This window comes from Geotrypetes seraphini, chromosome 2 (assembly GCF_902459505.1).
Source record: "Geotrypetes seraphini chromosome 2, aGeoSer1.1, whole genome shotgun sequence".
Lineage (NCBI taxonomy): Eukaryota > Metazoa > Chordata > Amphibia > Gymnophiona > Dermophiidae > Geotrypetes > Geotrypetes seraphini.
Genome location: NC_047085.1, coordinates 196,209,456 through 196,269,549, shown reverse-complemented (window position 1 = coordinate 196,269,549; position 60,094 = coordinate 196,209,456). Strand labels below are relative to the sequence as shown.

Below are 60,094 nucleotides of genomic sequence, written 5' to 3'. Positions count from 1 at the left end.
ATTTAGGAACATCGTCACTCCACAGACTTTTTTTTGTTTTCTCTGGATTTTCTTCTTTGTGGATATTTCGGGGTCAATTCCTTTTGTTTTTTCCGCTCTCACCAGCACCATTTTGTCCCACTGTGGGTATGCTCTTTTCATAAGGATTCGGCTATAAATGAAAAACTTGATCTAATTCATCATTGGCTGGATAAAAACAGATTGGCACTCAATATCAAAAAAACTAATGTCATGCTTTTTCCTTGGAAGGATAGTTTCCCTCTTGTTACTCCTATTTCAATTCAAAACGTTCCCCTACAATCAGTCAAAAATATTAAAATTTTAGGGGTAATCTTCGATAATAAAGCGCAGTTACTTACCGTAACAGTTGTTATCCAGGGACAGCAGGCAGATATTCCCACACATGGGTGACGTCACCGACGGAGCCCCGCAGCGGACAGCCTCGAAAGCAAACTTGCTTGAAGATCTCGATCTTTCGAGCACTGTACCGCGCATGCGCGCGTGCCTTCCCGCCCGAAGTAGGGGGCGCATCTCCCGAGAGGATCCTCAGTTCAAATACCTAGCCAAGAAGCCAACCAGGGGAGGTGGGAGGGTTGTGGGAATATTTGCCTGCTGTCCCTGGATAACAACTGTTACGGTAAGTAACTGTGCTTTATCCCAGGACAAGCAGGCAGCATATTCCCACACATGAGTGACCTCCAAGCTAAGTAAAAAGGAATGGAGGGAAGTTGGCAATTTACGAAAAAAGATTTTGCAAAACAGATTGGCCAAAGTGGCCATCCCTCCTGGATAAGGAATGCAGACAATAATGAGAGGTGAAAGTATGAACCGAGGACCAAGTGGCAGCTTTGCAGATTTCCTCAATGGGAGTTGATCGAAGGAAAGCTACAGATGCCGCCATAGCTCTAACTTTTTGGCCCGTCACTCGACCTTGCAGAGGAAGACCAGCCTGAGTGTAGCAGAAAGAAATACAAGCAGCCATCCAGTTGGAGATTGTGCGTTTTGATATAGGACGTCCCAACTTGTTTGGATCAAATGAGATGAAAAGTTGAGGAGATGTTCTGTGAAGTTGAGTGCGTTGGAGGTAGAAAGCCAAAGCACGTTTACAGTCCAAGGTATGAAGAGCGGCTTCTCCAGGATGAGAATGAGGCTTTGGAAAAAACACAGGTAGAACAATAGACTGATTGATGTGAAATTCTGAAACAACTTTAGGTAAGAATTTAGGATGAGTACGGAGGACCACTTTGTCATGGTGAAAAAATGTGAAGGGTGGATCTGCAACTAAAGCTTGTAGCTCACTGACTCTTCGAGCAGAAGTGAGAGCAATCAAAAACACAGCTTTCCAAGTGAGATACTTGAGGTGGGCTTTGTCAAGCGGTTCAAAAGGAGGTTTCATAAGTTGAGCTAAAACAACATTGAGATCCCAAACCACTGGAGGTGGTTTAAGCGGTGGATGGAGATTGAGAAGTCCTTTCATAAAGCAAGAAACGATAGGATGTGCAGAAAGGGGTTTTCCAACCAAAGGCTGATGAAAAGCAGCTATAGCACTAAGATGGACTCGAATAGATGTAGTTTGAAGTCCAGATTGTGATAAATGGAGTAAGTAGTCCAGAACGGATGTCAAGGAGGAAGATCTGGGTGGCAAGTGTCGTGTAGAACACCAAGCAGAGAATCTAGTCCACTTCTGGCCATAACATTGTCTAGTTGATGGTTTTCTGGAAGCAAGTAAGATATCTTGAACAGACGGAAAGAATTGAGAAAAGTCTGTTATGCAGAAAGGTACCAAGCTGTTAAATGTAGAGACTGCAGATTGGGATGAAGCAAGGATCCTTGACTCTGCGTGAGTAGAGAGGGAAATACTGGTAGAAGAAGAGGCTCCCTGGTGCTGAGTTGAAGTAGAAGGGAGAACCAAGGTTGTCTGGGCCACCGAGGAGCTATCAGAATCATGGTGGCATGTTCTGACTTCAGTTTGACTAGAGTCTTGAGAATCAGAGGAAACGGAGGAAAAGCATAAAGGAACTGATTCCTCCAGTCCAGTAGAAACGCATCCGCTTCGAGATGTTGAGGGGCATAGATGCGGGAGCAAAATTGAGGCAGTTTGAAGTTGAGAGGTGACGCAAACAGATCTATCTGTGGAGTTCCCCAACGGGCAAAGATTTGGCGAAGAGTAGGAGAATTGAGTGTCCATTCGTGAGGCTGTAGAAGACGACTCAATTTGTCCGCCAAATAATTGTGTTGACCCTGAATATAAACAGCTCTGAGGAAGATGTTGTGAAGAATTGCCCAATGCCACAATTTCAGAGCTTCTTGACAGAGGGAGTGAGAGCCCGTCCCTCCCTGTTTGTTGACATAATACATGGCTACCTGGTTGTCGGTACGTACAAGAATCACCATGTCGTGAAGGAGATGTTGAAAAGCTTTGAGAGCATAGAATATCGCTCTGAGTTCCAATAGATTGATATGACACCGACGGTCTGCTTGAGTCCAGAGACCCTGAGTGCGAAGACCGTCCACATGAGCTCCCCATGCGTACATTGATGAGTCGGTTGTGAGGACTTTCTGATGAGGAAGAGGGTGGAACAGCAAGCCTCTGGAAAGATTTAAAGAGAGCATCCACCAACGGAGAGACTTCCGCAATGAAGGAGTTATGGAAATCAGTCGAGTTGGTGGATCCACTGATTGCTGCCATTGGGATGCCAGTGTCCATTGAGGAATACGAAGGTGAAGTCTGGCAAAAGGAATCACATGAACTGTAGAAGCCATGTGACCGAGCAGAACCATCATCTTTCGTGCTGGAACAGTTGAAAGTTGGAAGAGTTGTTGAGAAATCTGAAGCAGGGCGGCCTGACGTGGTTGTGGAAGGTATGCTCTCAGATTGATAGTGTCCAGAGTTGCTCCTATGAATTGGAGAGACTGAGAAGGAGTCAACTGAGATTTGGGAAAGTTGATATGAAATCCCAAACTTTGTAGAAAAAGAATAGTCTGTTGGGTCGCTGCAATAACCCCTGAAAAAGAGGGAGCCTTGATGAGCCAGTCGTCTAGGTATGGAAATACTTGGAGACCCTGGTTGCGAAGAGCTGCAGCCATGACCACGAGACATTTTGTGAAAACCCTGGGAGAAGAAGCCAATCCGAAGGAGAGAACTCGGTACTGCAGATGAAGGCTTCCTACTTGGAATCTGAGGTACTTGCGAAATGCTGGATGAATAGGGATATGAGTATACGCCTCTTTGAGATCGAGGGAACACATCCAATCCCCTTGGTCCATTAAGGAATATAAAGTTGGCAGTGTGAGCATTCGAAATTTCTCTTTGACTAGATATTTGTTGAGAGCTCTGAGATCCAGGATCGGTTGCAAATCCCCCGTCTTTTTGGGAACTAGAAAATAATGGGAGTAGAATCCCAAGTTCCTTTGGGAAAGAGGAACTTCCTCCACAGCTCGTAGGAGAAGCAGAGCTCGAGCTTCTTGGAGAAGAAGGGGAAGATGCGACTGATTGGAAGGACACTCTCTTGGATGGCGATCTGGAGGCACTTGAAGGAGCCGAAGAGAGTATCCCTCTCGTAGGATGGTAAGCACCCAGAGATCTGATGTAATGAGCTCCCACTGGTGATAAAATGTGGAAAGGCGACCCCCTATGGGGAGGGGAGAATTTGGAAACAGAGAAATTTGAATGCTCATGTCGAGATTGTCAAAAAGACTGAGCAGGCTTGGTGGCAGCAGGAGTCTGAGATTTTTGTTGTCGCTGTTGTTGAGGAGGACGACGAGGAGGAGGTCTTGAAAAAGCAGGAGTCGTTTTCTGAGGATAACGATGTGGAGTCTGTTTGAAACCTCTAGTTGGTGCAGGTTTAGGTTTTGGTCGAATGAGGGAAGCAAAAGAGCGTTCATGTTCTGAAAGACGCTTGGTAGCTGCCTCAATAGAGTCATCAAATAATTAATTTCCCTGACAAGGTAGATTTGCCAATCTATCTTGAAGGTTGGGATCCATGTCCACAATACGTAACCATGCTAAATGACGCATGGCTACAGCAAAGGCCGATACTCGAGACGAGAGTTCAAATGCATCATATGAGGCTTGTAACATGAAGAGTCGTAATTGAGAAAGAGTCTTAAGGATGAGTTTAAATTCTGAAAGACGAGTGGTAGAGATATCCGGGTAAAAAGATGGTAAAATCTTCAGAAAATGGTTGAAGTAGGACGTAAAGATGTAGCTGTAATTAAGAACTCTATTTGCCATCATAGAGTTTTGGTATAAACGGCGACCAAACTTATCCATGGTACGACCTTCTCTACCTGGAGGAACTGAAGCATATATTTTGGAAGGATGTGCTTTCTTTAAAGAGGATTCTACTACCAGGGATTGATGAGATAGTTGAGACTTTTCATAACCTTTACATGGAACTGTTCGATAACGGGATTCCAATTTAGATGGAATGGCAGTGATGGAATAAGGAGTCTCCATATTACGAACAAAGGTTTGTTTCAGAACAGGAGTCATAGGTAATCTGAGGGACTCTTTCGGTGGATGAGGAAGCTCCATATCTGCTAAATATTCAGGAGTATATTTAGAATCTGAATGAAGATCCAGTTTGAGAGCTTGTCCCATATCAAAAATAAATTTGGCAAAAGAAATGGATTTGGAATCAGACGCTTCCTCAGGAGATACACTGCGAGATTTAGGAAGAGCTGAGTATGAGGGAGAAGCCTCTCTAGAATATGGTGAAAGTGGTTCTGAGTCTAGACGTAGAGTCACAGAAGAAGCTGCACTGTGAGGTGGAGTAAGAGAATGTTTTCTCTTCAGGCTCCTGGATGGAGAAGTACCAGGTGTACGTGGTACAGAATGAGTCGAGGTCTGTGGTGAACTGTCTCAACGGGGTGGCTTCGATGGTGGAGTCTTCGGTCGAGAAGGACTTCGAGTCGATGCGCGATGGTGTCGAGATCTGTGCTTCTGCTTCGAAGAATGAGGCAGAGAAGTCTCGGTATCCAATGCCGAAGACTCCCTCCGAAGCTTGGGAGCAATAGGTCTCGAATGCTTCGACCGGTGCTTCGGAGGAGGCGAGTCTGGAGAAGAATCAGACGAAGAAATTTTCTTCGGTGTCCTGGATCGGCCTCGAGATACTGGAAGCTCTGGTTGTGTGATAGGCTGATCAGTCCGAGGCAAGGTCGAGGACGGGACCAATTGAGCCACTAAGGAGGAAATCTGAGTGGTGAGTATAGATTTCAGCATGTCCTCCAGCATCGGCACCGAGACAGAAGATTCTGACCTCGTAGGTGCAGCAGTACGCTCCGAAGAGGGCGACCTCGAAGGTGAGTATTCCCTTATCTTGGAGGTACGCTTGGAAGATGGACGTGCAGAGGAGCCTGGTGGCTTCTTGGGTACGGTACCTGAAAGAGAACCCGGAGACTTACCCCCCATAGAAGACTTCACAGATGGCACCGTCTTCGAGGGAACCGAAGCAGGTAAGGTCGAGGCCTTCGAGACCGAAGCTCCAGCCGGAGCCTGGGTCGAAGCCTTCGAGACCGTAGTCGTCGATGTCGTCGGAGTCGAAGCCTTCGAGACCGGGGCAGCCGCCGAGGTCGAAGCAGAATCCGAAGGTTGCTCCATGTCTCCGAAAAGTTGAAAAAATTGAGTGCACCGGCGTCGAAAAGCCCATGGAGTAAGAGTGAAACAACGGTGACAATCTTCTGGGGAATGAGTGGGACCCAGGCACTGTAGACAGCGGCAGTGGGGATCGGTGACCGAAATCACACGATTACACTGGCGACAACGTTTGAACCCGGTAAGAGGCCGGGACATGGAAAAAATAAAGTCCGTGTCGAACGAAAGGAGCAAATGGGCCTAGGCCCAAGGCTCACCGGCCGGACACGAAATCAAAGAAACAATTGAAACTTTTTTATTTATTTATTTTTTTTTTAAGAAAAGAAAATGAAAAAGAAATAGGAGAGCACAGCGACCAAACTTAACTGAAAGAAAAGAAACAGCCGCGGTGAAGAGAAGGCAATGCTGCAGAGATGTAGAAAAACGTGTCTTCTTGTCTCCGCGGAATTAAACGAACTGAGGATCCTCTCAGGAGATGCGCCCCCTAGTTCGGGCAGGAAGGCACGCGCGCATGCGCGGTACAGTGCTCGAAAGATCGAGATCTTCAAGCAAGTTTGCTTTCGAGGCTGTCCGCTGCGGGGCTCCGTCGGTGACGTCACCCATGTGTGGGAATATGCTGCCTGCTTGTCCTGGGATAAGCTTAATTTCCATGACCACATTAGTAACATTGTGAAAACTACCTTTTATAGGTTACGTAAAATTTGCTCCATCTCTAAATTTCTATGTCCCAAAGCACTTAATATACTGATACACTCTTTGGTGATGTCTAAAATTGACTACTGCAATTCTTTATTTAAAGGAATTGCTTTACATGAAATAAAACGGCTACAAATTATACAAAATGCATCAATTAAACTAATAACCAAGTCCAAAAAATTTGACCATGTAACACCACTTCTCAAAAATGCTCACTGGCTCCCTGTTGTTCACAGAATTACTTATAAACTGTGTATAATCATCTTTAAAACCCTATATAATATGACCCCCGCATTTTTATTTAAGTTACTTATTCCATATTCTGCAAGGAGAATTTTAAGATCTAATGAACAAAACTTACTGTCTATTCCTTCACTGAAAATTATTAACACGAGACTACAATATATTTTTTCATGTACAGCACCACAGACTTGGAATGCCCTCCCTATTTCTTTAAGGGAGGAGAAGGAATTTGGGAAATTTAAAAGTAACTTAAAAACTTTCCTTTTTAAAGATGCCTTTGCAACCTAATTTTATTATCTTATTACTCTACTTTACTTTATTATACCTTTTTTATTTATTACCCTTTTGTATTTTCCCTTAATGTTTCTTCTTTACTTTATGAATTGTATTTCATCCCTCCTTACCCAATGTTTAGAATATGTTAATCTGAGTGCAATTTAGTTTTATTTAAGTATTTGTATGTATTGTATTATCCCCTAACAAATGTAAATTTTATGTGTACATCGCTTAGAAATTTGATTAAGCGATTACCAAATCACCTAATAAACTTGAAACTTGAAACATATCCATCACCTTGTTGGTTATCCTCACAAGTCACACCTTAAACACAATCTATAGGTAATTTTTAGGTAGTTTCACTATCACTATATACTTTTGGTCCATTGATTCACAGACAACCACACCCACTTTGGTAATGCATACACATTTCATTTTATTACATCTTTACATTAGGACCCCTGAGGAAGGAGTGTTTTTTGAAACACGGACCGTGTCGGGTCCCAGATTATAACCCAATGTGGACCATTTTCTTTGGATACAAATTATTTTTTTTATTGATGAAGAGCTGCCCAAGTCCGTTCCTCGAGATCTACTGGCAGGCCAAGTTTTCGGGATATCCACAATGAATATGCATGAGAGAGATTTGCCTGCACTGCCTTCTTGATATGCAAATCTCTCTCATGCATGTTCGCTGTGGATATCCTGAAAACCTGGCCTGTCAGTAGATCTCGAGGACCGGACTTGGGCAGCCTGCCTGGATTAAAGACTTTGCATTTTGTACATAATCTCTGCAGTTCTCTTTTTTCAAGTTTCAAGTTTATTTAAAAATTTGATTTGATCGCAAAATCATAATCCAATGCGATTTACAAAATAACGATAAAATCGGGGTAAAAAAAAGAAAACCACATTAAATAAACCAAACTTGCTTGATGTTTGACATATTACTGCAGTTCTGTTAGATTTTTTTGTTTAGGATATGTCACATAGCAACTTGATTGCGACTTACAACACTTCAATATCCTCCACCCTTCACAATCGGGATTCAGGACAAATCACAGCGCTGATATGGTGGTCGCAGCACTAGTAACATATGGCAAAGAACTACTAAGCAAGGGTCACAGCACAATCATAATCCAGTTTGACCTAAGCAGTGCATTTGACCTAGTAGACTTTGATCAAATGTCTGAGATCTTTAGTGATTTTGGATTTAGCAGCCCAGTCCTCTCCTGGTAATGTAATACCAAGAAATTTTTCTCTGTCTACAAATTTACCCCCTCCTTTACTAACGCGTAGCCTGGGTTTTAGCGCCGGCCGTGGAGGTAACTGCTCTGACGCTTATAGAATTCCTATGAGAGTCGGAGTAGTTACCGCCGCTGCCGACGTTAAAACCTATGCTATGCTTTAGTAAAGGAGGGGGTTAGTGATGGCAAATTGAGAAAGCATAATTGCAAGTTACTGAGAACTGGGCCTGATGCACTGAAGGAATTACTGAGATCAGTAGCAGAGCCACAAACCTGAAGTTGTGCTAATGACTGTACACAGGAAAAGGCCTGACACATAAAAATGCAGTAATGACTTTAAATTTCACTTACACATTCCCAAAACACCACTCATCAATAGATATTTTTAAAAATTTTTGTGGATCCCGCCTATGGCTCATCGAGTTGTTGCTCAAAATACTCATAGTTTAAGTCAAGCTCTTCGTCGAGCCAATATTTTTTTATTTCTCTTACTCAATAACAATATTTATAGATACAATTGAGCACGACTTATCTTTTGTAAATGATTGATGATTGCAGATCCTGGCCACCTCTCCCGAGATGAATTCATATTTCTTTATGATCGCGGCACCGTTCATTTCAACAGTATCTATAATAAGAATTTCATACAAGGATACCATAAAAGAGACAATTCATCCATCAATTTTAAAGCACTGGCTGCAACTCATAAATTCTTACCACTTGATACTTACATACATCTCCCATGCTTTTAGACAGCAATAATGGCGGCGTTCTTAGCAGCCCCAGCAATCATACATTGACATTATGACATGAGTAATGAACGGAAAAGCTTTACACCAATGAGAACCAATCCTGTTCATCACTGAGCCCCTCCAGGGCCAATGCATTTAATTGAAATATCCAGTGCTGTTCTTTAAATTTTAAAATTGTTCTAAATTTAAATATCACTTGGCATGCTGTAGACTTTAATTAAGAGTCACTGGCTCTACTAGCATTGCCATTCCAAAGTACATTAATGCTCTGTTTTATGAAGAGTATTTTGTAATATTTATAATGGAATTTCTTGCATAACCTATAAGATGCCCAGTTCAAAAGTAGCATTTCTTCTGTCAGATATGTTCAAAGCAGCACAGGCCTGTTTTTAAGGTATTGCTTACAGCAATAGTAAAAGGAAGAATCCATTGTTTAACCCACTTAAGGAATAGTTAAGAAATGTTCATAGATGGCCACTGGCTTAAAATTAACCTCCAAGTTTATCTTAATGTGTTTGCCTGTGCATATTTAACTCTATGAATCCCAGAATGAGGCTTTCATTGGAACAATGCAAATGTTACAAAGAGCATCAACACTACCTTAGGAGTGAAGTTTATTTCTTTTATGGGACATATGAAATTAAGCAAAAAATACATAAATAATGGGACAACCACCCTGCAAACAGTGGTAAAAACAAAAAGAGCAGGGATGAACAAACACAGTCCAAAAACTGAGGGCTCCTTTTACTAAGGTGTGCTAGGGCTTTAATGCACGGAATAGCGTGTGCTACATTGCTGCGCGCGCAAGACCTTAATGCCAGCATTGAGCTGGCGTTAGTTCTAGAAGCGTAGCATGCGGTAATTTCTTGCATGCGCTAAAAATGCTAGCGTACCTTAGTAAAAGGAGTCCTAAGTCCAAATGGATCAAATGCAGGCTCTCCCTGTGTTTGATTTGAACATTTTGGATGCACCTAAGTTAGTTGACAAATGCTGTTTAAAATGGCAAAAAAATCTCCAACAGTCATCTGAGCCTTTACCAAACATAGCTTTTAAACGCACAGGAGTATAATACCATTGATATAACATTTTATATCCATTCTCCACCATATTACTCGAGATGGATACACATAACAAAGGCTCTTTTATCCATATTTGGTAGAATTGTCCCAAGGTGCAAATTTTTTGGGATCAGGTAATGAGTTTTATATCAGTGGTGCTGGGTTACCAGGTGTATAAAACTAAAGAATGTTGTCTATTAAATATGGTGTCTTTGGAAATATTCGATCATCATAGGAAATGGATTGGGTTAGTTATGACATCAGCACGAATGGTATTAGCTGCATATTGGAAAAAAAGAGATACACCATCAATTAATATACAGTGGTACCTCGGTTTACGAGTGCACCGGTTTGCGAGTGGCTCGATTTACGATTTGCTGCAGGCTGCTTCATTAAGGTAAACGCCAGTGCGGGGAGGCCAGGTGGGGTGAGCAGTCCTTCGGGGTGGGGCGAGCAGGCCTTCAGGAGAGATGCAGGCCTTCAAGGGGAGGGATAGGCCTTCAGAGGGGATGCAGGCCTTCGTGGGGGATGCAGGACTTCAAGGGGGGGACAGGCCTTCGCGGGGGATGCTGGCCTTCAAGGGAGGGAGATAGGCCTTCGGGGGGGGATGCAGGCATTCAAAGGGGGGACAGGCCTTCAGGGGGGACAGGTCTTCCAGAGGGGGAAGACAGGCCTTTCAGGGGGACAGGCAGGCCTTCGGGGGGGGGGGGATTCAGGCCTTCAAAAGGGGTGACAGGCCTTCGGGGGGATGCAGGCCTTCAAGGGGGGAGACAGGCTTTCGGGGGAGATGCAGGCCTTCAAGGGGGAGACAGGCCTTCCGGGGGGGGGGGGGGACAGGCCTTTAAGGGGGCAGGCAGGCCTTTGGGGGAGGAATGCAGGCAGGCCTTCAGGGGTGGGATGTAGGCCTTCAAGGGGGGGACAGGCCTTCCAGGGGGGGAGACAGGCCTTCTGGGGGGGCAGGCCTTTAAGGGGGACAGGCAGGCCTTTGGGGTGGGATGCAGGCCTTCAAGGGGGAGACAGGCCTTCCAGGTGGGGAGACAGGCCTTTCAGGGGGGTAAAGGCCTTTAAGGGGGACAGGCAGGCCTTTGGGGATGGGATGCAGGCAGGCCCTCAGGGGTGGGATGCAGGCCTTCAAGGGTGGGACAGTCCTTCCGATGGGGAGACAGGCCTTCCGGGGGAAAGGGGGGCAGGCCTTTAAGGGGGACAGGCAAGCCTTTGGAGTGGGATGCAGGCAGGCCTTCAGGGGTGGGATGCAGGCCTTCAAGGGGGGGCAGGCCTTCAGGGGGGGACAGACCTTCAAGGGAGGGGAGAGGCAGGCAGGCCTTCGGGGGGTTGCAGGCCTTCAAGGGGGGACAGGCCTTCAGAGGTGGGATGCAGACCTTCAAGGGAGGGACAGGCCTTCAGTTGAGGGGGGCCCTGGTATAGAGGTACACTGAGGGAGGGAGTGAAGGGGGGGTTCAAAGAGACGCGCATATGCTGGACTTTGGGGGGGAAGAAATAATGGTTCTGAAAATAGAGGAGAGGGAGAGAGATGATGGATCATGAGATTTAGGAATGAAAGTTACAGAAAGGGATGATGGATCCTGGAGTGGTGGGGAAGGAGGGATAGATGCTGGATGAAAGGGTAGTTAAGAAAAGGTGGATCTGTGGAGGGAGACGAAAAAAGGATAGATGCCAAACCTCTGGAGAGGGAAGGGAAATGGAAGGGGAGGACAGGGATGGCAGATGGATGGTTAGCACAGAGAAAGAAGAAGGAGATCCTGGCAATCAAGTTATCAGAAGACTACCAGAGCCTGGGATCAACAAGATTTGAATAATGATCAGGCAACAAAAGGTAGAAAAACTAATTTTATTTTCTGTTTTGTGATTACAATATGTCAGATTTGAAACGTGTATCCTGCCAGAGCTGGTGTTAGACCGCAAACGTGAGCTAGGATTTAACAAAGAGAGGAAAAGTCTTTTTTGTTTGTTTATTTTGTTTACACCACAGCGCCAGTGTGGTTAGGAGAAGGCAAAGGGGGTGAAGAGGCTATAAAATAAACCCACCAGGATGTTTGAAAAAAACACCTAATTGGGCAGGAAAATCGAATCGAATCAAAAAACCAATTCGATAGGCTGAATCTAATCAAATCGAATCAAAATTTTTTCCCCTGAATTGGGCAGCACTAGTCGCTACCTTACTCTTGATATTTGGTAATACAAGACCAGCCAGTAGGTTTGATTTTTCTTTTTTTATTCTTTATTTTTATTTATTTCTTCAAATTTTACAAGCATAAATCTTGACATGAAAATAGAATCACAATGCAATAAAGTAAATTCCTTATCCAACTAGGAAAACAACAGAGTAAGTTTAATGCAATTCTAATTACACCCCATCAATATAAGAAAACCAAAGAGGGAAGGCATGATGTGGAAAAAACAGGGAAATAAAGTAAATTAATAACGAAAAAGCTTGTTGTATAATTGGCGGATTAGAGCCAGTAGGTTTGAGCTATCCTTTGCTGATGGCTTTAGACATTCTGCTATTCCATGATGGCTGCATTTTAGAAAAGACAGGATGATGATGCAGTCACTGCAGAGGGATCTTGTACTGATATTTTGCACAACCAAAAATGGTAAAACACTGTTGGGTGGGGGGCAGAGAGAGAACAGGATGCACAAAGCTCTGGGTAACCTGGCAAGTAAAACTGGGATGGTAGCGATTTTCTTTTACTGGGCTATGCTCAGCACAATAGCATACAAATCATATGCATGCTAACTGTGCTGAGTAGCCCGGTAAAAGAGTGGAGGAACTATGCCTGGTGCCTTCTCAGAAGATCAGAAAAGCAAAGCAGCAGGCACAGCTCCTCCCCCCCCGAGCCCCAATCAGATGAGTGTTGCTCGGCACAAATAGCATACAAAATATATGCATGCTATTCGTGTGGAGCAGCTTGGTAAAAGGGGGAGGAACTGTGCCTGGCGCTTGCTTAGAAGAGCAATTGCTAGCACAGCTCCTCCTCTTGCCTACCAATTCCTGCCTCTGCTCTTCCTACCTGCCGGTTCAGCTGATTGCAGCAGGGCAATCTCTGATCAGCTGAGCCTGAAGGACTCCCCAAAGCTGTAGAAGGATGGGAGGGTCCTAAGGCACCTGAGCCAATCACGGCCTTTGGCCTTTCCCAGTGCATCCCATGATGCACCAGGAGGGGCAGGGCTGCCATTTTGAAGAGGTGGGCGCAGAGGCAGGAGGGAGTGGGCATCCCTCCTGCTGATCTTTTCTACTCAAGGTACAGGGAGTGTCTGTATGGGGGTTCTCAGCTGCGGGTCTTTGAGCTGGGGGTCCGAGCAGACCTAGTCCAGCCCACTAGACCACCAGGTTTGTCTTTTGGGTGGGGGGCCTTGGCTGGAGGGGGGACAAGGGGGGAGACTTTTTTAAATTTTATTTTAATGGACTCTGTTGTGTGAGCAGTGAGCACACAACATATGCACAACTGCTGAGCCCATAAAAATAAAACCAAAAACGCCCTTTGTAGCTGAGCCAGCTGCCCTGCCAGCTCAACTGCAAAAGACTTTTTTGGTTTTATTTTGGGCTCACACAACACATGCACAGCAGCTACCCGCAGCTCCTTACTGTCAGAAAATTACTGCACCATTTGGTGCTGGGGTGGGGTGGGCATTCCCTTTTGTGCATCACTAGGAGAACTCATTTAAATACTAATGAGCTCCTAGTGATGCATTTGCATTGGGTTCTTGGTGGCTGCTATGACAATTGGCAGCAGCCACCGAGAACCCTTTTCTGTATTAGGAGGACAGCTTTCTGAGCTAGTAAGAGTGCTTTAATGACTCTTACTGCCATGGAAAGCTTTTGTGTATTGAGAGCTCAGTATTCTGCTGCCATCTAGAGGATGCTTAATATAAACTGAAACATATTTATGCAGCTATATAAGCTTATGTTAATAATTTTATTTATCTGCAGATAAGCAGCACTGTTTTCTAAATGCTAATTTCCAGCACTGATTGTGTGTGAATAAAGTTAGGTAGATGGCTCAAGCACAAACCACAAAAGAATTGTTCAGTTTTTCAGAGGAAAAACGGACGGAGTTACTTAACAGACCCATTCTATATGAGGGGGCTACATCTGTTTCAACTCTACCATCATGGTATGAACTTGAGGTCCAGGATAAGAAGCTGATTAGGGCTGAGTTACACGCCAATACTTTGGCACAATATGTGTCTACAGCTATGATACCACGTGGCTTGAGAATCCAAAAAGGCCCATCCTTGTTCAATCAAGATCAACAGTTCAAGGATAAATGGTGTGCAATTCTAAATAAATACAGTATGGATTTGATGTTGCTCATCATAGAACAAATCACTGCATTGGAAATGGAATTGAAAAAGAATATATCAGAGTTGAAGAATATTATTAAACTGGCATGTCCAGTAGGTATGGATTTCGAATCCCTGGAGGGTGACCATAAGCAGAAGATGGAATTATATCGAGACACCATTAAACAGAATAAGATTAAAAAATACAAACGTGATGAAAGCGACTATATGAATAACCAGGTATATTTGTGGTTATTCAAAGGGAATATGACACAAGGGAATAAACAGGCATTTGATGAAGATCAGTTATCCACAGATTAGAGTGCGAGCAGTGGACAGAATAGAGGCCGGTTGACCAATAGAGGACAACAAGGACAGGGGGGTTTTCAACAGGCACGGGGACAACGTGGAAGACAGAAATCACGAGGCCCCAGACGAGTGGGATTTCAGATGCAGCAGGGGCCTATGCAGGGTCCCGTAACGAGATCTCAACAAAGGAACAATCAGCTGTAGTGAATTTATCTGGAAGACCTTTGACAGAGCCTCAAGAATTGCTCTTGAATCTGGGCCTAGGATTTGTTCCAAGTAAAAAATATGATGCCTTTGAAACACACCTGTCTATATTTAGTCTCTTGAGGAAACTCCATCTGAAAATGTTCTTTATGGACCATAGTCCGAAGGATGATGGCACCTTAATCTCCCGGAGATCTGGCTGAATGCCTTCTACAGTTTTACACCTGAATCTGAGTACGTTTCGGGATTTGATATTGGCGGATGTGGAGAAATTAGAAAGGAGTATGGCTGATGCCCACCCTGAATATAATCTGAGTTATGAAGAATGGCAAGCATTAATCAACTTAAAGAATGATAAGTCGTGGATTATTATGAGGGCTGACAAGGGAGGAGCCACAGTTGTACTATCTGAGAATGATTATATCCAGGAAGCTTACCGTCAGTTAAAGAATGTTCGCCATTACCAGCTACTTCAGGAGGATCCTGTGGGAGAATTGAAGAGTACCATCTCTAATGTAATATCAAAAGCATATAAAGAAAAATTAATCACCCTTAGGGAGGCTGTTTTCCTAAATCCTAAATTTTATGTAACCCCAAAAATTTATTTCCTCCCTAAAATCCATAAAAATTTGAGAAGCCCCCCTGGTCGCCCCATAGTCTCCATGCGAGACTCACCTTTGGAACCTCTCTCTAAGTTTTTGGACATTTTTTTGCAAAAAGAAGTGATGGATATCACATCTCGAGTAAAAGACACTACTCATATGCTGGAAATGTTAGTGGAGATCCAGGGTGTTGAATCTACCTGGCTCTTTGTTACGTTGGACGTCACATCATTATATACCATGATCCCTACAGACAAGGCCTTGGAGTTGTTACAAGGAGTCTTTGAGAGACAGAAAGTAAGATCTAATATTCCGGTATCCTTTTTGATGGAACTAGCCTACTTGGTCTTGAAAAAAAGTTATTTTTGGTTCAACCACCAGTTTTACCTCCAGGTGCATGGGATAGCGATGGGGGCCTCATTGGCTCCATCTTTGGCCACTTTATACATGGCTATGTTGGAAGAGAACTATATATATAAGCAGTGGCGTACCAAGGGAGGGGCATGGGGGGCGGTCCGCCCCGGGTGCCAAGCCCTGAAGGGGTGCTCCTGGTCCGGTCCGGTCCGGTTCTCCCCCCCCTGCGCCGGGTGTCGCGTCTGGAAACAGCCTGCAGCAAGATCACGCGATACCAGCGATCTTTGCCTGCTTTGGCTGTTTCTCCGCCACGGTCCCGCCCCTCCTCTGACGTCAGAGGAGGGTCGGGACCGTGGCGGAGGAAACAGCCGAAGCAAGCAAAGATCGCTGATATCGCGCGATCTTGCTGCAGGCTGTTTCCCCAGGGAAATGAAGCGGGGAGGCCGGGGGAATAAGCAGTGCTTCGTGGTGGTGGGGCCGAGCGGTCTTTTGAGGTAGTGGGGGGGGCAGCAGGCCTTCAGGGTGGGGCGGGCAGGCAGACCTTGTGGAAGGGGTGAGGGACAGGCAGGCCTTCGGGGGGGGGATGACAGGCTGTTGGGGGGGGACAGGCCTTCCAGGGAGGGCACAGGCCTTCAAGGGGGGACAGGCCTTCGGGGGAGGTGCAGGCCTTCAGGGGGGGGGTGCAGGCCTTCAAGGGGGGGGCAGGCCTTCAAGGGGAACAGGCAGGCAGGCCTTCAAGGGGGGTGCAGGCCTTCAGGGGGGGTGCAGGCCTTCAAGGGGGGGGATAGGCCTTCGAGGGGGGTGTAGGCCTTCGGGGGGGTGCAGGCCTTTGGGGGGGTGCAGGCCTTCAAGGGGGGGACAGGCCTTCAGGGGGGGCAGGCCTTCAAGGGGAACAGGCAGGCAGGCCTTCAAGGGGGGGGACAGGCCTTCGGGGGGATGCAGGCCTTCAGGGGGGGTGCAGGCCTTCAAGGGGGGACAGGCCTTCGAGGGGGGTGTAGGCCTTCGGGGGAAGTGCAGGCCTATGGGAGGGTGCAGGCCTTCAAGGGGGGGACAGGCCTTCAGGGGGGGCAGGCCTTCAAGGGGAACAGGCAGGCAGGCCTTCAAGGGGGGTACAGGCCTTCGGGGGGGTGCAGGCCTTCAAGGGGGGGACAGGCCTTCGAGGGGGGTGTAGGCCTTCAGGGGGGGTGCAGGCCTTTGGGGGGGTGCAGGCCTTCAAGGGGGGGACAGGCCTTCACGGGGAACAGGCAGGCAGGCCTTCAAGGGGGGGGGACAGGCCTTCGGGGGGGTGCAGGCCTTCAGGGGGGGTGCAGGCCTTCAAGGGGGGGGACAGGCCTTCAGGGGGGGCAGGCCTTCAAGGGGAGCAGGCAGGCAGGCCTTCAAGGGGGGGGACAGGCCTTCAGGGGTGGGATGCAGACCTTTAAGGGGGGGACAGGCCTTCAGGGGAGGGGGGCCCTGGTATAGAAGTACACGGAGGGAAGGAGGATGGGTTCAAAGAGACGTGCATATGCCGGACTTTGGGTGGGAAGAAATAATGGGTCTGAAAATAGAGGAGAGAGAGAGAGAGAGATGATGGACATGGGTTTTAGGGAGGGAAGGAACAGAAAGGGAGAGAAGTTGGACACAAGGGATGGTGTGGAGGGGGGGGATAGAGATACTGGTTAGGAGGGTAGTTGGGAAAAGAAAGGGAGAAATGGTGGACCCTGGGGTGGTGGGGAAGGAGGGAGAGCTGCTGTATGAAAGGGTAGTTAAGAAAAGGTGGATCTGTGGAGGGAGACAAAAAAAGGAAAGATGCCATACATACGGGGAAGGGAAGGGAAATGGAAGGGGAGGACAGAGATGGCAGATGGATGGTTAGCACGGAGAAAGAAGAAAGAAGGAGACCCTGGCAAGCAAGTTATCAGAAGACAACCAGAGCCTTGGACCAACAAGATTAGAAAAATAACCAGACAACAAAAAGGTAGAAAAACTAATTTTATTTTCTGTTTTGTGATTACAATATGTCAGATTTGAAATTTGTATCCTGCCAGAGCTGGTGTTAGACCGCAAACATGAGCTAGGATTTAACAGAGAGAGGAAAAGTCCTTTTTGTTTCTTTATTTTATTTACACCACAGCGCCAGTGTGGTTAGGAGAAGCCAAAGGGGGGTGAAAAAGCTATAAAATAAACCCACCAGGATGTTTGAAAAAACACCCATTTGGGCAGGAAAATCGAATCAATAAACCAATTCAATAGGCTGAATCGAATCGAAATTTTTTTTCCTGAATCTGGCAGCACTAGTTTGTGCTACTGTCTTAGACTTTAGGACCTGGGATTGGGGAGAGTTGGCATCCTCAGTACTTTATAATGCAAGTGAAATGAGGATTTGGTCAGATTTTTGAAGGGTCTGCACTCTGCAGAAGAAAAATATTGAATAGGCCGGGGACATGAGACAGCAGGAAATGGGAATTTTCTTCCTTCTATTTTTGTGAATGGAAAGGCTGAGGATGTCAGAGAGTTCAGTTAAAATATGTGCTTTATAAGAAAATATAATAATGTGTTTTATAAAGTTTATAGCATTGCTGGCCTACCCGGTGAGGTGTTCCTAGTGGTGGTGGCGGTAGCGTGTCAATGTGTTGAGAGGAAGAGGTGATCTGGGAAATTCTGCTGAGCAAACTCCGGGCCCATTTCCACCCCCCAGTTAGTCCACTCCACTCAACTGGTTCACACACTGAGTGGGTCTTTGGGTGTTGTTCCTGGGTAGTTGTTTTGGGATCTCTTCCAGTGATTTGTCAGTATCTCCTTCTGGTCCAAGGAAGGAAACTTTGTTAACCTTAGCACTGACCTACAGAATATGTTTGTAACAGCGCTGCTTGTGTGGCATTAGTCTATGTAGTGATCGAAAGAAAAAACCACACCTTTGCACATTTTTGCACTATATGGTGGGTGTATGAGGAGATTCACATTTCCTGCACAGCTAAGTCCGTGTGAAGTTACCTTGTGTTGTATTTGACATCTAGCAAAGTCTCTGTTTGGAAGGAAAGATCTCAGCTTAAAAATGAAGTGGCCAGAAGTTATGGTAAAAGCAGATAGCGTAGCTGGTTTTAAGAAAGGTTTGGACAAATTCCTGGAGGAAAGTCCATAGTCTGTTATTAAGACATGGGGGAAACATCTGCTTGCCCTGGATCGGTAGCATGGAATGTTGCTACTCTTTGGGTTTTGACCAGGTACTAGTGACCTGGATTGGCTTCCATGAGAATTGGTTATTGGGCATGATGGACCATTGGTCTGACCCAGTTAGGCTATTCTTATGTTATGTTCTCATCTGTAGGGGCCTTTGTTTTCACTTCTTATTTTAATGTATTTTTTTTTCTGAGAACTTATCAGTGTTTTTTATAATGGGAACAAAAATGGAAGAGAATTAATGTGTGTGGAATGGGGGGAGTAACTAATTTATTCAGCTAAATAATTCAATCCACCTCAACCAGACATAGGAGAACTCACGCACCATTCACACACCCTCCAACCAAAAACGTCAAAAGAAAAAACAGTTCAACAACCTCCTAACACTCGACCCCCAACTCTACAACCTATTGACCTCAACCACAAACTACAAAACCTTCAAAAAAGAAATAAAAACCCTTCTATTCAAAAAACACATAAAACCGAACTAACACAATCAGAACTGTCCCAAGCCTCATCTACAACTATTTCATATGTACTTCTGATGTCATGACAATTCAGACATAATTTATGTTATGTTATGGTATGTTTGGAATAATGGTTACATATATGAGGTTCAATAAAAGAAAATTTTCACTGCCTGTTTCTATTATGACCATTTATTCAGTTTCATGGTTATTACAAAAAATATTTTTTTACATGGGGGGGGGGGGTCAAAAAATTATGGGCCCCGGGTGCCACATACCCTAGGTACGCCACTGTATATAAGAATGAACAGTTCATGAAGGTGAAGATTTGGAAGAGGTTCCTGGATGACATTTTCTGTGTGTGGCCTGCTACCATGGAGGAATTGTTAAGTTTTTTGACATGGTTGAACCAGGTGGATGAGAACATACAATTCATGATGACAGTTCACCAAGATGAAATCACCTTTCTGGACTTAAAAATTATGAAATCTGGAGGGAAGTTAGTAACTTCTATTCATCGTAAGGAGACGGATCGAAATAGTCTCTTACGTTTTCATAGTTTTCACCCTAAGAGACTTAAACAAAATCTCCCGGTTAGTCAGTTTTTACGGCTGCGAAGAATATGTTACTCTCTGGATGAGTTTCGATTCCAGGCAAGGGGGATGAAACAACGTTTTTATAACCGGGGATACCCTCCAGATGTGGTCCAAAAAGCTTATAAGAGAGCCAAGTATGCCCAAAGGGAATTACTATTACTTACTAAGTCTAAGAATAGTAGTGGGGATACTGAAACAGTAGCGTTTGTGCAATGCTTTTCCACTCTGGCCCAAGAAATTGCACCGATCATACGTAGGCATTGGCACATTGTTCAACTGGCCATTCCTACCCTTACTGAAAACCCTATTTGTTCCTATCGTAGGGGAAAAAACTTAGGTGAAAGTGTTGGGCATTATATCTTTAGAGATGTGGAAACTCGTACTGTGAGGTGTCATTTCCCCTGCGGGCGGTGCCAATGGTGCCCTTATGTTATGGCTGGGGAAAGCTGGACCCATTCCACTTCAGGGAAAAAATATATAGCACGACATCACACGAACTGTAACTCGGATCATGTCATTTACCTTATCCAATGTCCCTGTCCAAAACTATATGTTGGTCAGACCACTCGGGCAATAAAGGTACGCTTAAAGGAGCACAAATCCCGGGTAAATACTAGCTGCGAGGTATCTCCTCTGGTCAGACATTGGAAGGTTTGTAATCATAACCTTGCTGATTTAAAGTGGAGAGTATTTGATATGATCACAGTAGGGTGGGAGGGAGGCAACACAGAACACACGCTAAATCTAAGAGAGCTTAGATGGATGTTCCAGTTGGAAACAATGGCCCCTACTGGTCTGAATGAAGTCTCGGACTGGATGGCCCAAGTGGATGCTTGAGGGGACTAGGATTGGTATGAATGACATAGAGGGATGGCTGTTAGCCGGTATGATGAGGACATCAGGGAAGGGGCTTATTTAACACTCAGGTTCGCTGCCGCGGCCATCTTTGAATGCCAGCGGCAGTAAGAAATGAATAAGTTTTTGCTTATCCTTAGGTAAGGGTTGCTGTTTTTAATGATTATTTTGAAAAGAGGGGATTGACTGAAGATATAATGTTGCCCTTTGTATTTTTTGCAGTTCCCCCAACCTTTGATAAAGATACTCGAAATGCGTCGGGAAGGGGCACCGTAAGGACTTAAAAGATAAGTTGAATTTTAAACTGTTAAGTTATAAAGAAAGTAAATCAAATTAAGTTATAAGTTATATATATAAAAAATGATAAAGGGAATAATGAAGAGCACCACTCCAGCCAAATTCGTTTGAATTGGTGGAATCTGAACTCCCATAATTCATAACCTAACTGAGAGTTTATTGTTGGGTGTGTAATTTCCAGCACTATCATATGTACCAAAAAAACAACAACCCACTAATGAAAGCTATAGCTTTTCTCTTTCCTTTCTGTCCTAGCTTTCTTCTTATCTGTTTTCCTTCCCCATTTCTGTCTTTCCAGCCCTTCTCCACTATCTTTCCACTTTTTCTTCCCTTCTCTTTTTTTCTACTATCTGTCATAATAGAATTAGGGACCCTTTTACTAAGCTGTGCTAAAAGGTGGCTTATGTTATTATTAACATGTGGGTTTCCCACACACTGAGACCACTTTTACCACTGTTGTAAAATGGCTGCATTTCCCATTTTTTTCTGTCAATCACCAAGCGTTAATTTCTCAATTAGTGCATGGCCATTACTGCATAAATTCTTACCATCACCTATTTACTAGGCAGTAAGGGCTCATGCTAACCATACACTAATCAGTTAGGGCATAGCAATGTAGTTGAACTAATTGATTAGCGCAGGGCACACCTACTCTCCACCTCCAAATACACACCTGCACTACTTTTTAGTGTGGGTACCACATGCCGATTCCAAAACTACTGTCTGAGTGTGTCCCACTTAGCACCATTTTAACCTGTGGTACGCACTAGAGAATGACACGGTGGCAAAATTCATCACCGTTCCCGTCCCCGTGGGAAACCATCTTCATGTCATTCTTTAAGGAGAGAGGGAAGAATCAGAGTATAATTGGGCACAACCACTGACCCGCAAGCTTTGCTTTGAAGAATGCTGGTGTAGAAGGACCGAGGTTGAAATAGACACTAGAAAATGACATGGGATTATTTTCCGCAGTTATCCGCGGGGACGGGAACGGTGATGAATTTTGTCACCGTGTCATTCTCTAGTACGCAGCTTAGTAAAAGAACCCCTGTGTTTGTAAATGAATACTATGCTATATAGAGGGTGACCATGAGGTGGTGGTATACTAATTCTAATATTAACAACAAGTGTTTAAGCCCGTTACATTAACGGGTACTAGAGTAGATGTGTCTGTCTTTCTTTCTTTCTCTCTCTCTCTCTCCTTTTCCACTGTCTGTCTGTCTTTCTTTCTTTCTGTCTCTCTCGCTCCTTGGCCGCTTTCTACCCTCATGCCCAACAATTGTCCCTTTCTATTCCCTCCCTCCTTCCTTCCTATGTCCTCAGTGCCCCCAATGCCTCCTTCCTATGTCCTTAGTGCCCCTTCCCATGTCCTTAGTGCCCCCAGTGCTTCTTTCCTAAGTCCTTAGTGCCCCTTCCCATGTCCTTAGTGCCCCCAGTGCTCCTTCCTATGTCCCCCCTCATTGCCTTCCAGCCTTTGTCCCACCGCCCTACCCCGAAGCTAGCCAGCCTACCTCCCTCCAGCACCGAAGCCTGCCCCCCCGTACCGCCCCCCCACTACTGCTACCTACCGTCTGGCCTACCGCCGCTTCAAATATCCCCCCGGTCCACCGCCGCTGCCACCCGCCGCAACTAAAGCAAAGGGAAAAGGATCCGCCGCACACAAACCACCGCCAACCGCAGGCTCCAGCTGAACACGTCGAACACTGCTACGGAGCTACAGATCACGAAGTTGTAAGTGCGCATTTGCGCTTAGGGTTTTATTATGATAGATTATATATATTTTTTTATAAACTTTATTCATTTTAAATCTAAAATCAAGTACAATAAATACATAGATTATATTTTGCAAGTACTGGCAAGGTTCTGTGCAGATCACGAGAGATTATCTAGTCATCAGTAGGATGTTACAGTTAAAAATATCTCAAATAAATAAAAAGGTTGTTCACATTTTTTCTTTTTGTACTTCCTGTATATTAAAATCAATAAAAAAATTTGAACTTAAGAAAAGGATGTTCACTTGTGGCCACTGACCGACATTACATTCCAAACCCATTTGTACAAATTTTATAAAGAGGGAGAAAAAAGCCTCATACTAATGTAACACCATCCCACAAATTATAGATTCAAACTGTTTTCAGTATTATCCTTGGCACAAAAAAAACCCTTCCTAAATAACAACACCAAGCTTAGAAATGCAAACTGCTGGCCAGTTGCACAGTTCAGGACTTGTCTCAGAACGGGACTTTTCTCCTTAGAACCAATGGCTTCAACACTGTCTTCTCACTCCCTTAGAAATTTGTCGTGCACATTGTCACATTTACCAGCAGTTTTGGGCCAATGATAATACTGAAAACAGCTTGAATCTATAATTTGTGGGATGCAGTTACGTTAGTATGAGGCTTTTTCTCCCTCTACATAAAATTTGTACAACCGGGTTTGCAACACAATGCCAGTCAATGGCCACAAGTGAACAACCTTTTTATATATTTGAGTTTTGAACCTTTTCGGTTGTTTTCCTGTTCTAATTGTATTTGATACAAGAGAAAACAACAAGAGGCACAGCTGTACAAGAGTATTTTAAAATATACAAAATTATTTGGCATGAATCTAGGAAACAGAGAAAGATTAGTGAGTCAAGCTGGCAGGGCCAGGCGGATGTGAGTACTGCTAGTAAAAATATGTTTCTCTTTTACCAAACTAATTCCATTCTTTTCAGAGAGTGATGATCGATGCATGGCACGGTGTTAGAAATGAGCTATGTGTGAGCTTTCAGTTGGAATTGTGATTTTTCAAAGAATTCCCGAACTTGCCTTAAATTTCTCATGATTGAGAATGATTTTTGTATTGTTTTATTGATTTGCGGTTGCATGGTGCAGCATCTGTCGATTGTTATTCCTAGTAATTTTAGAGTGGGTTATATGGGGTAGTTGATTGCGTTGATTTCCATGTTGGTTATGGTTGGTATTTTGTTGTTTTCAAGGAGGATGAATTTAGTTTTGTCTATGTTCAATTTCAGTTTGTGATCTTTCATCCAGGTCGCTACTGATTTTAGTGTTTGGTGTATTGTGTCTGTCATGGAGGGTTGAAGGGTACAAGAATGGTGATGTCATCTGCATATGCCTTGTTTGTCCAGGTGGGAGCTGAGGGAGGCTGTGTAGAGGTTGAAGAGTGTAGGAGATAGAGGGGATCCCTAGGGAACTCCGCAGGGGTTTGACCAAGGTTCAGATTTTTCTTTGTCTGATTTTACTCTATAGGTTCTTGATTTTAGGAATTCTTCAAATCATGAGTATACTTTATCTGTGATACCTATTGTATCTAGGATTTGTAGTAGGATGCTATGGTCCACCAGGTCGAATGCAGCGGTCAGGTCTAGTTGTATGAGGATCATTTTTTTTCCTGTGCTGAGATGTTGTCTGGCTGTGTCTAAGAGAGATCCTAGTAGTGTTTCTGTGCTAAAGTTGGTTCTGAAGCCGGATTGCGTAGGATGGAGTATGTTTTGGTTTTCTAAGTAATTGGTGAGGAATTTGGCAACTAGTCCTTCTATTATTTTGACATAGAGTGGAATAGAGGCAATGGGTCTGTAGTTGGATGTTTGGTCTATTGGTCCTTTAGGGTCTTTGAGGATCGGGGTGATGATGATTTCGCTGAGGTTAGTTGGGTAGTGGCCGCTTATAAGCGTGATTTGTATCCATTTTAGAAGAAAAGCACAGAATTTTGTGCTGGATGTTTTTAGGAGATATGGTGGATAGTTGTTGAGGTCACAGGATGCATGGCTGTATTTTTTGTAGTATTTGTTGAATTCGGGCCATTGAATGTTGGGGAATTGAGACCATATTCTGTCTGCTGCAATTGAATCTCTATCTGTGGGGAGAATTGAGAGTTTGATAAGAGGGGTAGGAGTGTCATTGAGGGTAGCTCTTGCATTTGTAATTTTATTTTGGAAGTGTTCTGCTAATAGAGTGGCTAAGGGGGGAGTGGTATTGTAAGTGGTCAGGTAAGATTTGGTGTTAGTTAGGCTTTTTAGAATTTGGAATAGTTTTTTGGTGTCTTGGGTTTCAGTGCCTATTAGGTTGGTGTAGTGTGCTTTTCTCTTGTCCTTTAATTGTGCTTTGTATTGTTTGTTGATTTTTTTTCCAGGCGGATTTTGCATGATCCGAGTTCGATTTTTTTCCATTTTCTTTCTAATCGTCTACATTGTCTTTTGAGTTGTAGCAGTTCAGTTGAACCATTGATCTGATCTTCTGCTGGTTCTGGTTTTGGTTTGCAATGGGGCTAGTTCATCAACGGTGTTGATGCATAATCCTTCCCATTGTGAGATGAAGTCCTCGAGGTTGTTTTCTTGAATTGTTTCATCTATTTTAGCCCAGAATTTGGAGGGTTCGATGTGTTTGCGTGAGGTATATGTTACTTTATTGAGTTTTGTTATGTTTATTTTGTTTTTGGTCCAGTTGATGTTGAAGGTGTAAGTGTAGTGGTCTGGCTTAGACTTAGTCGTACAGCATGTATAACCGAAAGTTATACAGGCTGGGATCGACGGAACTTGGACGTTGTGACTTAGACCATGTAAAACATGGTCTAAGTCACAAAAACCCACCTAAACTCACCAAATAAGCACTGAAAACACATAACACAGATCCCCACACACTACCCCAGTGATCACCGACCCTCCCCCCATAAAATATTAATCACACCTTTAAAATTCAGCCTCCAGACCATCATCACCTGGCCACCTGGCATAGGAAAGCCTAGTCGTCCAGCACAGAGGCAGCTTAAGTCGTCTTGGGGGTGGGTTAGGGACCCATAGAGAGGAAGACCCATGCCCATAAGCCCCTGTAATCATTGCATTGATACTTAAACATGTACACTCCCCTATACACCCCCTAAACCCTTTTGTACTGGCATATAAGTGGCTCCTGCAGCCATAAGGGCTATTGGGGTGGTAGATAAGTGGGTCTAGGGGATTCTGGAGGTGGTTTGAGGGGCTCACCATGACCTATAAGGGAGCTGTAGGGAGGAGAAGCCATGGCACCCTTTTTGTGAAGTTCACAGCAATGCCCTGTAAGGTACCCCACTATTTAGGTGGCATGTCTGGGTGTGCAGTCCATCACTTTGCAGACCCCTCCCATGTCCAACAGGGCTTGTTCTAGGTGTTTATGACTTGGATGAAAAGTTGGACGGAAATGTGATATAAAGATGGACGATTTAGCGGCTTGGATGATCAGATCGGCAGGACGTATAATTAGACGATTTTAGAAACAAAAAAAATTTTGGACGTATTGTTTGAAAATGTGTCATAGGCTGTTTTTTACTTTGGATGACTTGCGAGTTGGATGTAAACGGATTTAGATGTCTCTTTCGATTATGCCCCTCCACGTCAATAATATCCGGCTCTATCTCTATCAAAATAAAGATGTCTCCAGTCTCCTCCTGCCTTTTTCCCTCAATATACAGTATCTATCTCTGACATACTGATTTTTCCTTTTTAGCTCTTTCTTTCCTTTTTTGGTCCTTGTCCACTCAAATTTCACCCTACTCTTTTCTACTTTTCACTTACCTATCAACTTTCCATCTCCTTTTCTCACCCCTTAGCTCTTCTGTTTCCCATCTTCCCAGCCATTTATCTTTTACCTATTTCCCATTACCACATGTCTATCCTCTAGTACTAGTACTAGTACTGTCTGATGAAGGGATTTTTTTTAAAATTTGATTTGATTGCCCTGAATCAATTTTTTTGATTCAATTCACTTTCAATGACACAGCTTTTTAAGTTTAAACATTTTATTTAACCAATGCAATATCATGTCAAAGATAGGAACATCTAATCTGTAATATTGTGTCTATGCAGCTTACATATTGATTTGACCCAGTATGTTCTTATCTTTCTCTTAAAGTGCTTCCAATTTTTCTTTTCTGCCTCTGTCCACTCAAATGAAACTCTTGCTTTATTCCTTTACATTTTTAATCTAATCAACTTTATATCCTCTTCTCATATCACCTAGCTTTCACATTTCCTATCTTCTTATTCACTTTTATCTGCTCCCCATTACCACATTTCTACCCTCTGTTCCCATTATTCTCCTCTCACTCATCTCCTTCACAACTCTCTCACATTGATCCACCATTTTTAGCATCACCCTCCTTGTCCTTTACTCCACCCTTGTAATCTAGCATTTCCTTCCTCTTTCTTTCTTTCTTTCTTTCTTTCTTTCTTTCTTTCTTTCTTTCTTTCTTTCTTTCTTTCTTTCTTTCTTTCTTTCTTTCTCTCTCTCTCTCTCCCTCCCTCCTATGTCCAACATCTCTCCTTTCTTCCCTTCTACCCCCTCCTCCCAAGTCTGACATCTCTCCCTCCTTCCATCTTCTTGCCTAGAGTCCATATCCTTTCCGCCTTTCCCTATCTCTCCTCTCACCCTCTGCTATCTCTGTGTTGTTCAACTTTCCCTCTCCCCATTTTGCCCTCCTTCACCATCCATCTCTCTCTCTTCATTTCCCCTCTCCATTAAGTCCATCTCTCCTTTTCCCCATTTTACACCCTCTACCATCTCACTCTGAGCCCCTTTCATCCATTTTGCCATCTCTCCCTCTCCTGCCCATTCTGTCCTCCCCAAGTCCATCTTTCCCTATCCCCCTTCTATCTCCTCCGCCATCTCTCTCTGTCCCCCTTTAAGCCCTTCTGTCCTCCCAATCCATTTCTCCCTCCATCTCCCAAATCTGACATCTCTCCCTCCCTCACTTACCCCATCCATAAGTCTATCTTTCCCTCCTTTCCTCACTTGAGTCCATCTCTTCCTTCCCCCACACTCTCCCCCAAATCCAATATATCTCTGTTTCTGCTTTCTACCCCTCCCTCAAATCTGACATGTTTCAGGAAAAGCCTTCTTTCTAGGGCCCCCCAAGTAGTGGTGTACCTAACATATGTGACACCCAGGCCTATGAAAAATATGATTTTTAGCAATAATCTACACATCGCACAACAAGAGTGTACCTAGGAAAAGGTAGCATCTTACATACTGCAATGAGCAGTAGAACATCAATACGATACCCATTGTAAAACTAAACAAGCCAGACTAGTACAGATCGATTCTGCACAGTCAATACTATCAAAAAACCATGTCTTTTGTACATACAAAACACAAACACCCTCACCCAGTATGTAATATGTAATCACAAACTAAAAATAGAAATATGTAAACAAAAATTAAACTGAACCACAAAGAAGCCAGTCTCTGCATATGATGCAACATCATAGAAACAGAAACAGTGATGCATGTTCCCTAATATTGTGCAAAATATAAAGGTAGCAGATGTAAATGTGAAAAGGAAATGAGAAATAACAATTATTACTTTACAAATTAACAAACAGAAATAAAACAAATAATGGGGGAAAAAAAATACCATTTTATTGGACTAATCCATTTTTCAATCAGCTTTCAGTGGCCAAATCCTCCTCCTTCAGGTCAGTACAGTATACTGCTGTCCTGATCTGAGGAAGGGGGTTTAGTCCAATAAAAAAAATTGCCTTATTTCCACTTCCTGTTTATAAACTTTTATCAATACAGCTTTATTACAATACTAATTTATTCTACAGCAACATATAAAAATCTTTTTTTTTTACCTTTTGTTGTTTCTGCTTTATCTTCTCTTTGCTCTCTTCGTTCCATACAGCCTTTGTCCTTCCTCTGCCACTTCCATCCACTGTCTGCCTTCTCTATCTCTTCCATATGGCTTATTTCCTTTTTCTATGCCCCTTCCATAAACTGTATATCCTGTTCCCTTTCTCTCCTTTCTACATGATTCATTTCAGCTTCACCCCCCCTCTCCATTTTTCTCTCTCTGTCTCCATCCCCTCCTCTAGAGTCTGGCATAACTCTTTTCTCTTTTCCTTCCTTCCCACTTCACCCCACACCCTGACATCTCTATCTCCTTTCCTTCCCTTCACTCCCCCCATGCCTTGGCATCACTCTCCTCTCTTTCCCTTTAATCTATCCCTCCCCCTCCATGATCTGGCATCTCCTCTTCTTCCTTTCCCTTGGTCTGGCTTCTCTGTCTCCTTCCCTTCCTACCCCCCAAGCCCTAGCATTTCTCCCTCCACCTTCATGGTCTAGAATCTTCTTTCCTTCCTTTCCCTCCCTCCCTCCCTTCCCCATTGTCTGGCATGAGGAAGGAAGGAGCAAGAGTATTGGCAGGCAACATGAAGAAGGCAATCGAGAAGGCTTTAAACTAACAAATAGGGGAAAGCCGACAGTCGACCACCAGTCGATGGCACGGACGACAGGATGCCCCGATGAAGAAACCATGGGCTACTACTCATACACAGGAGGGGACGACCTCACAGCAAATAAAGAAGACAAGGCAGGAAGGGACAACTCAGACACAGGAGGGGATGACCGTACAGCAAACAAGGGAGACAACACTGGAGCGGTTAAGGAAACCGTGAAAGAAACAGTAGAGACAGTAAAGAGTAGGAAGTCCAAAAAGGTAACACGAAGAGAACTCAAATGCATGTATACGAATGCTAGAAGTCTAGGAAACAAAATGGGGGAACTAGAGACAATAGCAAGACATGATAAATTGGAAATCATTTGCATAACAGAAACATGGTGGAATGAAGAAAACAAATGGGACACAGTGCTACAGGGATACAAACTATATAGAAGAGAAATGACTCAGAAATGATAGAGGAAATCAAACAAGAATGCAAGACGGGCAATGTAATAATATTGGGAGACTTCAATTTCCCGAGGATAGACTGAAAACTAGGAACCTCCAACTGCGGCAAGGAGGCCAAGTTCCTGGAGGCGCTAGGGGATTGCTTCCTGGAACAAATGGTAAAAGAGCCGACAAGAGGCAACGCCACCCTGGACTTGGTACTAAATGGCCTCATGGGTCCGACAAAAGAAGTAGAAGTTACAGTACCGCTAGGGACGAGCGATCACAATGTGATCAGATTTAAGCTTGACATCGGGAATAGAAAACATGCCAAAACCCTAACCAAAACCTTAAACTTTAAAAAGGGCAAATACGATCACATGAGAGCCATGGTGAAAAAACGACTCAAGAAAAAGGTGGACAAACTTGAAACGGTAGACCAGGCATGGTCCCTACTGAAAAATACTATCACAGAAGCACAAAATCTCCACATTCCAAGGATCTCCAAAGAGGGGAGAACAAAAGGTAAGGGAGAACCGGCATGGCTTACCAGACAGGTGAGGGAAGCCATAAAAGAAAAGAAGGACTCTTTCAAAAAATGGAAACACATGAAAACAACCGAAGCATGGAAAAAACATAAAGATGATCAGAAGAAATGTCACAAGGCGGTGAGGGATGCCAAAAAGGACTATGAGGAAAAAATAGCGCAAGAGGCCAAAAACTTCAAACCCTTCTTTAGATACGTAAAAGGGAAAAAACCCACAAAAGAGGCGGTGGGACCCCTGGACGACCAGGGAAGAAAAGGGTACATCAAAGAGGATAAACAAATTGCAGACAAACTAAATTCCTTCTTTGCGTCCGTCTTTACGGAGGAGGATACCGCAAAAATACCAGAAGCAGTGAAAGTGTTTAGTGGAGTAATAGAAGACAGCCTCACCACAGTTGAAGTGGAGTTGGACCAGATATACTACCAGATCGACAAACTTAAAAGTGACAAATCCCCTGGACCGGATGGAATTCATCTGAGAGTTTTAAAGGAATTGAAGGTTGAAATCGGAGAGCTATTGCAAAAACTTGCCAATCTGACAATCAGAACTGGACAGATACCAGAAGACTGGAAGATAGCAAACGTCACGCCAATTTTCAAAAAAGGATCGAGAGGGGAACCGGGCAACTACAGACCTGTGAGCCTTACGTCTGTCCCTGGAAAGATGGTTGAAGCACTGATCAAGGATAGCATAGTCCGGCACCTAGATACACACGACTTGATGAAACCCAGTCAACATGGGTTCAGGAAAGGGAAATCATGTTTAACGAATTTACTTCAATTTTTTGAGACCGTGAACAAGCAAATTGATAGTGGAATGCCGGTGGACATAATATATTTGGACTTCCAGAAGGCGTTCGACAAAGTTCCACATGAACGACTTCTCAGGAAACTACAAAGCCATGGTATAGAGGGAGATATACACAGGTGGATAGGCAAATAGCTGGAAAACAGAAAGCAGAGAGTGGGCATAAATGGGAAGTTCTCAGACTGGGAGAAAGTGACTAGTGGTGTGCCCCAGGGCTCGGTTCTTGGGCCTATCCTATTTAATATTTACATCAATGACCTGGAAGAAGGAGTATCCAGTGAGATCATTAAATTTGCAGACGACACAAAGCTATGCCGGGCAATCAGATCGCAGGAGGATAGCGAGGAACTCCAGAGCGACTTGTATCAGTTAGAGAAATGGGCAGAGCAATGGCAGATGAAGTTCAACGTGGAGAAATGCAAAGTAATGCATTTAGGTAGTAAGAATAAGGAACACGAGTATAGAATGTCAGGCGCAACTCTGGGTAAGAGCGAACAAGAAAAGGACCTGGGTGTACTGATAGATAGGACCCTGAAGCCGTCGGCACAATGCGCGGCAGCGGCAAAGAAAGCAAACAGAATGTTAGGCATGATAAAGAAAGGAATCACGAGTAGATCGGAGAAAGTCATAATGCTGCTTTATAGAGCAATGGTCAGACCTTTTCCCTCCCTCTCTCTCCCCAATTGGGTACAGCATATCTCTCCTCTCTCTCTCTTTTTGTCATCCCCCTGTCGGTAGCACAGCTTTCACAACTCGCGGCTTTTGCTGGCTTCTGGCCTCTCTGCTAGGTCCTGACTTTGCGGAAACATGAAATAAGCGATACTAGCAGAGTAGTGAATTGTGAATGCTGCCACTGCGAGAAGATCACGATGCTGGCTCTCAGAGCACCCTCTTATGAGCTGTACCCACCCCTTGATACGCCACTGCCTCCGAGTCCAATATCTTTCAGGCACTGTTGAGGGAGCGGCATCTTGCTGCTAGCCAGCCTACCTGATGGTTGGCTCTCTCTGCTGCTCCCCTTGACTTGTGATCCTTTCCCCCTTTCCCGATCAGCATTTTCTTCTATCCCCCGCATTTACCTTTAGATTTGCCACAAAGTTTGCCCGGTGGCGGCAATGATTCACAGAGTGGCCCTGTTGCCAAACCAGGTGCTTCTCTCCATTGCGGCCCACTCTGTCTGTTTCCTGTTTCTGCTGGGGCAGACTGCAGTGGAAGCACCGGGGTCAGTGGCAGAGCTGCTCTATGAATCACTGCCACTACTAGGCAATCTTTGCAACAAATCTACTCCTACTACTGGGCAGGGGGTGATAGTGGAAAAAAATGCTGTTGGGGGGGGGGGGTGGTAGTGTGAAAGGATTAGGTGCCGGGGAGCAACAGAGAGAGCTGATCATCAGGTAGGCTGGCTGGCAGCAAGATACTGCTCTCAAGAGAGCTGCCAGTTGGCTTCATTGTAGGGCCACCCCTCCACCTACGGTATGTCAATCAAAGTTAGGCACTGTTTATAGAACAGCATCTAACAGCGCCTAATACGAGTTAGGCACTGGTATAATATGCTAGGACTTTTCTGGCCTAATATATTGACGCCTAACTTAAACCACGTCAAAACTCCACCCCTAACCACACCTACTTTCCATGTAGGCTAATTCATTTTTTAATTGTTTGCTTTTAAATCCGTTTTTAATAGCACTTTCAATTAAGAGAGCCAATAAGCCAATTAAAAAAAAAAAATTAAGGGCTCCTTTTACAAAGGAGCTAAACCGCTGGCCGCGCTAGCCACTACCGTCTCCTCTTGAGCAGGCGGTAGTTTTTAGGCCAGCGCGGGGGTTAGCGCGCGATGAAAAGTCGCGTGCGTTAACCCCGCTAGCGCGGCTTAATAAAAGGAGCCCTAAGTTAGACGCCTATATCAGAGGCACCTCCAATTTAGGTACCTAACTTCAGGCGCTGTTTTTGTTCTCTCCCTCCCCACCCAGCAAGGCCAGACTGGGACTCATTTCAACAGGAAGCCCCCTTGACCCTGAGTGAAAGAGCCACTAAAATGAACTCTTCTTTTGGGGAAGGGCAGTTGCCATAAGTTGTGGTGTGGCCCCTTCAGCAGAAGTTCCCTTGACCAGGACTAGCTGGCTACCTCCAAGTTTATTTTTAAACTATGCTTTACATTGACATGACCATTTTATCATCTTCATGCTGTTAATATGATGCTATTTGTTGTGCACTGCCTTGGGTGACTCTCCTCATATTAGCTCCCCTTCCTTTCTCCTCTCTCTTCCGTCTCTCCTCTCTCTGCTGTTCCCTGCTCCCCTTCCTCTGACGCCTTGCTCCCCTACCATTCCCCCTCTCTCTTCCCTCCTCCCGTCCCTTGCTCCCTCTCTATGTCCCCTAATCTGCCTCTTCTTCGAATGCCTATAATTTTTTTTTGTCCTGTAACTTTACTATGAATGTCAATTGTAACCCGTTCTAAGCTCCTGGGAGAACGGGATAGAAATCTAAATAAATAATCTATCTCAATAAATATGTGGGTGATTTGAAAAGTTTGGTAAAAAAATAAATTAAATAAAGTAGTCTCTATCGAGGTTTATACACTTAGTCCAGTGAGTTTCCAGCATTTTTTTTTTTTTGTATCATAGGAAAAATAGCTTATGAAAAAAAAATCAACAAATATTTTAAATGGAACCACAAGGCCCATTTCTTTCCCAACCTGACTGATCCAGAAGGCAGAACTGCCCATCCATCTTCCTCTGGGTCATATTCTAGTTTTTTAAAATTCCCCTTGTGAATCTATTGTACAGTATATACTTATTTGCTTTCAGATGTGCAAGTAAATTAATTTCTAAATCAGTTGGAATTTTTTTTTTTTTTTTTTAGCCTTGTGTGTTAGGGAAATTCACTGTGGTACCACCACATGACTTACTCTGTCTCATTTGACAATGGCTTAGTGAAAAATTCGTCAGCAGAGCACCTGGTTGGGAGAAGGAAGAGCAGCTCCTGCTAAAATACTAAGGAAAACAAGTGTATTTTCTAAAGTTTTCTACTGCTTCACTTTCCCTGATCTTCTGATACCAAGTAACCTTAACAGACCAGCAGCAAATAATCCTGGTTTTTACCATGTTCCGCAAATGTAGGGTGCCAGCCTAGTAGAGAGGAGTCTTTGGAGTAGTCCACAAAACATATATCTGCGTGTTATTTAACAGGCTTGGGACTGTACATTGTTCAACGTCAGATGGGGAAAACCCTTTGGATAGAATAGGATTTTTTTTTTTTTTTTTTTTGCTTCTATCAGGCATAATTTCCCTTTTTTGAGTTTCAGTTTTGCTTTAAGTTGGGTTTTTTTTTTTAAATTTATTGCTTGCTAGCTCTCCTCTTAGTGAGTACGGAAATATGGCAGCAACTGCTCCCTCGGAGTGCATGCATATCATCAGCACCTTTACTTTGTGGGCATAAGAACCCCCGACCAGACAGGTTCAAAACTCGCTTAGGCTGCTTTGAGTTTTGAATACATCCGGCCCTCCGTAGAACCGAAGTTCACACACACACAAGGCTGTATATACTGTGTAAATACCAGAAATGCAAATTGCTGCTCTGCATGCAATGCCGACTGTGCTGTACTTTCTGAGTTCCCGAAAGAGAGTAGGCGGGGAAATTTGATTTCGCTGAAAGTCAGATCTCGTTGTTTTTTTTTTTTCCAGTTTAGTAATCGGGACTTCCCCGTTCAATGGAAGGAGTAGGAGGGGGCCCTGAAGCGTCACTAGAGCCAGCCTTCTGCTATTGTTTTGGCTGTTTTACTCTTCTGAACATATCATTTGGAAACCAATCGGTGGAGCGTTGGGCGCCAAGGAGAAGCAATGCTTACAGAGTGGTACTTTAAGTCTCTCCTCCTACAAAATAGTAAGTGATCCGTTTTTATTTTTTTTTAATTCCTCGCCCAGTAGTATGTATAGATGCTGAATGTTTACTGATCTGTGCTTTGCAGTTTGGTGTGTGATCCGCGCTACTACGGTGTCGGTGATGTGCACAGAGGATGCTGTTCTGCCCTGTATTGCCCCTCAAGACCCAAATATTGCCTACAGAGCCGTCACCTGGTACAAGGTGAGACTCTCTTTCAGGATGGACCGTTTGGCAGCCCATCCTGACATTTTCTTTTGGTAAAACTATTTCGTGATAGATCAGTGGTTCTCAGTCTTTCTTCTCTTGTGACACGCCTAACGAATGATGCTCATGAGTGTGACAGGCTCCTTTTACTAAGGTGCGCCAGCGTTTTTTTAGCACGCGCACAAAATTACAGCGCGCTACACTTCTAGAATAATGCCAGCTCAATGCTGGCGTTAAGGTCTAGTGCGCGCTATTACGCGCGTTAAGGCCCTAACAGTAAAAGGAGCCCTAAAATTCACAGCTGAACAAAAATAAAATCCTTAATGTTTTATTAATAATAATGATGCAAGGGAAATATAAAATATTCTTAAACAGAACTTATTTTTTAAATAAATGTTACACTTTATTTTTCTTAAGAAAATAAAATAAAGGCTAGCTAACTGGGACTAATGTGTTGAATATAGCTTTCGATTTGGGGTTGAATGGTAGAAAAATTCATATTAATTTACTGTCAATATCAATAAACATTTATCCATTCTAGAGTATAGCGTGTATACAGCTAGGGGTGTTTCCCTTACAGCTTGTTATACAAAACAAATGTATATTTAAATTCTGGTGTCACCTCAGTAACAGCAACACAAATTTCCACTACTGCCAGATACTGTAAAACAGGGGTGTCCAACCTTTTGGCTTCCCTGTTCCACATTGGCCGAAAAAAATGTTTCTGGGGCCGCACAAATGCGTAAATGCTGCAGCAAGACAGAGGAGGGAGCCGTCAAGATAGTAAACACCCGGGGACAGCAGAGGAAAACACTCCCATCGCCCTCGACTGGGGCCACACAAAATACTTCACGGGGCTGCAGGTTGGACACCCCTGCTGTAAAGTAACGCAAACCCCTGCAAATATGCTATCTAGAATCTATGAACAGCAGATCTACCTTTGACTCTGCTCTCCCTAGCTTGCAGGCACAGGAATTATACCACTTATAGCCTAAGTGGTTTACATTCAGGTACTCAAACATTTTCTCTATCTGTCCTGGTGGGCTCACACTCTACCTAAGGCAATTAAGTGACTTGCTCAGGGTCACAAGGAGTAGCATATGATTTGAATCCAGAACCTCAGGGTGCTGAGGCTGTAGTTCTAACCAGTATGCCACTCACTACCTATATCCCATCCTCCCCAACAAGCTCAGAAGGGTTACAGGTTAACATACATAAAAATAGTCAAAGTGGGTTACAAGTTGATTAATCTATAATACAGGTCAACCTAAATTAACATATAGCTGACCTACATACAATACAGATTGTTCATCCTAAGTTTATATATACAGTGTGATCTAGATCCATATACATTTAATATACAATTGTTTGGAGGGACAGATTGGGAGTCGTTTAAACTAGAGGAGGGAGTGGTAGGAATGGTGTGATGTGGTGTGGTGTAGTTTATTTAACAATGCTGAGGAGCAGAAGGCTAGGGGGGATAAGACACCCTACCATACCGGTAGTATGTGAAGGGAATTAGGTGAAGAGGTAAGATTTTATTGCTTTCCTAAAGTTCAGAAGACCATCGAGGGATCTGATCTGTTGTCTGGTAAAGAACAGGGTTACTGTCTAATATGTCAAATTTCTGGTGACACACCAGTGTGTCCCAACACACTGGTTGAGAATCACCAAGCTAGGCTGAATAATTGGGTAAAAGCTGGGCAATCAAAATATCTACTGTACTTGTACACCACTTTGATAGTTTTCAGGCTTGTAGGCAGTGTATAAGAAACTAAGGGGCGCTATAATAATTCTGGGGTTGGTGGGTTCTAATGCGGGATTTTCCCGTGCACTAACCCCAGATTGACCCAATAATTTTTTAAAGCTTTTTCAATTTTTTTTACAGTGTTTCCCTGAAAATAAGACACTGTCATATTAATTTTGGGCCCAAAAAAGGCACTAGGTCTTATTTTCGGGCTAGGTCTTTTTTTCCATGTACAATGATCATCTTTCCCTTCTTCTCCTCCACCCCAATTCTTCCTATTTCCTTTCTGTTCCCCACAAATGCAACATCTTTCCTCCCCTCTCACCCATCCCCTTGTGCAATATCTTTCTATCCCTCCCTCCCTCCCATCCCCCTGTGCAGCAGAACCCTTGAAGTTTCTATCCCTCCCTTCCTCCCATCCCCCTGTACAGCATCTTTCTATCCCTCCCATCCCATCCCCCACACTGCCGTACACCCCCGTCCCCGGCCGACCCTTTCATCTCTCCGTCCCATCCGAACCCCGACCGCGAGACTGAAATACCTGGTAACAAACGGCAAAGTTGGCAGCATAGGCTGCATCGCGGCCTTCTCACACCCAGGCATTTCTCTACTGCATCACTGATGATGCCATCAGTAACACGGCACACGGAATGTCCGGGCGTGAGAAGGCTGCGATACAGCCTGTGCTGCCGATGTTGCCGTTTGTTACCAGGTATATCGGTCTCACAGTCTGGGTTCAGGTGGGAGGGAAGGGTCAGCGGGGGGAGGGGCAGGGGGAAGCGCTGCTGCCGGCGATTAGGGCTTAATTTCAGGGGTAGGTGTTATTTTTGGGGAAACACGGTAGCAGGCTGAATGCTAATGTTCACATTAGCCAACATTACCTGTAAAAAATTAATGTGGAAGCACTTACCACCTTCTATGTAAAAGGTAGTATGACCCTGATTCTAATAAAAAGCACTTTAAAAATAGGCCTTGAGGAATATGGCACATACCGTGTTTCCCCGAAAATAAGACACTGTCTTATATTTATTTGGGGCCCAAAAATGGCACTAGGTCTTATTTTCGGGATATCTTATTTTTTTTAATGTAATGATCATCTCTCCCTTCCTGTCCTCCACCCCAATTCTTCCTATTTTCTTTCTGTCCCGCACATGTGCAACATCTTTCCTCCCCTCTCACCCATCCCCTTGTGCAGCAGAACCCTTGCAGCTTCTATCCTTCCCTTCCCATTCCCCCTACAAAGCATCTTTCTATCCCCCTGCCGCCACACACCCCCTACCCCACCGACCCATCTCTCTCCCATCTGAACCGCGAGACAGGAGGAACGTGTGGCGCGGTGGTTGGAGCTACAGCCTCAGCACTCTGGGGTTGTGGGTTCAAACCCCATGCTGCTCCTTGTGACCTTGGGCAAGTCACTCAGTCCTCCATAGCCCCAGGTACGTTAGCCCCAGGTACGTTAGATAAATTGTGAGCCCGCCAGAACAGATAGGGAAAATGCTTGAGTACCTGATTGTAAAACCGCTTAGATAACCTTGATAGGTGGTATATAAACACCTAATAAACTCGAATAGCTTATAATAGCGTCGGCAGCAATCTACACAGGCTGCTTCACGGCCTTCTAGCTCCCAGGCGTTGCTCTGCCGCATTGCTGATGACATCATCAGTGATGCGGCGTCTGAGCATTTATTTTGCCGTCCGGCAGTAAAAAGTTCCACCGCGGTTTGATATAAGGTGGTCTTGGACTTGGATGCTAGTAAGAGTCAAAACTTTGTTAATGCTGGGTTTTCTTGGCCTAAATGCTTACCAGCCTAAATGCCTACCAGTGCCTAAGTCCACTTGAGGCACCTATATGCAAAACACGCCCAAGATCCTCTCACGATCTGCCCATAACCATGTCCACTTTCTGGTAGGTGCCTACTACTCAATTTTAATTTTTGCCAACTATGAGCTCATTGTTGCCTAATTTCAGGTGCCATTTATAGAATCTGGGTCTTGTAAGTGCTCCCACGTTAACTCTGCATTGTCCATTTTGCAAACACTAATAAAAACTCACTAGCTGGATAACACTTTCATGCCTATTCTCCTCCCATGGAAAAAAAATGTTTTAAAAACATAGCTAATGCATCATTTAGCACATGCTAACAACGGGCAAAATAATACAAAATGCGTTTTGCTGTAAACTTTTACTTGCATTCTAAATGAGTGATAGGTCTTAATGCCCTTTACTAAAAGGGCCTCTGAATTTTTTTTTATTTTTTAAGTGGTATAAAAGCCTGTCAGCCTTATTTGCTTGCATGTTTTTGAAACAACACATCGTTCTGCCCTAGGCTTGAATATCCTGTAGATTCTGGAACATCTAAATAATGAACAGAGAACAGAAGGGACATAGCATCGTTCTTTGAAAATGGTCATACACATATCCATACAGCGCAGAGAGGCAGCCTAGTGGTTAATGTAGTGGGTTGTGGATCAAGGGGCTCAGGTTCAAATCCCACTTTTATTTTATTTTAATTCATTTTTATTACAGTTTTCAAACAAACAATCTCACAAGTACACACTTGTTCATGCAATACCGAACTAAATAAAGACAAGAAAAAATTAAACAATTAGGAAACAAATTTAAGTTCTTCCTTAGATCCCCCCCAAAAAAAGGAGGGAAAAAAAAGAAGGAAAACAAAATATATAAAAGGCTTTAACGTGAATTAAGCTCCATTATTTAACATTAGCAATCTCAATTAACTTTGAACTTCAGGTGGACAACTTTTTTAAATCAATAAACTCCCTCAGATGTTCCGGATGAAATAGACATAAGTAATACCAAATATTTTATAGGGCATTTACAAGGATAAACCAACAAAAATTTTGCCCCCAGTGCCAACACTTCTTGCTTCATGTCCAAATCTTTCTCCCGCAAAAAAGAACCTGGGTATTTCTTAAAATATAGTTTCATGATTAAATTCACATCTTGTTCAAATACAAATGAAACCAATAATGTTAATCTTTGAGAAGTCTCTGTTAAAGGAGATTCTGGGATTTCTGAAATATTAAGATCTTTGTTCCTCAGTTCTTGCTCATTAGTTTCTAGGGGGATCTCTTATCTTCTTTGATGGAATATAGTATATTTTATTCACCGGAGGTAGATTTTGAGAGGAAAATTATTTTATTTTATTTTTTAACTGTGAGCCCTCCAGGAACTGTAACATATCTAGTGTACCTGAATGTATACTACTTCTATAGCCACTTAGAAAAAGTGTTTTCCCCTGTGCTGGGCCGATGGAATGGAATAAGCTTCTAGGTTGTCTTTGACAACAGAAAGATTTGTGTCAATTTAAGAAACTGTTCAAGCGACATCTTTTTTGCCAGATGAAATATGTCTCTTGATGATGCAGACTTTTGTTGAATTGATTGGCAATCGGCTCATCTTCCCTTTTGAAAGATTAATGTGATGAAGTTCTTATTGATGTATGTTACACTGACAGTTCTGCACGAGTGTTTTCTACTTTTGTATTGTTTTAAATTATGTAAGTGATGTTGTGATAATAATAATAATAACAGTTTATATACCGCAATACCGTTTTCTATGTGATCCACCTTGTGCAGAGGCAGAATATAAGTAATAAATTTTATCCCAGGACAAGCAGGCAGGTATTCTCACATATGGTGACGTCATTGACGGAGCCCGGATATGGACGCCTCACAAGCAGACTTGCTTGAAGAAACTCGAAGTTTTGAATCGCCCGCACCGCGCATACGCAAGTGCCTTCCTGCTCAGCGCAGGGCGCGTCTCCTCAGTTCTCAGTTTTCCGCAGAGCCGAGAAGTCCGTCTTTGACTCTCTGCGTTTAACTTTGTTACTTTGTGCTTTCTCTGAACCGCGGTTTATATTTTTTTCCTCACGAATCGCTGTTCTTATTTTATTTTTTTCATTTTCAGTTAAAAAAAAAATAAATTTTTTTTCCTCTTCCATCCGTTTCCAGGGATAGGCCGCTCGGCCGCAGCCCGAGGGCTTCGATCTTGCGGTGGCTATTTTTACTTCTATGTCCCGGCCTGTCACGGGCTTCAAGAAGTGTAGCAAGTGCCAGCGCGCGATTTCTCTTAAGGACCCAAACCGTCGCTGCCTCAAGTGCCTTGAGCCGAAACATCATCTGAGGTCATGCCTGCGCTGTGCTACACTTCAGCCTCGAGCCTTCAAACGTCGTTGCATTTTGGTGGACAAGCTCTTCGAGATGGAATCTTCTTCTGATCCCTCGACTTCAAAGGCGACCTCGGCCTCGACTCCTACCGAGGTTCCTTCTGCTTCTACTGCTTCCACCTCGAGCCTCATCAGACCTTCGTCCTTTGCAGCGGCTCTTTCTTCGACGACATCTGCTGTATCTTCCCCTGTTTCCTAAGGTCAGATAGCTCAGCAGTCAGTTCCAGCGCTAGTGATTAAAGTGCTTAAGACTTCCAAGTCGAAGCATACTCACACTACCTCGAAGGAACCTCCAGCCAAAGCAGGTGGTCCAGTTTCAGACGCGGATCCATCCTTGCCGGCTTCTTTCCAGACCATGTTGGAGAAGCAATTCATTCATTTCCTTACTAATATGGGACCGAAGCTTCTTCCTCTTATCCAGCCTGGGCATTCAGCAGACTCCCACGAGGTTGAGCTGCTTCCTCTGCCTCAGTCTGAGCTTACACACTCTTTGCAGGGAACAGAGTCTCTGCGAGTGTCTGGTCTGGCATCAAAGAACGTACAGCAAGGAGCAGATTCTTTGCAAGTGCCTCGGTAGGAATCCTCACACTCTATACAAGGAGCAGAGTCTTTGGGAGTGCATCGAGGTTCCTCCACCAAGCCTCTGGAGCTTCGATCTATAGCCTCCAGTCATAAACATTCTTTGATACCATCGGCTGCTTCCATCTCCGAGGCGAAGTCTCCTCGATCTTTGAGATCTGCTTCCAGGCACAGTTCTCATCGACGATCGATACCTTCTTCGAGGCATCCTTCCAGGCATAGTTCTTCTTCTAAAGAAAGACCTTCTTCCACTAAGCCTCGATGTACTCCAACTTTGACTAGACCTCCGACTCCTCGTTCGAGGTCTCCAATGCCGTACCTCGAGGATGTCCCGGTTTCGATTGCTTCGTCCAAGTCATCATATTCCATTGATGCTTTTTTTCCTGCCGAAGCTTCAACTTCGACACAGGTTGCCTCGACGTCTTCGAGTCCTTCTCGAGGCAAAGCATTGGCAGATCAGCTATCTTTCTCATCTTTTCTTCGTTAGATGGCTGTGGACTTGGATCTTCAATTAGATACTGGCTCCAAATACTCTAAGGAGTATCTAGAAGTCATGCATCTTCCTCAACCTCCGGCAAAGTCTCTTAAGCTTCCACTTCATAAGCTTTTGAATCAGACATTTGGTCGATGCATGGAAACATCTTTTTCCATACCACCTGTTCCAGGAAAATTGGACTCTAGGTATAAAACTGTGCATCGCAAAGGGTTTGACAACTCACTGTTATCTCATCAATCCCTGCTTGTCGAATCCTCCTTAAAGAGGTCCCATTCTTCCAAATTATGCCACAGTTCCTCCTGGAAGGGAAGGGAAAACTATGGACAAATTTGGACGTCGCATCTATCAAAATGCCATGATGTCCTCTAAAGTCCTCAATTATAATTTTCAGTTTATTACTTATTTTAAATTCCTCATTTCTCTATTACCAAAGTTCTTGACTTATTTGGATACTCAAAAATACTTTGAATTTCAAGAAGTCCTTACTTCTTTATCTCAACTCAGATTACATCTCCTACAGTCATCTTATGATGCCTTCGAGTTGTCTGCCCGAGCAGCTGCTTGCTCTGTAGCTATGCGTCGTCTTACCTGGCTTCGTACTATTGACATGGACCCTAATCTTTAAGACCGCTTGGCTAATATCCCTTGTGAAGGCAATGACCTCTTCGATGAATCCATCGAGGCAGCCACCAAGAAATTGTCTGACCATGAAAAATCCTTTGCTTCTGTTGTCAGACCAAAGCCAAAGCCAGCTCCTGCCAAACCTGCACGCCCTGCTCCTATTTATCAGCGGCGTTTTGCACCCACCATTCACAGTGTTCCATCATGACAAGGTGGTTCTTCGTACTCATCCTAAATTCCTCCCTAAAGTGGTCTCGGAATTTCATCTCAACCAATCCATTATTCTTCCAATGTTTTTTCCCAAGCTTCGTTCTCATCTTGGAGAAGTTGCTCTTCATACTCTGGACTGTAAACGTGCTTTGGCCTTTTATTTGGAACGCACCAAACCACCCAGAACTGCTCCTCAACTTTTTGTCTCCTTCGATCCTAATAATTTGGGACATCCTATTTCTAAGCATACCATCTCCAACTGGATGGCGGCTTGTATCTCATTCTGCTATGCCCAGGCTGGATTACCCCTTCACAGTAAAGTCACAGCCCATAAAGTCAGAGCTATGGCAGCTTCAGTAGCTTTCCTCAGATCTACACCTATTGAGGAAATTTGTAAGGCTGCTACTTGGTCCTCGGTTCATACCTTCACTTCTCACTATTGTCTGGATACTTTCTCCAGACGGGATTGGCAGTTTGGCCAAACAGTATTATAAAATTTATTCTCCTAAATTGCCAGCACTCCCACCATCCCATTCTGGTTAGCTTGGAGGTCACCCATATGTGAGAATACCTGCTTGCTTGTCCTGGGATAAAGCACAGTTACTTACCATAACTGGTGTTATCCATGGACAGCAGGCAGCTATTCTCACAACCCACCCACCTCTCCTGGTTGGCTTCTCTGCTAGCTATCTGAACTGAGGAGACACGCCTTGCGCTGGGTGGGAAGGCACTCGCGCAGCGGTGCAGGCGACTCGAAACTTCGAGTTTCTTCAAGTAAGTCTGCTTGTGAGGCGTCCGCTCTGGGCTCCGTCGATGATGTCACCCATATGTGACAATAGCTGCCTGCTATCCCTGGATAACACCTGTTACGGTAAGTAACTGTGCTATTAGGCTTGTAGGTGGCTTATGTATTTAAGTAAAGTAGATATTTCTTTTGGCATCTGGAGGGATTTAAACCTGGGTCCCTTGGTTTAGAGTCTACTGCACTAACCACTAGGCTACTCCTCAGACTTGCATCTTTGTCTTGAAGCTCAGAAATGTTATTAGGGTATGATCTCTAAAGCTGTTCTACTGTGGTGCTGTTTTACAGATTAATGGAAGCAGCGAGGAGGTGAGTGTGGTGGCACGGAAGAACCTTCTGAAGAACACGGAGCCTTATTTGGAAGAATTAGAAGACTCCGTAGAGATTTTTTCCAAAAAGTGGTATTTGAAGATAAAGAACTCCACAACATCTCACAGTGGAATTTACAAGTGTAGCCTCTGGGCACCAGTAGGAAAGCTGAACACATATGGCATCCTAATGTTGAGAGTAAAAGGTAGTAATTTGTTTGCTGTGACAATGCTGTTGAGGTTTTCAGTTTGTTCTAGTGCAGGAGTAGGCAATTCCGGTCCTCGAGAGCTGGAGCCAGGTCAGGTTTTCAGGATATCCACAATAAATATGCATGAGATAGATTTGCATCTCAAGGAGGCAGTTCATGCAAATCCATCTCATACAGATTCATTGTAGATATCCTGAAAATCTGACCTGGCTCTGGCTCTCGAGGACTGGAATTGCCTACCCCTGTTCTAGTGCAGACATAGGTAACTCCAGTCCTCAAGGGCTGGAATCCAATTGGGGTTTTCAGGATTTCCCCAATGAATATGCAGGAGATCTATTTGCATGCACTGCTTTCAATGCATATTAATTGAGGAAATCCTGAAAATCCAATTGGATTCCGGCCCTCGAGGTCCACAGTTGCCCATGTCTGTTCTCGTGTATTGTATGTTCCTGAAAAACACCCAAATCAAATATCAGAATGGGCCCCTCTCTGAGAAAGTGTGATCCGCCTTAGGAAGCCTAGGAATGGTTTTAAATGAGACCTCAAAAAACAAGGAAAAACTGCATATCAAAATGTACAAGATGCAGGCTATGTTTATTTGTACCAAATATTAATGCAGTTATTGATATCACCTTACTATAAACCAAGGTGATATCAATAACTGCATTAATATTTGGTACAAATAAACATAGTCTGCATCTTGTACATTTTGATCTGCAGTTTTTTCCTTGTTTTTTGCTTTTGCCTACTGTACTGCAGACTTTGTTGGATCTGTTTGTTGTGTTTTAAATTAGACCTCTCCTTCTCTAATCTCTCTCCCCTCCCCCTACCCTCTGCTTCAGTGGAATTTACTTCAGTACTGAAAAATTTATAATTGACAGCTCTGGCAAAGGATCTAGCACATTTGTCAAGAGAAAAATACTTTGCCTAAAATGTAATTTAATTTCATATCATTTAAACCAAAAGTGTCAAGAAAAAAATGTGGAATAACTTATAAGTTTCGTGGCTCCACATAATTCCCTTCTTGGTTGGGCTGAGAACTTTTCAGTGGCCCCTTGTACAGCAGAATGCCACAAGGCAATAAAAAGAGATTTAGAAATGTGAGTTTTCAGTTTTCTTTAAAACTATTCAACTAGGGCAGTGGTAGGCAAACTCAATAGTCAAAAGAGCCAAAATCAGCAGTACAACGATTAAGATTTTTTTTGAGAGCCATACCCTGTGCCCGCTTGCGCTACGATGGCTAAGTCAACCCGACTCGCCTGCATGTAGTAGAAATCGATTCATGGCAGAGCCTAGAGAATGACACGGAGAAAAAATTTGTCTCCGTTTCCGCTCCATCCCTGTGAGCTCGGTCCCCATCCCTGCAGACCACCTGATCCCATCCACACAAGCCTTGAATAGTTTTATACTGAACTTATTATATTAAAGTATAAAAAGAAACAATATTCTGTACAATTGTCAATTTATAAATCATCGTCTCCTCCCCACTCTCTCTTCCCCATTTCCCTTCACCGTCCTCAGCCCACTCTCTCTCCACTTCCCTTCAGCGCAAGCACATAAAAACAAACAAGCAATTTTATATAATTTTCATTCTATTCATTCATAGAAATTAAAGTCTAAATAATGCCAATCACATAACAAAACATGATTTTGCAAAAATAATTCCCTGCACAGTCAAGCCTGCAAGGATTACTAGATGTCTTTCAGCAGCTCCCCTCCCTCACTCCCTCCCCCTTACCTTCGTGGCTAAGTCAAAATGATTTAACAACAATAAAATAAAAAAAAACACAAAGCACACTGTACGCAAAGAAAATGTTAATTATCATTTATATTCCGTGCAGTGTTCCCGCTAAGCTGCGTTGGCCTGCGCTCGCGCACAAAATATTACATCGCAGCGCAAAGTTTCTCTTCACAGCCCACACACGCGTCGGTAAGGTAAGGGGACGCATTGGGGGGATTGCACTTCCCCACAATTGCCATGCTTCGGTTCCTCTTCTTCCTTCCTTCCTCCCCCCCCCCCCCCCCCCCCCCCGCGGGACCCTGCGGCACCATCAACTCTTACTCCCTCTAATGTCGGCCCTGCAGCTCCAGACTTCCTCGCACCTTCTCCCCTCCCCCTTTGGATCGCTATTATTTTAAATGTTATAGCCGCGGAGCTGTATCCATCAGTGGAGATGTCTAACCTCGGCCTGCCCCGGAACTCTTACTGCAGCAGCCGCCCGTCTAGGCAGGAACAGGAAGTCACTGTTGCAGTAAGAGTTCCGGGGCAGGCCGAGGTTAGACATCTCCACTGATGGATACAGCTCCGCGGCTATAACATTTAAAATAATAGCGATCCAAAGGGGGAGGGGAGAAGGTGCGAGGAAGTCTGGAGCTGCAGGGCCGACATTAGAGGGAGTAAGAGTTGATGGTGCCGCAGGGTCCCGCGGGGGGGGGGGGGGAGGAAGGAAGGAAGAAGAGGAACCGAAGCATGGCAATTGTGGGGAAGTGCAGAGCTGCAGGGAAGAGTGTTGCGGTACCCAGCTGGAGGGAGAAGGAAGATGAGGGAGGGAATTAAAGGAGATGCCAGGGCTTGGAGCGTAGGAGGAAGGTATGCCAGTCTAAGGGAAAAGGAAGGGGGAGATGTGAGAGCATGGAGGGGGAGCGAAAGATGGAAGAAAAGGAAAGGAGAGAGATGCCAGAGAATCAGGGAAGGGGAGATACCAGACTATGAGGAGAGGTGTGGGAGAGGGAAGGCGAGGAGAGAGATGCCAGACCAATGGGGTGAAAGGAGAGATGGAAGGGGGAGGCATACAGTTTCTGGAAGGGGCATAGAAGGAGAGAAGATGCCATATAGGGGAAGAGAGACGGCAGACAGTGGATGGAAGGAAGAGAGTTACAAGAAGATGAGGAAAGGAGAAACCACAGAAGACAAAGGTAGAAAAAAATTTCTATTTATTTATTGCTTTAGGAGACATGTGTCACTGTTTCTGTGAAGCATTGTATGCAGAGTCCAGCTTCTTGCTGGTTCAATTTAACCTTTGTCTATGTATTTTTATTTTATCCCCCCTTTTACAAAACTGTGAAGCGTTTTTAGCACCAGCCTTGGTGGTAGCAGCTCTGATGCTCAGAATTTTATGAGCATCAGAGCTGTTACCTCCGTAGCTAAAATCCACACTACAGTTTTGTAAAAGAGGGAGGGGTTAGTTTGTGATTACATATTCCTTACTAGGCGAAGGTGTTTTCTGTGTTCTGTGTGTTCGAAAGACATGGTTTTCTGTTAGGATTGACGGTGTAGGATTGATCTGTGCTGGTCTGGCTTGTTTAGTTTTACAATGGGTGTATTGATGTACTGCTCACTGCAATATGTAAGATGCTGCCTTTTCCTAGGTACTCATGTGTGACGTGTGGTTTGTTACTAAAAATCATGTTTTTCTTACAGATGGGGGGGGGTGCCAAAAAATGATGGGCCCCGGATGTTACATATGCTAGGTACGCCACTGTATGTAAAGATACCAGAAAGCTGGCGTAGCAAAAACTTCTAAGTTTTGAGTATTTAACCCTCCCACAATCTCACGGGCACTCGTTTCAAGTTTATTGAGATTTTGATTTAAACGCAATATCAAATATTTTCAATGCGTATAACAAAAATAAATTTGGGGAAATAAATAAAACCATTTGAACCAGTGTTCCCGCTAAGCTGCGCTGGCGTGCGCTGGCGCACAAAATATTACATCGCAGCGCACACGTTTCTCGTCACAGCGCACGATCGGAAGAGGCGTACGGCAGATGGCAGGGCGGCGAGAGGAGAATCGGGCGAGTTGGCTCATAACTTGCTGGCGCCCGATATTTTTGGCTCACGGTGAAAAAAGTTTGCTCACAACACCCGCCCGCTTAGAGGGAACACTGATTCCGTGGGTTTTCAAAGAGGTCAAGGCAGATGACTTTATGTAATGTCACCTCAGTAACAACTATACAAAAATAGACAAATATACCCCCTCCCTTTTTACTAAACCGCGATAACGGTTTGTAGTGCAGGGAGCTACGCTGAATGCCCAACGCTGCTCTCGATGCTCATAGGCTCCCTAAGCTAAAAAACGCTATTGCGGTTTAGTAAAAGGGGGTCATAGTGCAAAATATAGACAGCAGATATAAATTCTCAAAACGGACACATTTTGATCACTAAATTGAAAATAAAATCATTTTTCCTAGCTTTGTTTGGTAATTTCATCAGTCTCTGGTTGCACTTTATTCTTTTGACTGTGCATCCAATATTTCTTCCCTTCTTTCAGCCTCCTGTATGCTTCCTCTCCTCCAGACCTCATTCCCTCCCCCAACTTTTTCTTTCTTTTTCCATGCCCCTTCTTTCTTTCGCTTTCCATGCCCCCTTTCTTTCTGTATGTCTGTCTTTCTCTCTCTCTCCGTGCCCCAATTTTTCTTTCTTTCTTTGTTTCTCCATGCCCCCTTCCTTTCTTTCTGTATCTGTCTTTCTCCATGCCCCCTTTCTGTCTGTCTTTCTCCCTTTTTTCTTTCTGTCTCCCTGTCCCCCCTTCTTTCTTTCTCCCTGACCTCCCCCAAGCCACCGCCATTGGGGAACATGCTGCCACTGCCGCTGGTGAATAGGCTGCCACTGCCACCATCGGGGAACAGGCTGGCACCGAGTTCTGAGCTCTCTCTGCTTCTCTTCCCCGCAGGGCTGACTAACTCTCGCCACCCAACGTCAATTCTAACGTCGGTGGCAGCATGTTCCCCAATGGCGGTGGATTGGGGGAGGGCAGTAAGAAGGGAAGGAAAGCAGGTTGGGCACCCCTGATCTAGACGAGCCGCACTCAAGTAGCTAAAGAGCCACATGCGGCTTGTGAGCCGCAGTTTGCCGATCACTGAACTAGGGGAACCACAAAAGCACTAATACAAAAAGGGTCCAAAGTCAAAATTTAATATGTAACTTTTAAAACCAGATGATCAAATTTGACATGACCATTATTTTGTCCATGGACTGCATCAGGGCTGGGTTTTATCATCTGTTTTGGTTTTTTTTTTGTAATTATTGCAAATGTATCATGGCTGCAACTCACCACTCTGAATTTTCCTGTAACTAACTTTATATTCAGCAGGCTACTTGATAGAACTAAAAAGATAAACTAACAATAAACTTGCAAATATTTTTTCTTTGTTTTAGGTTGCCCTGGTAAAGAAGAAGGTGAAATATCTAAAAAACATATGATAGAAATTTTTTTGATTTCCATCTTTGTGGTTTTTGGTTTGCTCCTCATGTTTCTTAATTACGTAAGTGATAGTGATTTGCTATCTCAATTACACAAGTGATCTGTTTCCCATGTTCAATGCCATTCATAGAATCTTCACTTTCTGATTTACCTACCATTCCTCCCTCACCACCATCCTATTCTTGCTATCAGAAGTAAGCAGGGTCAGGCTTGGCTAGTACCTGGCTGGGGGACCACTGGAGAATACCAGGTGCTGTAGGCTGAAAGAGCCCTATGTTGGGCAGCAGCAACATAGCAGAGCCACACACTATACTCCAGTGGTTCCCAACCCTGTCCTGGAAGACCACCAGCCAGTCAGGTTTTCAAGGTAGCTGTAATGAATATGGATGGGGCAGATTTGCATGCCTTTCACCGCCATTACATGCAGATCTCTCTCATGCATATTCATTAGGGCTGTCCCAAAAACCCAACTGGCTGGTGGTCCTCCAGGACAGGGTTGGGAACTGCTATTGTGAAACATCACATGGTGGATTCCTCACTGTATTTGTTGTCATGAGTCAGTGGCCAACTTGGAGGCATAATCCATCCATCCACTCCTGCTTATGTCTCTAGCAGGGATCTCAAAGTCCCTCCTTGAGGGCCGCAATCCAGTCAGGTTTTCAGGATTTCCCCAATGAATATGCATTGAGAGCATTGCATGTACATAGATCTCATGCATATTCATTGGGGGAATCCTGAAAACCCGAAGGGACTTTGAGACCCCTGCTCTATAGCATGACTAGACATATGCAGTGCTGTACACAAAACACATAGGAGGCAGTCCCTGCTCAACAGAAGTTTCTTCCTGTTCTTTTGAGGCTCCTGCTCATTCAGAACCAGAACAAAATCTAACATATTCCTCAAACGCTGCAATAGATGCTAAAAAGTCACTAGAAAGAGCAGCTATAGCCACTAGACGGGAACAGAGAGCGAACAATGGATCACAAAAGCTACACTTTCATCTCAAAAATGGTGATAATAATAAGTAATAAAGTGAAGTGTAGCCCTTCTAGTGGCTATAACTGCTCTTTCTTGTGACATTCAGGACCAGAGCCAGTATTGAGTCACTGATCCAGCTCCCAAAACAGTAATTTAGGAAGTATTCATTAAAGAGCACTAAGGTCCATATTCTATAAATAGTGTCTTATTAGCACCTAAGTTAACAGGGAAACGCTGTTTAAGAGTTGTTTTAAAAGAGATTTCCATGTGCCTTCTGACATCTAAAAAAAAAAGGCGCTTGAATTGCACCTCCAGAGGTGCCTACCAGTGCCTAACTCCACTATAGGTGTGACTAATGCCGAAAGTGGCGTTAGGCACCAGTAAGTACCTCCATAAGAGTGATTCACATCAAAGGTAGGCACTGGAAATGTAGGCCAGGGTTTTCAAGGCCTACATTTCTGATACCCACCTCTACCAGAGGCACGATTTTCTAAGTGGCATCATCGCGTGATTGACTTGCAATTGGCAGCTGCTTTTAAGGCAGCCATTGACAATGGTGGCATTTAGAGAATCTGGGCCTAAGTGGATTAAGTGCGTGCAATCATGTTTGTGTGCACTAACCGCTGAAAATACCCATAGGAATAGAATGGTTGATTTTAGTGATTTGTGCGCTCTAACGCACTTAGCACCCTCTGATGAATTCCCCTTTTAATGGCTTTAAATATTTAAATATAATAAAGTAAAAGACTAGAAGATTTCCTGCTTTTTTGGTTTAGTTATGGTAACAGACTGGAAACAGTTTTCTGATTGGTGGCCCATGGCTACACTTTTTTTCTGATTAGATAATTTGCAATGAAAACTGCTGAGAACACAATTAGTGAGCTTTCTCGGATGGTCTAACACAGTGTTCTTCAACCTTTTTACACCTATGGACCGGCATCGGTCCGCAGACTGGCGGTTGAAGAACACTGGGCTAAGTCGTGGGCCAGACCCTGCCCCCATAGTCCTAATTGTAACACTATTTTTTCCATTCATTTTTCATATATACAAACAATATAATCTTATTAACAACGCATCGATCGCACCGCAGACCGGCAGTTGAACACAGTTTTGGGCCTGATGCACATGCCGGCTCTGTGGACTGGCAGGAAATTTCTGTGGACTGGCACCGGTCCATGGACCGGTGGTTGAAGAACACTGGTCTAACAGCCTTCATCATAGTACATTGTGTTTCTGGTTCTCTCAGGTCTTCATTTCTGGTTGACCTGTGTTTTTTTTGTAATTTTTTAAGCCCTCTCTTGTACTCATCGTCATCTCAGAACATTTTACTCAGATGGAAGTATATTCACTTATATACAGTAGATCCCTCATGCTAGAGTGATGATAGCTGAATGTTTAAAAATAAGTGATATCTTTTGGACCAAATGGATGACATACTGGAGGGTATGCAGGTGGCTGCCCTCTTACTCCAGAAATCCTGTTTGCTTGCAATGAATTACAGCAGACCCTACCTCCTTTAGTCCAATGGGGTAATTAAATACCTGAATTACTGTAGATGGAGAAAGTCCAGAAAGCTAAGAAACAAAAAAACAACAACAACAACAAAAAAAAAATCTGCATTGCATATTTAGCTACTTTGCTCATGATAGTCTGAACTGTAATATCAAATGATTTGGATGTTTATTCTGGCACTAGCCATGTGGCAGGATCTGTGAGCAATGGGTCTTTTTTGCTGCTTTATAGTGATGTACATTTTTCAGTTAGGCATGAATAACTATTAAGGGGAGGTGGATTGTGGGATGGGGATTATTATACAAGATGTCATCTGTACTTATGCAATTATTTTGGTGTAATGTTTAACATATTTGTATGCTATGTTGATATTAAGGGCTCCTTTTACTAAGCTGCGTTAGGGCTTTAACGGGCGGAATAGCGCTTTTGGCGCGTTCTAGACCTTATCGCCAGCATTGAACTGGCATTAGTTCTAGCTGTGTAGTATGCGGTAATTTCCTGCGTGGTAATTTCCTTAGTAAAAGGAGCCCTAAGTGTTCTCTGTGAATTTAATTGACTTAATAAAAATATTCAATATATTGCCTTTCCATCAGGCAAAGCAGTTTACATAATTAAAAACATCTTAAAAAGAAAGTAAAAAGAATTACAAATTCAATAGGTAGCAGAAGACAGGATGAAAGGAAAACAGAGATACAGAAGTGTTAAACCCATTTCAAGAGCAAGCCATTCGTTTTTAACAGATCTTTTTCTTTGTTTTGGGTTTTTTTTTAAAAGAAATGCATACAGATTCAGAAGATATTCTCAATGGATTCAAAAAGTAGAAAAACATCTGACTTTCCTCTACTTAAAACTCAAGATATGCAGAAAGCGCAACATTCTGGAACAACAGTGCTTAAGAAATCTTGTTTAGTTTGACTTTTTGCTAGGTTTAGTGTATAAACTTTGAGAATGGACAAGCCAACTGCATACTACTCTCAGGACTTGCTATTGGGGTGTGCAACCTGAGCAGCTGCACAGGGTGCCATACTGCTCTCTATTGTCCCCTGAGGAAGGTGATGCTGTCGCCGAAGCTTGGATCCTATTCGGGACTTTGTTTGTTTTATATTTTTAGAATTTCATCATTGTTTTATGGTGTTTTAACATTAATAAAAGACATTTATCAGTTGAATTTGACATCTCCAGTGCCTCTTTTTGCTGTATACTGCTCTCCAACAGCAGCTAGTCTGGATCACAAGTAAATCTAGTCTCCTCATGGCAGAAGCCAGTCTGAGTCTTTTGCTGTTGCATGTAGCAGGAAGGCGCAGAACATGATGCATGCGGCAGAGCCCTGAAGAAATGTGCATGGAGGAGGCAGAGCTGTGTCTGTGCCTACACCTACAGAAGAGGGGGAGTTCCATCTACACCAGGGGTGTCAAAGTCCCTCCTCGAGGGCCGCAATCCAGTCGGGTTTTTAGGATTTTCCTAATGAATATGCATGAGATCTATTTGCATGCACTGATTTCATTGTATGCTAATAGATCTCATGCATATTCATTGGGGAAATCCTGAAAAATCGACTGGATTGCGGCTCTCAAGGAGGGACTTTGACACCCCTGATCTGCACTGAAGAAACCAGAGCTGCTACTAAAGGTGGAAGACTTACTAATGCCGAACTGAACTGCTGATGGTAGGAATAACGGGGCTTCTGTCTGTGGTATTGGGTGAAAGACCAGCCTGCTGCTAAGCTTATGATTTCAATTTTGGAGTCAGATGTTTTCTAGTTTGGTTAAGGAAGCAGATGCAGAAGAATGGAGAAGGAGGATAGAAACATAAAAGTATGATGGCAGATAAAGGCCAAATGGCACTTCCAGTCTGACCATCTGCAGTATCCACTATCTCCTCCTCTCCCTAAGAGATCCAAAAATGCCTGTCCCACATCTTCTTGAATTCAGACACAGTTTTTGTCTCCACCACCTCTACCGGAAGCTTATTCCATGCATCTACCACCCTTTCTGTAAAAAAGTATTTTCTTAGATTACTCCTGGGCCTATTACCTCTTAACTTCATCCTATGCCTTCTCATTCCAGAGCTTCTTTTCAAATGAAAGAGACGCGCTTTTATGCCATGAAGGTATTTAAACGTCTCTCTCTCATATCTTCCCTCTCCTGCCTTTCCTCCAAAGTATACATATTGAAATCTTTAAGTCTGTCCCATACTGAAGAATACTGACCATTTTAGTAGCTTTCCTCTGGACCAACTCCATCATGTTTATATCTATTTGAAGGTGTGGTCTCCAGAATTGTACACAATATTCTAAATGAGGTCTCACTAGAGCAGTGGTTTCAAACATGTGGCCCAGGGCCACATGTGGCCTGCCAGGTACTATTTTGAGTCTCTCTATATGTTTATCATAATCACAAAAGTAAAATAAAACAGTTTCTTGATCATATGTCTCTTTAGCTATAAATTACAATATTATTATTGAGACTTAGCCGAAAGGAAAGATTTATAAACTATAAAGAGTTTTACCTCATGCAAAATTGTTATTTCTTTAATAAGACATGAACTATTTTTTTCTGAGGCCCTCCAAGTACCTAAAAATGTGGCCCTGGGTTTGAGTTTGAGACCACTGCACTAGAGTCATATACAGGGGCATGAATATCTCTTTTTTCCTACTGGCCATAACTCTCCCTATGCACACTAGTATCCTTTTAGCTTTCACCATTAGCTTTCCGACCTGCTGCTCACATTGGCTTTCCCTCTGATGTCTCTTCCTGGCCCCACGACTCGGAAGTAATTTCAGAGGAAGCCAGGCCAGCGCAAGCAGCAGGCTAAAGTAGCTGCTTGCACTGCCAAAGATTTTAAAGAGGTGGGGGGAGCGAAGGGAGGGTGTGAGTGTGGTATGGGGAGGTAGAGAGGTGGCAGCGCCCCCCACCAAGACGGCACCCGGGGTCCCACCCCACCCTTACCATGCCACTATTCTGCATTCAGCTCAATGACTGGCTAAGTGAAAGGAATTGGCTGGATCCATGTCAATCTGGCTTTAGACCTGGGTATAGTTCTTGTGTTCCTTCTTGATGATCTGCACAGAAACTGTGACAACGGATCTACATCAATACTACTGTTGCTGGATTTCTCAGCAGCCTTCGACACTGTGGGTCATAATATGCTTACGAGACTGGCAGAAACAGAAATCTGTGACACATTATTTATATGGTTCAAATCCTATTTGTCAGACAGACAACACTCAGTTCTGTTCAGCAATAGCACATCATTACCTTGGGTACTGAACTGTGGGGTGCTACATGAAGCGAACAAGATCCGTTTCTTGGTCCCGAAACCGTCCTGCACACACTCTGTCATCTGTTCAGACATCTGGAGGCATTCCCCTTAGAAAGTAAGGATACGCAGACAGTGTCCTAAAGAGATTGCCTGGTCTTTTATTAGTACATCCATCTTTTATACTTTTTTTAACATGGGCCAGTGGTATTAGCAGATGACGTAAGTACAAACCATATCTGGTGACAGGATACATAGGCTTCAAAGAAGTAATCAACACTAGAAAAAGGGGTGGGTGGGTGAGTGAGCAGGATATGTGCTTCTTTGAATCTAAAGGTGTTAAAGCTTCCTTTATCTCTCTCAACCGGTACATGGCAGTGGGGGGTCGAACCTCCATTGTCTCAAACAGCTAACTTCTTTAACAAGATTAAACTCTGTCTGTGTTTGAGCATCTCCAGCACAGACAGAGACAAAAGACATAAGATATGTGTGTCCTTTTAAATGTGTCCTTTCACTACAGGGATGCATACTGTCAGCCATCTTATTTAATATCTACCTCAATCCTATGTCTGAGCTGCTTAGGTCAATGGACACAAAATTCAATATCTATGTCCATGATGTTCAACTACTCATACCTACTGAACCAGATCTACCCACAGCCTTGAGTAAACTGACTGCCTGTCTAACTGCAATTCAGGAATGGGCAAAGAACAATAAACTCTGCCTGAACCTAAGAAAAAGAGAAATTCTTTGGATTCCTAACACAAGTGGACAAATGCCTAACTTCAAAATATCTTTTGGGAAGTATGAACTCACCCTAAAATCAAGAATCTCGGGCTACTTCTAGACTCATTGCTCACTCTGATCCCACAAATTCAAACTACCTTTAAAAATTGTCTCCATCGTCTTTGGCAGTTATGAAATCTCTCCCCATTTATGAAAAAGACAAGTCTGCCCACAGTGGTCCTTGCCATGATAACATCACAACTAGACTACTGCAATGCCCTGTACACTGGTCTGACTAAAAAGAATTTGCATCAGCTGCAATTAATTCAGAATGCTGCAGCACATGATAGATGTCTGCAAGAGGCATGACCACATCACACCCTTCCTGCACAAACTACACTGGCTACTAGTACCTTATAGGGCTAAATTTAAACCCCCGTGTTTGATTTTCAAGGTCCTCAAACAAAATGGGCCAGAATATTGAAAGAACAAGCTAACCCTTTATATACCGCTGAAACCACCGAGGCCCTCTCAAGGAGTATCACTATTTGTATCCTTAACAAAAGAAATTGTACTATGTGATACTTGCCAGTGAGCCTTCTCAGGAGTAGCCTCCATATTCTGGAATTTACTCCCAGAGGGGTTATGTTTAACTCCAGACTACTTCCACTTCAGGAAGCAGGAGAAAGCCTGGCTCTTCACCCAAGCCTTTAATACATAGGGTGATTGACTACACTCATTCTGCACCAGGACTAGCTTGTCACACACACAAACTAAATCAGTCCCTTATACCTTGTTTAACTATATAAACAACTTGCCTTGAATTTAGCCTCCCATCTGTGTATTCCAGTGCATGTTGTACCACCCATCTAGTCCCCATCTAATATCTGTATATGACCCCTCGGTTATAGAATAACCTGTACTATAGGAAACATTAGCATCATATCTTTGTTATTTGAATGTTCTGATATATGCTTATTAGATGCTTCATACGTATTAAGTCTTCCTTTTAATATGTATTATATCTCTGTTATTTGAATTTCAGTGCTGTTAAGTATAGTTTTTTAAACTGTTTCATGTCAGTCCTATTAATAAGTTTCAATTTACAGATTTTGACTTCATCTCATTCATTGTATTTGTTTATATTTGGTCTTTTTACTACTGCTATGTTGTTAACAAAATTGTACGTTTTATTTTGAATTATACTTGCTGAACACCACTTTGGATGAATCTCTTCATAAAGGCGGTTAATAAATCCCAATAAAAAAATTAATACATTTCTATAAACCTGGAAGATGTAATGGGACAATTTGACAAATCACCTGAACCAGATGGTATACATCCCAGAGTACTAATAGAATTGAAAAATGAACTTGCAGAACTATTATTAGTAATTTGTTAATTATCTTTAAAATCCAGCATGGTACTGGAAGATTGGAGGGTGGCCAATATAATGCCAATTTTTAAAAAGGGTTCCAGAAGTGTTCTGGGAAATTATAGATTAGTATTATAGATTAGTGAGCCCAAAATGGTAGAGACTATTATAAAGAACAAAATTACAGAGCATATACATAAGCATGGATTAATGAGACCAAGCCAACATAAATTTAATCAAGGGAAATCTTGCCTCACTAATCTACTACATTTCTTTGAAGGGGTGAATAAATGTGGATAAAGGTGAGCCAGTCAATATTGTGTATCTGGATTTTCAAAAGACATTTGACAAAGTACCTCAAGAAAATTAGTACCTATGGAAATTAGAAAGTCATGGGATAGGAGGTAATGTCCTATTGTGGACGGAGAGCTGGTTAAAAGATAGAAAAGCAGAGAATAGGGTTAGTCAATATTCTCAATGGAGAAAGGTAGATAGCGGAGTTCCCCAGAAGTCTGCTGGGACCACTGCTTTTTAACATATTTATAAATGATCTAGAGAAGGGAATAACTAGTGATGTAACTAACTTTGCTAATGACACAAAATTGTTAAATCACAAGAGGATTGTGAAACATTGCACAAGGACCTTGCAAGACTGAGAATCAAAATGGCAGATGCAATTAATGTGAGCAAGAGGAACGTGAAATGTAGCTATGTGATGGAAGGTTCCACATTAGGAGTCACTGCTAGAGAGTTGCGCGGGGACAGAAATCCCACCCGTCCCCACCCGTCCCCGCCAAAGTCCCACCCGTCCCCACCCGTCCCCGTGAGGAATCCCTCCGTCCCCACCCGTCCCCGCGAGGAATCCCCTCCGTCCCCACCCGTCCCCGCGAGGAATCCCCTCCGTCCCCGCCCGTCCATATAAACTTCAGAAATAGTTATTTCATTTAATTATGCTACTGAATTAAAGGCTCTGGTAGAAACCCATTTACAAATAAGCAAAAAGACTTTATTAATTTGAAAATATTAATTGGGAAGAATACATACTTTGCAAATGGGTTTCTACCAGAGCCTCTAATGTTTATAAATTTTTATCAACACAACTAATATACTACTTTATCCTGAAGCAAAATAAAAAAAAAGAAATATAATTCTTTTCCTACCTTTGTTGTCTGGTTTCTGCTTTCCTCATGTTCTCATTCAATTCCTTCCATCCACTGTCTCTCTTCCTTCTGCATCTTCCATTTGCTCTGTTACTGTGCCTCTCCCTTTCTTCCCCCTTCCAAATTGGTCTGGCACCCATCTTCTTCTCTCTGCTCCCCCATAGTCTGGCATCTGTCTTCTTCCCTGCCAGTGTCTTCTCCCTACTCTCTCTTCCCCATTTCCTTTCAGCGTCCTTCTCCCCCCCATCTTCCCCATGTCCTGTCAGCGTCCTTCTCCCCCCTCTGTCTTCCACATGTGCTTTCAGTGTCCTTCTCCCCCCTCTGCTTCCCCATGTCCTTTCAGCGTCCTCCCCCCCATCTTCCCCATGTCCTGTCAGCGTCCTTCTCCCCCCTCTGTCTTCCACATGTGCTTTCAGTGTCCTTCTCCCCCCTCTGCTTCCCCATGTCCTTTCAGCGTCCTTCTCCCTCTCTGTCTTCCCCATGGCCTTTCAGCGTCCTTCTCCACCCCCCCCCGTCTTCCCCATGTCCTTTCAGTGTCCTTCTCCACCCCTTTGTCTTCCCCATGTGCTTTCAGCATCCTTCTCCACCCCTTTGTCTTCCCCATGTGCTTTCAGCATCCTTCTCCCCCCTCTGTCTTCCACAAGTGCTTTCAGAGTCCTTCCCCCCCCCCGCCCTTCCCATGGCCTTTCAGCGTCCTTCTCCACCCCTTTGTCTTCCCCATGTCCTTTCAGCGTCCTTCTCCACCCCTTTGTCTTCCCCATGTGCTTTCAGCATCCTTCTCCCCCCTCTGTCTTCCACAAGTGCTTTCAGAGTACTTCCCCCCCCCCCCCGCCCTTCCCATGGCCTTTCAGCGTCCTTCTCCACCCCTTTGTATTCCCCATGTGCTTTCAGCGTCCTTCTCCCTCCTCTGTCTTCAAGTGCTTTCAGAGTCCTTCCCCCCCTCCTCCCGTCTTCCCCATGGCCTTTCAGCGTCCTTCTCCCCACTCCTTCTCTACCGCCCCGGGTGCAGTACAGCCGGCCAGGTCCCCTTACTTTTGTGGCACTTCCCCGACCGACTGACAACAGCCCCGGTCCGACAAACCTCCCTGCCCTTAACTGCGAATCTAAATTACCTTATTACAGCTGCTGTAAGAAGATAATTTAGATTCGCGGCTACAGGGCAGGGAGGATTGTCGGACCGGGGCTGTTGTCGGTCGGTCGGGGAAGTGCCACAAAAGTAAGGGGACCTGTCCGGCTGTGCTGCAACCGGGGCGGGGTGTGGCGGGGCGGACCGCCCCCTCCCTTGGTAGCCACTCGAACCGCGAGGTTACTCTCCTCCTTACCTGCACTGCCTGTAGTACAGAGCCAAACGGAAGTCTTCCCGACGTCAGCGCTGACGTCGGAGGGAGGGAGGGCTTTGTTTAAGCCCTCCCTCCCCTCCGACGTCGGCGCTGACGTCGGGAAGACTTCCGTTCGGCTCTGTGCTGCAACCAGAGAAGGTAGGGAGAAGAGCCGCGCGACTGAGTACATCCAGCTTTGTTTAAGCCCTCCCTCCCCTCCGACGTCAGCGCTGACGTCGGGAAGACTTCCGTTCGGCTCTGTGCTGCAAGCAGAGAAGGTAGGGAGAAGAGCCGCGCGAC

The 60,094-nt window shown here is 44.0% G+C and overlaps 1 protein-coding gene across 2 annotated transcripts; it reads left to right on the top strand.

Moving 5' to 3' along the window:
• The first annotated feature begins 13,109 nt into the window (after window positions 1-13,109).
• CD83 (CD83 molecule) lies at window positions 13,110-53,118 on the top strand. Of its 2 annotated transcripts, none has more exons than XM_033930246.1 (6): window positions 13,110-13,128; window positions 34,698-34,896; window positions 34,982-35,097; window positions 44,034-44,259; window positions 49,421-49,527; window positions 52,731-53,118. In XM_033930246.1, the coding sequence occupies exons 2-6, from the start codon at window positions 34,854-34,856 to the stop codon at window positions 52,869-52,871; spliced, it is 633 nt and encodes a 210-aa protein (XP_033786137.1). In that variant the 5' UTR covers window positions 13,110-13,128; window positions 34,698-34,853; the 3' UTR covers window positions 52,872-53,118. The 2 variants fall into 2 exon arrangements, with proteins under 2 accessions (XP_033786137.1, XP_033786136.1); XM_033930245.1 differs by lacking the exon at window positions 13,110-13,128 and adding an exon at window positions 22,595-22,744.
• The last annotated feature ends 6,976 nt before the right edge of the window (window positions 53,119-60,094 follow it).

Excerpts from the sequence above, each read along its gene's own strand:
- CD83 (XM_033930246.1), top strand. The coding sequence starts at position 34,854 with ATGCTTACAGAGTGGTACTTTAAGTCTCTCCTCCTACAAAATA. Across the intron at positions 34,897-34,981 it reads GTCTCTCCTCCTACAAAATA|TTTGGTGTGTGATCCGCGCT; the intron begins GTAAGTGATCCG and ends TGTGCTTTGCAG. Across the intron at positions 35,098-44,033 it reads GAGCCGTCACCTGGTACAAG|ATTAATGGAAGCAGCGAGGA; the intron begins GTGAGACTCTCT and ends GCTGTTTTACAG.